The following is a 72,089-nucleotide window of genomic DNA, read 5'->3' on the forward strand; positions in this document are numbered from 1 at the left end:
ATCCTCTCCTAACACCTGTAAAGGCAATTGGTCCATTAACGAACCTTGAACAATCGAATCTGACCTTAAAATGGTCGAAACTCTTGTTTCCGTCAACTCATCCTTTGTGTGTGTAACCTTTCCTTGTGCATTAAGAATTGTTTATATTTGAGGTGGTGACACTACATCGGATACCTTGGCCGACAGGCAAAATTCAATAGACGCACCCTGTTGAGAGAATGAATCTAGTAACTGTTTTTGTGCCTTTTCAGCCATTACATCTTTTTGAGAAGATGTATGGGGGCTAGCAGTTGTCTCGGTTTAAATACTACTCATCTATGTAGGAGACAGAGCTACTGGGTTGACTACAGAACCTTCCTTATGTGGTGCACTAGGCACTATCTCCCTCACGCTCATTCATACTACTTTTAGTGGTAAAAGAGTGTTGGTTGGTTCTTTTTTTTGTGTTTGTCTTTACAGTCTGGGATAGACGTTGTGGGTTTTCAACCTCATGACTGTCAATGAAAGAAAGTCATTGGAGACTGAACCTGTATCATAGAACATATGGTAATAGAGAGAAAATGATTTACAATAGTGATTTCAAAAGATTTTACATGAAATAAGAAATCACTAATGTAGAAAGAAGTTTAATTTTTGTTTTTCAATATGAATGAGTTTTTGATAAAACATTGATCACTTAGGGTAAAGTCTAAGTAATTCTCATTCATGTCAAAAGCTTACAAATATCTGCAACATAATGTTAATAAGATATCATTGACCGATACTTGTCAAGTACTTTATATACTAATTGTTATGTTGCATAAACAATATACCACTGCACATATAAAACAATATGTTTGTGCCTAGTGATAAGAGAGTTATAAATATGACGACTCTACTTATTCATATAAAACTGTAACTGCAGTTAGAGTGCCATACCATGTCCTTGACGATTGCTTGAGCAGTATACTAGTTCATACCAACCTGAAGTGAGATTGTGAAGAAGAGATTGCATAGTCCAATAGATCTGCAGCTGCAAAGTCCATGAACTGTGGTGCATTGACTTCCTCTTTTGACTCACCAACCAGGAGTACACTTGTACACATCTTACTAGAGTACAATTCCAAGTGTAATGTGCAGCAGGTGCTTGATATGTCGTAATATTCTCAAGTCTCGTCACTGGTGCTATATGTTAGATACTGCTTCCTGATAATAACCTAGCACAATATACAAAATTACAATGATAACATTCCCAGCTTGCAAACAGCCATATCCCTCGGATACACCTTTGCTGTTATCTCCAAAGGAAACCAGGGGGCCAGCTTTCTCAATCCACATTTGATAGCAGAGCTCTATCTCCGGTCATATGTCTTGATGATCCACTGTCAAGAATCCACACTACCGGTTACACCTGTTTAATGCCCTGCACTACAAATGGATTAGACCTTCTTCGGAACCCAAACTTGGTTGGGCCCGGCATATTTGTAGAACTGTCCTTTGTCAGGCAAAACAACATTTTTAATTTTAATTGCCTCAACTTTCTCAATGACTGAACATTTGACCTTGTAAACAGCGTTAACAAATTTCTGTTTAAGCTTAGGCACAAATGTCTCCTTTCTAGCCTTAGAAGGACTAGCAGTCTTAGACCTATCATGCTTCTTGTTATTCACATGCTGACGAGGAGTAGTCTTATCATTAGACACATGCTTACCATTAAAATAAGCATACATCATATTAAAAGCACAAGACATACAATTAGCAACACCACATGCTTTATGAGAGTGATTAACAGCAGGCAATTTATGCATGGTAGACATGGCATTATTGTTATCCAACTCATGTGTGTCTGAGTTAGTCTCAGTTGCTTTCACAACTTTGACTGGAACTTTCGACTCACTTGACTTGGAAACAATCTTCTCATTAGCATGATCCTCAGCACGTATTTCTTCTTGAATAACAGAAGAGGTCGCATCAAATGGTTCAGCAATTGATGCTTTATAGAGGGGTTCATCAACACCCTTAAGCACATGTGGTACTTCCCTCCCTTTAGCACAGACATGAGGAGGGGAGTTTATGCCTAATTCTCCAATAGCAGCATTGTAATCATATCCTATTCCAGATGTTTGATTAACAGCTTGCTTACTGTAGAACTCTTTAGCCTTCGAACAAGAATTGAAGTAGGCTCTAACCTTAGTCTCAAGACCGGTGATCTTGTCTTTGAGAATAGTTTCGAGTTTTCTATAACAGTCAACTCTATTCTCTAGAAAAGATACCTGTTCTTTTAATTTGTCTTGATTAATGTGCACAAGTCTTAATTCATTGACCTCTTTCTCAAGGTCTGTGATCTGTAAACTTAACAGTTCATTATCACGACGTGCACAATCTAAGTTACCTCTTAGATGATAAACCATTTCAGCATCAGAAAGTTTTACCTCTATTCTTGACGATGAAGCTTTTCCATCAATAGCCATAAGAGCAAGATTTCCTTCATTTTCATCTTCACTGTCAGTATCATCCCAGCTTCTTCCCTTTGCCAGATAAGCCCTTTCAGAGTTCTTTCTTACTTGCTTTGGCTTCCTACATTCTGTGGCAAAGTGTCCCAACTCATTGCAGTTATAGCATCTAATGGTGCTTCGATCAACCATCCCTGTTTTGTACCCACCACTGCTGGTGTTAGAGGATGAAGATCCACCTTTCTGGAATTTGTTGTAGTTGGACTTGTACTTAAGCTTGGGATTCCTCCTGAATCTGACATGGGAGAATCTCTTGACAATTTGGGCCATTGATTCATCTTCCAATTGCTCCAGCTCTTCCAAGGAATAAAAATCATCACTTGATTGATTTGTAGTAGGAGGATCATATTCTGCTACTAACTCATTTTCCTCACCCTTGGAAAACTGTACCATTCTTTCTAACTGTTGAGATTGTTGTTGTTGTTGACCTTCAGCTACAAGTGCAGTAGATGTGCTGACCATTCTATCCTTCCCGTAGACTTCCTTCTGTTGAATCTGCTCCAACTCATAGGTTTTTAACACTCCATAGAGCCTGTCCAAAGAAATCTCACTCAGATCTCTAGCTTCTCTAATGGCAGTGATTCTATGTTCAAGATGAGCTGGCAGTGTTAAAAGGAACTTTTTGTTGACCTCCCTGATTGAATAATACTTTCCATTGATGTTCAGGTTGTTGATCAACGCATTGTACCTCTCAAACACTTCAGTAATTCCTTCTCCTGGATTTGATTTGAAATGTTCATATTCAGAGGTTAGGATTTCCAACTTGTTCTCCCTAACTTCCTCTGTGCCTTCATTAATCACCTCAATAGTTTCCCACATGTGTTTGGAATTTTTACAGTTCATCACATGTCTGTTCATCAAGGGATCAAGGGAATCAATTAATATTAATTGAAGGCTGACATCCAAGGAGGCTTCTTCCTTCTCAGCAGGAGTAAAATCTTCAGGCTCTTTTGGATAGGTTCTAGCTTCAGTAGTCACCACACCATCTATTATTACCTCCGGTTCAATAACCATCGGAGTTTTTATACCCTTCTTTAACAAGTTTGAATATTTGGGATTTGCAACTTGTAAAAATAATAGCATCTTCTTCTTCCACATGATATAATTCTCTTTATCAAATTTTGGAATTTTAACGGTTCCAACTTTATGTGAAGTCATTATGAATTTTTGAATAAATAAAAATTCAAGGAGTTGAAAAATCACAAAAGTCTAGGATCTTGATTTGTTCGTTAATCAGAAGGCTCTGATACCAATTGTTAGGTCCCAATGTGTTTGTAGAAGGGGGGTTGAATACAAACAGTACCAAATAATCGAATAAATGCGGAATAAAAAATGTGAAACAAAATTCAAGTTAAATAAAAATATTATTAAACTTGAAAGGTGTTACAACAACTGTATCGATTACAAGGAATTAATCTCAAATTAATTATCACAAATTTAGAATAAATTCGACATGAACTTTTTCTATTTTTGCAATAATTAGAATCAAATGCTAAACGCGATTTGAGATTAAGTTCTAGGGATTTTGATCCGCTAGATTGTTACACAAGAACAAGATAAATAATTCTAGTGGTTTGGATTTAACATTAACAAACTAGAATTTTGATCTTGATGTAAGCAGATGAAAAATGAAATATTTGCTACGGCTGCTGTGTTCTTGACTTGTGTGTTGGATGGATTATTGAGTTGAATGACTCTCTGCTTCTTTTTAATCAACAGGATAGAATTGAGCTGGCAAGACAATCCTAAGCTCAGCAAGACAATCGGTAGGACAATGGATTGAACTAGCAAGACAATCTGAATGAACTAGCATGACAATCAGAATGAACTAGCATGACAATCAGAATGAACTAGCAAGACAATCCTCCTCCTAGTGTAACTTTCGGTAAGACTATTGAAAATGGCCTAGTATGACAATCGGTATGACAATCCTGATTGTCATGCTAGTTCATTTTCAATTGTCTTGCTGATTTAATGCAGATTTTAATCCAATTAAAATTCTGAAAATTCCTAAAACTAATTCTGAATTAATTAATCAATTAATTTAATTAATCAATAAATTAATCTTTGCAGATATAATTTATTTACTTAATTAAATTATATGACTTAATTAATTAATAGAGAATTAATACTAACCCTGAGCAGCATCCATTCTTCTGAATATCTTCTGAAAATCACTGAGAATTATGAATCAATTCCGCCACTTCAACGTTGACACTCGATGTACTGTCTGGTTCATGAGTGACTAACTTCCGTGACGTTTCTTCATGTCTTGACTTTGACGCTTTGATTTTCTTCAGATTAAATCCTTGTAATTAATGATACTCTGACGAGATCTCTGTCACTTGATTAAATCCACGATCTTGATTTATATCACTGAGGCATGATCAACTTCTTGAACTTCTTCCAGTGAATTACCTCCTCAAGTCTGTAGATGAACCTTGTTTCTGAATCCTTTGACAGATATTACTTTGCGAGATCTCTCTGACGGTCGATCCACTATTTACTTATTACATTCTTATTTGAGTTGAGTTGAATCCTCGAATGTACAAATAGGTCTCTGACATATGACTTACAGGGGTTGAATGTAAATCTCAAAACTTTTTAGAGTTTTGAGCAGTTTCAAAGGCTAGGTATATAATGAACAGATGTGTGTGAATTGCTTTAAGCAAGTGCAGACAGATGAATATTCAAAACACAAACGTAAAGAATACAGAAGCTTTTAAAACTTTTCTGGTAGATTTGTTGTTCCACCAGAGATGTGTATTTCAGAAAATCTGTGATACAAAGAATTGTTCACAGCTGCTTCCTAGTACAAACTAGATGATTTTCTCTCTGAATTTTTCTAAACAGCTCTTGAAAATTCACATCTAATTACTAGCTGCAACTTGGTTTATACATCACCAATTTTTACAAGTGAAGACAAAGATAAAATACAATTATAAAATAGTCCTTCACATGTTTCTTCTTCATTTCTCTATCCAATGCAATCTAAGATAATTTGTGAATCTTTGAATACTTCATTGTTTGCACCAGAATGGAAATGCTGCTTTTTCTTGATTCCTCCAAGAGGCTACCACATTCCAATTGTCTTTGTTAACCCATGTGCCTCTGTCAGCTTATGAATTGTCACTATCAACTGCTATGGAACTGAGCATCCATTGAAGTTTTCATTCGTTGGTGGCTTTATCTGTTAATGCTCTTATCCGTTGATGCTTTAGCAGTTGAAGTTTTATCCGTTGATGCACTTATCCGTTAATGGATGTTATCCGTTGAAGTTTTAGAGACATCCGTTGAGGCTTTGTTTCTCATCCGTTGAAGGCCTTTAATTTATCCATTGATACTACTTCATTTATACAAAATTACAAGACATGAAATATTTACAATTAGCCCTCCTATTTGCATATCCACTAGTAGTCAACATGACTTATAATTTCCTACAACTTCTAAGAATTATAACTTAATTACAAAGACTGAAATGTGCTACAATACCAAACTTATTTCTAAGTAAAGCTACTCTATCAACGGATAGCCAAAGTGGTCTTATCCGTTGAGACTCTAAACACTAGTTTTCTCCTTAAGTGTTTTGTTTAACTTATCATCAAACTAATACACATATATTCCTAACAATAAAAAATATGTATAAACTATAAATCAATCACTCTTTTAATTTATAGTCATATACAATTACATTTTTTTATAATAAATAACAAATTGATTTTCATGATATATATATATAATACAAGTGAACAATTCTAGATCCGATTAAGAAAAAAGTCCAAAAATTTGAATCGGAGCATGTCTGAAATGAGCCCCTACTTTTCATTAAAATCCGGTCCGAAATCCGAAACTTCAAAATTTTAAGAAACCTCGATAAAGCCCACAACTTTAAAAGCCCAAGTTCTTTTGAAAAGCCGAAGGAAAATATATTGTTAACTTTGTACTATTAATTTTTAAAATACAAGCAAAACATCATGACTTATATTAATTAGTGTAGATACTTTTCTATTATATTTTTCTAATAATTAAAAGACATTTTTTTAACTATAAATAGTATACACATAAAATTAAAAATCATCGTCGTCAGATAAGTTTATACACTCTCGCAGTCACATATAACGAAGTTAATGAAATTTGATTATTAAAAAAAAATTAATGAAATTTCCAGGAAGATCAGCTATCTGACATGTTATCAGTGCCAGATGGCGACATATACCATCATGTAGAAATGAGATACCAATTGTCTCGATGCATAAAACAGAGGTGTATACACGTATAAAGTCTGTCTTGACTTGATTACGGACTGAGAAGATTAGTAAAATGTAGGATCTATATGGGTATATTGATGTACATCGAGGACTAAATGAATCATATGTAATTTGTAAAATGTGAAGTGATTTAAGGACAATGAACATGAATAACTTTCTCTAATTAATAGACAACCTCAGCCTGAAATATAGTGAATGGCCTTTTACTTTACCTAATTTAAAGGTGTTCTTGATCAGTTGAACAAGGATTTACATCTTCCAATTCAAGGCTAGATTCTGGCGATCTCGAGAATGCGTCTGATGGGATGTTAATGCCTGCGAAACCAACCATGACAGCAGCAGCTCCTACATAATCCATAGGGTGTGGTGCATTTCCTTTCACTGAATCCACAAGAGCGGCTAATGGGACTTGAATTGTAAGTCCTGCTGTTGCTACAGTGGTGGTTGTGAGAAGAACAGCTTTGGCCCATAAGTAATCACTCAGAACATTGTCTAACAAACCTAATAAACAGCAGCAATAGATGTATAAGTTATCGGCTTACTTTATAATCAGATCATCCAATGTAGTTAAAGCAAAAGAATAAACACAATTGAAAGCATGATGAAAAGCTACATCTGATAATTTTTATACTGGTCTAGAATTGATAATTTTGAAATAAGTTATCACTGAGCTATCATCTTCTATTTGAATGAAAGATTAATCACAAGAAGAATAATTACATATGGAGCCATTTTTATATTAAATCTTTATGAAAAGTGAAGATAGTATTGGAGAAGGAAAATTGCATTGCCATTTTACTTGTTCCTGTACAGAATAAAATATATATCAACATTTAGGGTCTTCAACCAGTTTTCTCGGTCACTTGAATGATCAAACACATAATGATGTATGAGGTGAAACCTTCATTACAAATTATCCTTAAAACTATCAGCTTCTCGTCCAAGTATAGTTTCCAATAAGCTTTCGTGCACTAGGCAACCACTAGAACATTAGTTTCAGCTATTAACTGTAAGAAGCCCTTAAAGTTCCTTGATGTCAAATAACCTTTCTGAGGACCTAAAGGTTTTACATGCAGCATATGCCATAAAAGTGGGAGACGCTAACTTGAAATAGGTGGTTAGGAACCAAAAAAACTGTAAGTCTGTACTGTGCATCTGCCCTAAATATAATGCATTCAGTCCCTATCTCTCAATATACGAACCACAGAGTTTTTCATCCAAGACAATTGACTAGGAATTTTTAATATATATAAGAAACTTAAATAAACATACCTTTACCAACTATCAGGCCAAACTGCTTCCAAGTAAGCATATTAAAAGGCTCTAACTTTGTAAAATTAAGCACAAGCGCAACAGGTAGAAAAATTAGAAGATTGAATAGCCCAAGAAAGCCAAGGACTTGCGCCATGCTAACTTGTCCGCTCTTCTCATCGTCATCATCCGGTAAATATTTACGGATCAGAGTGATATACACGGAATAGAAAGCAGCTGATAAAAGAGAAAGTACATCCCCAAGAAAAGGGTCCGAGGCAACTGTATTGGATCCTGATTCTGAGTCCCCCAAACTGACAATAATTGTTCCTCCCATGCAAAGAAGGACGCTAATCAGCTTCACCCAAGTGAATGTCTCTCCCAAGAATGCTAGAGAGACCAAGAAAGTGAAAAGACTAGAGGAACTGCTTAAGATGGTGTTTGACTGTACACAAGTAACAACATGGTTAACATCACAGAAGAGATTATACAGAACCAAACAAAATATATCAAAATAATAAAGATCCAGAGAAGCTTACTGTGACTGTAGTATATTTCAAGGACAGATTGAACGAAAGTTGTGCCAGAAACCAAAATGGACATATTAACAGGCTGAACTTTGCCACCCTGGTCCTCGTCCACCGCCCTTTTCCGTCGTCTAAACCATTGTTATCAACAAGTGAGTGATGTGACTCAAATTCCGTAGCCACTACAAGATCTCCGTGATTACTAGATGATAATTTCACATCAGCCCCACCTTGGTGACTAATATCACTTCCGCCAAGTAGAATAGCCTTCTCCGATTCTCGCAATTCATGCAAACTACTACCTTTCCTAAATCGCCAAAACAGCAAGCTGCCATATTTATCCTCCAAATACCTCCCAATTTCCACCAAAGGTATATACACCACAAACAACGAATTACATATATACGTAATAAGAAAAGGCGAAACACCAGCATCAACAACTGACTGAACTACAAAACTAGCAGCAATCCAAATAATCGCAACCGACACAATGTAACTTAAACCTAATCCCCACCTCCAAACTTCACTTCTCATTTCTTCAACAACAAAAAAAACGCTTAGTAACCAAATACCCGAATCTCAAAAAACCCGATAAATAGACCCCATTAAACTCCTCTATTCCATCTTTTTCAATAACCATCCAAAAAAAAACTACACACAACCAAAAAATCCAAACCTCCTAAAAGGCTCACCTAATATCCAAAAACTAAAATTGAGCTAAAAAGCAGCTGATGAAGCATAAAGGTAACAAATTTAACACAACCCACTTAAAGATTTATGATAAGATAGTAATGTGAAGCATCAAAAGCCCTGAAATTGTGTTATCTATGTATGCACATTAAAATGTGTGGTACACAATATAAAAAAATAAATAAATTTATGTAATGATAGATAAAAGGGGATCAAGAATTGATAACCTGTAAGCAGAGAATCTAATGTTCGTTAAAAGTGAATCTGCGATGAAGAATATTAGTTATATAGGAAATTGAGAAGCTTTTTTACGGATTTTCTGTAAAGATTGTCGTCTAACTGTATTTGTGTTTCATCTTGTGTTGTCAAAACCTGATTGCTACTTGGGTTTTGGAAAATGATATTACGGCCCTTCTAACTTTATGTCAGTCTGTTTTACGGCCCAAGCCCACTAATGATTGTTCTCTTTTCAACTATTTTTGCATATTTATTTTCATAAACGAAATTTAAAAGTAAATTAAATTTATGCCAGATTATTTATTTTTTTTATTTTATTATACATATCGTTTAATCGGTTTTTGACCGGAACCTTTCAAGGCGGGTTTTAGTTTTTACAGTTCTATACGTTGACACATCAAACTTATGTGCAGCTGGATAGTTTTATGATTTGATATCGCGTTTTGCACAGGTTAGGGAACTAGTTTTTGTTAGGCAGATAACAAACAATCACTTAATATCATTCATTAAATTGCGTAGGGCATACATATCATGAAACGATTAAAAAGAAAACAAACAGGAGAGATATTTCTACACTTCCATCTCGTCTCCATTCTAATTAAAACAGTGATCAGTCTCTTGCTCTTAGTGCAAGCATAATACAACTCCTTTTTTTTTCTGGGGCACACATTATTAAAACTACTACAACAACAAACTATAATATGTAAATATTATAAGTATAACCACTCTAGCTCAAACTCATGACAAGGCATCCGGTCGGCAGGGTTGCGCCAGGCCTAATGGAAACGAAGCCAGCCTCAAAGGAAATTAACCAATTAAGGAACGTTATGTTGCACCTGGGGGCTCATACAAAATTAACAAAACAACGATATGTTGCACCTGCACAGCACTCATAAGAAATTAACCAAGGACCGATAAGTTGCCCCAGGTTTCCACCCTACTGGAATCACATTTTTTGCAACTATGGTTTGTTCTGAATACTGAGAAGTTAATCGAATGGACAGTGGAGGTTGTAATTCTCCACCGGCATCCAGCTTCCAAACAGCACCCCAAGATTGCTGCATTCTTCTCCACTCTGTTGTAATAACCTGGTCATCATTATTACTAGCAGTTTTTGTTGAGGCAGTTTCCATTAGACCTACTCCAGCAAGATCACCATCTCCTTCTTCAAACTCAATCACAAATGCGATGTAATTTGAGTTTGACCCCTGGTCCACGTGGAATGCTAACGTTTTCCCAGCATAATCACATGCAACACTACAACACATAATGATTTTTTTGTTAATAATTTACTTATAAATTTGCGATTATAATGACAAGGATATGTGAATATTTGTGAATTACCGAGCAAATCTTATTCGTAAGTTTCCAGAATCTCGAAGGTGTTTCTCTTGACCGGGAATGGCCATGGCACTGAATGCCGTTCCACTTAAATCAAAATGAGCTCTGTCAGATGCACATATACCTCCGGGGCAAAAATCAGTAATCACAACTCTTACTGCCTTGCCGGAACAAGCAGGGTGTTTTGTACATTTCACCTACAATAATATTCAATAGTTTTTTCACCCACTCTGTAACAGACTGAAGCACTACATGATAAACTCTTTTGAATTTTGATTGCACTTTCTATATTAGGCGAGTCAACAATAACATAAAATAAAGCATTAGAAAGAAGTAGAAGGTTGTTGTCTTTTATGTGCACTCACTATATACTTAAATTTGTTGAGTACCTGATAGCAAGCTCCACATTCCTTGCCAGAATTGTAAAGGGATGGGCCAATTCCAGTAACCATAGAAGAGAAAGGTGCTTGTGACACAGATTCACCATATCCACATGATCCTCCTGCATGTTTATTATTTGATTAGTCACATTACATTAGTATAGCTAGTCCTGTTATCATGATGCATATTTTTGACACACATAATTAGTTGGTGAAATTACCATCACTTCCGAAACCATCAGGGCTGCCGTACCATGTTGCACCAGCAGATGACCAATGAGTCGCAGCGGTGGACAAGTTAAAATGCCTGGGTTTGAAACCATAGCACAAGTTATGGCTAAGGCTAATTAACACCAGCAAGCAATATGTGTAGATGAGGAAGTAATTTGGTAAGTTAGAGACTAAGAAGAGCAATGAATAACTAGTAGCCATTGTACTAATATATCAGCTTGTGCTATTCAGTGATAGGTGCACAAGGTTATATATGGAGAAAATTATGTGCCCTGTTGCTATCACATTCGATTTCTAAATTACAACAATTTTTAGTAATAATTGAAAAAGTTCAAATAAAAAGCTACCCCATGTTCATGATTTTCAAATCTTTCTTCAATGCCGTCACCATATATAGGCTTTATTGGTGGGTTTTGTAAATTGTGATGCATTCACATGCATGGCATCAAACTGAAATAACTAATTTATATTCTTGTTCACATGCGAAACTTATGGTACAATTTTAGTTGAAAAATAAATCACGACAACATGATGAAAGCTCCGAGGAAGTATAGTTTTACGGAGAATGAAAATACTGATTCTGTGCAACACAAAAGAGTATATAAATTATGGGAGAACATTGAGCAGTTAGGTTAAAGATCATGCAGCAATGCTTCACTAGACAGGGATGCAGTAAATCCAAGATTTTAGAAAAAAAATATTGCCCAATCATCATCCAAGATTAATTTACTGAAGTAAATAATTGCAATATTCAATGAAAATATAAAATATTAATGAGTACGCCAGTAGTTTCTAAATTAGGAAAAACGCCGAAAGTGGATGTAACATAAAATGCCAAGTATTTTTAGAGCTCAACGAACTAACAATTCACATGGGAGAATTGGCACCTCTAGTCTGGATCAGATTTTTTTCCCGAAATGCTCTAAGATCAGTTTTTAATAATGAACAACTTGTTTGTGCAGTAATTGCAAACCATGCTCTATCCAAAAATAGCTAATTCAATGAACTAAGTTTTTTCTTCATTTTTTGTATTTCACCAAGTTTGGTGGTGGTTACTGATATTATAGACTAGTCGGGTACTCTGCATTTTTTGTTTCTCTATTTTAATGTTTTTATTGTTTCTTCAATAAGCCAATATGCACAATATTTCTACTATTTCCGTCAAACATCTAAAATTCATACATATACTGTACCTACGACTACAACAATTCTCTCTCGGTTGTACCATACGTTCCACTACGATTCACAGATACAAATCCAACCAATATTAATACCGATAACAAATATTTAAATTAATAATGTCTTTGGTAAGTAGAGATAAATGCATTTGCCTTATCCATAACAAATATCAACCAATATTAATACCGATAACAAATATTTAAATTAATAATGCCTTTGGTAAATAGAGATAAATGTCTTTGCCTTACTGATAACAAATATCAACCAATATTAATACCGATAACACATATTTAAATTAATAATGCCTTTGATATTATAGCCTATTAGGTAGTCGACTAGCCTACATGATAACAATGCCTTTGATAAGTAGAGATAAAGAAATTTTCTTTTCTAGATTCATTATGTCTACTTTAAATTATAAAGTGAATGACATACATTTAACTGAAAGGTATAAATGTTAGACAAATAGACAGTTGTAAGTCAGTGTCCAAAATTCTATTTGGAACACTGAATACAAAGAATCAGGTAAAGGTTAGCCTAAATGTCAATAACTTCATGTTGGAAAAGTTTAGGACTTAGACTTACTCCATGTCTGACATGAAGAGTAGTGCAATTTCTAATACAGGAATGGCTCTTGTTCCTGTACAAATACAAATGATGGAACATCCACAGGAGCCTATTACAGCTAAAATCACTTCTTTACAACCTCTAGATGCTAGCAAACCAACTGCTTCATCCTTTCAAAAGGATAGAGTTAGTAAAAAGAAGAGAAAGCAGATTAAATTAGGTGTGACCAATGAGAGTGAGGAAGCACAAAGTGAGGAGGTGTCTCACTTAGTCAAAAAGCCAAGAACTAAGGTGAGAGAAATTGAGTTATAAACTAGATGTTCATGATATGTGATGGTAGTGTTGTATTTTAGCTATGTAGTTACTTTATTGATGATGAAAATTATACATAATTGAGATATGTTTAAGATAGGAAATAAGTAATCTTGATACTAAATATTTGGGGTGTGTAAGATTCATTCATTATTTTTATATTTAGCTTTGTTGCTACATATTAGTGTACAAGATTGTGTACAATATAGTAAACTGGCGCCATTATATTTTTGGTAAATATTTACGAATTGTCATTTGTAACTCATTACGTATAAGAGTTAAACTCGATAATACGTCAACATATACGACACGACTGTATGCAAAGAAAGTTTTTATGTACCCAATTCTAAAAAGCAAAGTTTTCTTTTAGGTAACATAATTTCACCCATGCATAGCAGTTCTGGTGTGAAATGTGTATTTCAATATGGTGCGGAGTACGAAACCACTGAGCGTGGTTCATTATGTCCGTCAAGGTTTCTCTTATGTATCTGTGTTAATGCGTCCACGATAGTTTTCACTGATTTAACATTTGCAGAAATGTAGCTTGTAATTTCACCGAAGATATATGATATTTTATATTCTAATTTAACCTTGTTTTATCTTAGAGGCGTATTAGTTTTTGATAGAAATTTTTAGAGATTCTCATGTACTCCTTTCCACAAATTATTAATTATACCAGCATAAGTTATTCAAATGATAACCTGTTCAGATTGGTGAACAAAATAATATACGGTCTCCATTTAAGTTACCAGTTTAACATTGAGCCCATTGAAATTATCATAAAAATATTTGATATTATATCAAGAGTATAATTATGAAATTTTATGCATTCCGAGTTAAAGTCATAAATATTCAAGACTATGAGAAATGCATTGTCACGTGTGCCTAGCATAATAACCCGTGCGAGACACATGTCATTTTCTAGTAATGTTTCATAATACAGTATATGTAATTTTTGAAATTTCAGCTTGCACGTGTTTTGTTTGAAATAAAGTGCGTGACCCCTAATAATTTAGTTAAAGTGTACGAAAAATGTCACTAGAATCAGTTTATACTCAATGATCGTTTAGACTGTTGAGTGATGATATGTGTTTCATTTTTTTTAGCAGACTTTGATAATTCAGGTGACTGAAAATATTTTGTTTGTACATGATCTCCGAGTTAAAGATATGATGTTCATTGTAATTTGCGTAGAACTGATATTTATGGCTGTAAAGTGATTGAATCTTGTTGTATATGGAATCAACAATGTCTCGGTTTAAATTCAGTGTTCTCGTATTAAAATGTAAGTACAATATTGTTAAATCATTGTGATGACGTTCAGTTAGCAAATTTATTGTGTATATGTTATCGTGTTTTGTTGTTTTAATCTATTATAAAATTTCACGATGAAACTATTGTAAGAACTTGTAATACTTAGACTTCCAAAACCTTTTTTTTTGCAATTCATATAAGATTTATCAATATTGATTCTTTTTTGAGAAAATGACCTAGATAACACAAAAAATGTAAGAAGGCCAAAATAACGGCCCTTTACGACACTCTAAAATGATCAGACGTGTTGTGTTTTTAGTTGAGGACTGAAAAATAACAATTGTACACGGGTTAACCTGCAATCAGAGTATCGTGCCACATGTAATGCAATCAGAGTGTTGCACCGTAAACTTTTAAATATTAAAATAATAATAATTAATTAATATAAAGGTGTTATGAGTGCATGGGATTATGTATAATAGCACGTGAGTGGACCCCATACATACATACATACATACATACATACATATATATATTGGTCATTAATCAACGCAATATAAACTTATGTGTATATGAAAAATGAAAATGAGTGTTTGGTACGTATTTCTTATATAGTACGTACATAGAATTTGTATAAATGCTAATTAAACATGTGTTTGTAAGATTTTTTTAATCAAAAAATTACGGGAAGAAAAAACGTCGCGTTAAATTACGTTTATTTTTTTAATATATATTGTTTGAGAACTTATTTAATAAAATTGTGTTAAAGAGTGCCAACACCTTTATTTAACTAACTTCGTAATTGTCTGTTTCGGAAAGCTATCATTTTCAAGAGCTAGGTATTTAACTTTAAAGCTATTATTTCTTAAAAGTTTTCTGATACTCCCTCCATCTCTCTCATTTCTTCGCATTTTGTAATAAATGTCTAACACGCATTTTAAGATGCATATAAAGTATTATTATGTAACTTATTTTTACAAATTTTGTTTCCAAATAACAATTGAATGGTTAAATTTTTATTCATAAACAAGAAAATGAAAAAAATAAGTTACAAAATAATAATTTATAAGTCTTTTAAAAATGCGTGTTGGACACTATCTCCAAAATTTAAAGAATTGAGATGGACGGAGAGAGTATATATCATCGTCGTGATCTATATGTAAGAATATATGATGTTGTAGGGGTAACATATAATATACTTTTATTTGAATAATTAATCGTTATATACAATCTTATATCATCATATACAAACTAATAATTATTGTCTTCTATTGGTGATTTTAATCGAAGAATACTTAACAAAAATATCGTATCAATATTGAATAAATATGTATTATATATTTTATTTTTCGTATAAGTGTATACATGATTATTACATATTATAAATTTATTTTATTTTTTCTTATAATTGTATACATGATCATTATATTTTATTAACCATTTCTTATATGTAATATCATAAATTTTAATTTAGTGTTTACTTTAAAAAAGTATAACATCGTCAATTAAATACATGTTATGTGTTAATTTATCAATCATTTTCATAAAATAGTTATTTTATATGTAAAATATCGATAAGTATTATTATTTTAGTAGTAACTTAATTTTTTTTGGAATATATAAATAACTAAATCAGCAAATATAAAAAAATATGATTAAAAATATTATTTTATAACTTTAACGCGACAAATACCTATTAAGTGTATGATTACCAACACAAAAGACATATAAATATTGGCTAAATTCATGTTCAATTCTCCTTAACAATATTTTTTAATTATATTAAACATACGGATAAATTTGTTATTTTACTGAAAATAAAAAATTTCAAACAATATCATGTTCATTTTCTATGTAGAAGAGATTTGGAGGGCGGGAGAATAGTCGCCGGTTTGCATTTTGTTTTGTTGAATGATTTCAATAATCAATAAATTTGAACCTTATATAAAAAAAGATATAATAATATTATTTTTGCCAGAAGATATAATAATATAATTAATAAATAATTGAAAGTTGTTAAATAAGATATTTTAAAATATTAACTCTTATATAAGAATTAACAATATCGTTGGTTAAAATTGATTCATAATTATACCCGCATGTCCGGTAGTAATACCATTTGTAGATGCATCCCGAGAAAAAGAGAAATTGTGGGTAGGGATGGCCCACATAATAAACATTCTGACTCAACTCATTGACAAAAGTTGAAGTGATTCTGGCGTTGATGGTGGTTATTGGTGGTTATAACGCATTTCCGTCGTATGTGTGGTTAATCAAAACGACACATGCATAGTAATGTAATATACCAATACTTTATTTATTATATTTGGACGGACAAAGTTAAATAAATTATTGGGAGGTTTATTGGATTCATATGCCAAAGGCCATTATCTTGAGCATTAATATAAATAATATCTTTGAAATGGAAATCACACCCACCCAATCTTTTACTTTCTCTCCTTTCTCTTTCGCCAATTGTTTTCATTATTTCATTTTGTTTCTTCTCCTTTTCTGCATTTTGGACATGACCACTGCTTTTCTACTATTTTTCATTTTCAAGATTATAAAGTCCCTAGCTTATTTATTTATATCTTGTGCTATAGACGTTTTTTTCTAATCAAGAAACTAAAAAAGATGGCGTATTTTAGTTCAAAAGATAATTACTTAATATATTAATTAGGATTAAAATAGGAGTTACTTGTTATTATAATATTTTATTTTATTAAATAAAATTATTAAGTTAAAATAATCTAAATAATTAAGTAAGGTTAATTAAATAATTTTAATAAGTACCGTACGATGAACCTAATCAAATTTTTAATATTTCGTATTACATAGAGTGACCACTATTCTAAAAATCCCCGATTAATCCTTAAAAAATGTTTGGCCGTCTATTTTTTCAAATCTGATTAATATTTATAAATTTTTTTGAATTATATATTTCATAATAAATAAGGTAAATGTATTACATATTAATAAAATATTTAAATATATCCAATTTTTGTTCCGATTAATTTTCGATTTGCCGATTAATCCCTAATCGATAACTCAACCGATTAGTATCGATTACCGATTTTTACAATCATGAGAGTGACTCGTAGGTTCAACTTTTTTTAGTCGTGACTCATGTTTTGTAATTTTTCAGTGGCTTATTAGTTATTAGCATTAGGAAAAAAATTGAATCACCTACTGTTTAAGATTTTGTTGGTTCAAGTCGTTTTCATGCAACTTTATTTATTTTTTCCTTTTTTATTGATATGTAGTTGTATTACTATTATTTTATACGCCCTTATCACAGCCAGTTGAATTACAGCCCTAAGCCGGTGAAAATAGCACCCCCAGTTGCACGGTGAAACTTGGTAGTCGAACTCAAAGTCCCTATTGGAAAGATTTTTAAGAAATGAGTTCCGAAGGCAAAAATTTGCAAACTACCCCTCCTTGTCCTTATAAGAATCCCGTCATATACTTGCAATTAGTGACGGACACAGAATTTTTTTAATTTTTTTTTAGAGAGTTGGAAAAATTTATTGTGCCAAACTTTCAAGTGGATTTTTTTTTATTTAAGTTAAATTTGGGAAAGTTGAAAAAATAATAATGAAATATTATAAGGTTCTAAAAATGTATTGGGAAAGTAAAATTTTATTTGACTGTTTCTACCTCAGTTATAATAGAATTAAGAAAAATGTAAGGAGGGATTTGGAAAGAAAATGAAACGCCTGAGGTTTGAACCCAAGTCTCCTGAGAAAACAACATTAACCAGCTAGACTAAAGTAACAAGAAGGAACATACTACCCCGTATATATTTGGAAACTCAACGGGGCAGGGACCCCTCTGGACCCCCTCTAGATCCGCTTCCGCGGGCTGCAATCATTTTTAAGATGCTGCAGTGATGCGGAAAGTTTAACTCTTGAAGGTCCAGTAGTAAATAGGGCAGGGTGCTTGAGCCCAAACATGCAATAGGCTCCTGTTTGTTATAGCCAAGTCAGATATTTGCAAAGGGTCCATAATATCCTAAACATTCTAATTTTGGTAGCTGTCCATCTTGAGATATTTTGAGATGGAGGGAATAATACCCTACTTAAATTCAATAGTTGCTCCAGTTTTTTCAATTCTAGCTACAATCAAATGCATTTCACAACATCCAAAAGCTCAAGTGCTTGATATAAATCTTGTTAGTACCATATGTAAAGTTGGTATCATCATTGTTGGTTTCTGTAACTTGCCCATTCCATAGCTTCTGCTATCTCAATTTCACGATCAATATTACAAGAATTGCTCTTGCCAATATCAGGCATTGTAATTTCAGGTTCTGGACAAGCCAATCCCGTTGATTCTCGTCCATCCCCAAGAAAGGTGAGGGCCGTTACCACATCACTCATCAATGGTCTTATCGTCGCGTCATTTTGTAGACACATGGAAGCAACAGCAACTGCTTGATTCAAACCTTTAATGGGAAAATTTCCTTCAAAAATCGGATCGGCTAGTTCTGTGAACCTGTTTGGTTTCTTGAATATAGGTTCTGCCTGTTAAAGTTACAATAATATTAGCTCACAACCCACAATTTGATTTTTCCCCAAATGAGAAAACATGTTTAGATCAGCATATTTGAGATTCCCACATGACTATCCACATCGTAAAAGCTCTCTGGTGGTGTAAGTTTGTTATGCATAACAGTTTTATATGACAATAACACCGGAAAATATGCGCCTAATTTTGCGCGTCTGCATATTAAAGCAATACATATTCAGAGATACATAATACCATTAGAAGCTTTTTTCATTTAGTTGCATTTATATTGCCACATATCCACAACTAATTTAACTGCTTTAAAAAAAGGTGGAAGACGAAGAAATACCCAGGAAACAAGAGTTTGCTCTCTATTTCTCCTTATATCAATGGCTCTCCTTCCCGTGATCAGCTCCAACAACACAACACCAAAGCTATATACGTCGGACTTGGCCGTAAGCTGACCTGTTCTTTGATACTCTGGGGCACAATATCCATATGTTCCCATCACCCTTGAAGAAACATGTGAATTGTTCCCCATAGGTCCAAGCTTGGCTAATCCAAAATCTGATAGTTTGGCATTAAAATCATGGTCCAGCAAAATGTTTGAGGATTTTAAATCTCGATAAATGACAGGTGGGTTGGCCTTTTCATGCAAGTATTCCAGACCTTTGGCAGCATGTAAGGCAATCTTCATTCGTGTGTACCAATCTAATGGTCGTTGACCTTCTGAAAGATCTGATACCGACGTAATCAATTATTGGTAAGTTAATCTTTTAAAGAAATACACTGAAGAACTTCAACCGCTCTCCGTGTTAAACCAAATAATTAAGGTTTATATGAGTTTTTTTTTATTAAGTTTGATGTTTCACATTAGCACGCAAACAGATATATATGCAGCAGAATATTTTTTTTGCCAAGTTATAACTAATTTCATTTAGGAGCAATGATCTTAGAACTTATCGATTAGAAGTAACAAAAGCTTACACATTCAACTAGTTTCCTTCAACTTTAACAGGCTTCCTAAATTGCATGTCTGAAATAAACTGTTCACTAATGTTGTTTTTGGAAATAACTGAAAATTGAATACCAGAAGAAAACAAGTTTTACCTCTGCTTCTTCTTTTAAAGATTATGCCATATAAAAATATAAATTTCCATAGTTCTGAACAATATCTGGACAACCACCTCAAAGTCGAAATAGCGGAACTTGATATTCTCAAAGCTAAATGAAACATAAAACTATATTGTTTTTTTTCTTAACTGAGCAAATTATTATTAAACCTATCACATCTATTAATAAAAAGGAAACATAAATTAGTAATACCTAGTAGATGGTCTTCCAGTGATCCTAATGACATATACTCATAAACCAGAAGCCTCTGATCTCCATCAGCACAATATCCAATGAGATTTACAAGATTTGGATGATGCAGGAGGCTGAGCATCAAAACCTCCACAAGAAACTCCTTGTTTCCTTGCAACCCATTACGGTCTAGTTGCTTTACAGCTACAATCTAAGACAAATCAACAGTTCCATCTTCGTCACAAGAATCATAATTATAAAGATCCAGCAATTTCAATATAAAAAATATAGATGATCAAAAGGTTAAAAATACCTGTCCAGTTTTTCCAAGTTTTCCCTTGTAAACTCTTCCAAATCCTCCTTCCCCTAGCAGGCATTCTTGCCGAAAGTTCTTTGTTGCAGCTGCTAGCTCACGGAAAGTAAACATATGAGCTCCAAAAATTTTGTTGTTCACATCTTCAATGGTAGTGTTGTCATTGGTAACATCAATCGAGGAAGTTCTAGATGCAGGCTTAAAATATTTAACTTCAGTTGGGGTCTTTTTAGGGCTCTCTACTGCACAAGATAAGATGTTATGATAAAGTAACTTCTCATAAAAATTTAACACTGAGGTTATGCTACTGCTAGTAAGATTCTTTTATTTGGTAAATTTACATTGCACAGCTATAACCCTAAAATGACCCTTGCTAAGGACATATAAAATAGAGGCAACCCTGGGCCTACTAATTACTATGTTGTATATACTACTTTTTTCTTTTTTTCCAAAAAACAAGATTTACTTTACTAGCTTAAATTAATTTGTAACAGCTTGCAGGTTGCAGCCTGCCAATATTGCTTTGAGAAATTGACATTCTTCCAGAAAAAGGCATTGTAACAGCTACAAATACAAAACAAATATTCGTCAAAGAAAATTAACCACCGGTCAGTTTCATAATTTTAGCTTTCCTGTATTGCTGTTAAATTGAACAATAAATCAAACTGAGCTGCAAATGGTATTTTTACGTTGTAGAGAATCATGACAGTCATAACTATAACTAAAGGCTGGATGTGCTTTATTTCTTAAAAAGAAAATGTACCTACCATGCCGTGGCTGTAAAGATGTTCCTCTACGAGGAGGTTCATCTACTGACACCAAAGTCCACGAACTTTCGCTCTTCATCCCCTTCCATGACTTCTTTTCAAAGGATGGAAAACATGAAAACCAGTTCACATTTTGATTTTTCAGAAATCCAACCCGATTCATAATTTGAATATAAAACAGAGAAAAGGGTTCTTTTCTAGTCAAAGCCTCAAAACACAGGATCAGATTTTTTATTTCCCATTACATATGATAACATAATGATTTAAAATACAGGCTTTGAATATGATTTGAAGATTATAAACTACATATATATTGGTTCAAACGCAAGAACGTATATATATGCTAGTTAAGAACAACAGGAAGATAAAAAAAAACAGGTTTCAAAACTTTAAATTGGTCATAACTGTCAACTTCTGATCAATGTTTTTGGAGTTTTTATTGGCAAAAAAATGAAAACTGAACAGGGTAATAGCTGTACAGTTTATCAACAGTTTATCAGTTCTAAAAATAGAATATTCAATTCAAACTTAAGACGAAAAATAGTAAATACAGCCAAAGACCTTTGAATATAGAGAAATGGGTCACTAAATTTGGAATTGTAAAAGTGAAGTCCAGCAAAAACAAAAAGACATTTTTTTTAAATGTTATTCTATACAAGGCATGTTTATGGGGGAGAGAATTAGATCGAGAAATTAAATAAATTTTGGGCTCATGGCAGAAAGTTTTGATAGTTGTATTTGATAGTTGTAAAAGAGCTCATCTGGGAACACCTCATATCTAATATTTTATCCTTTAGATAATAATGACTATTATTGAATAACAAATATGATCATCTTAACCAAAATCAAACTAATACTCTTCTTAAAACAGATGTTAAGATTCACACAGTTATTATGACATAATTAACTTTTTTTAATATATGTAAAAGAATATCTTGATCCACTCATATGACTTCTCCACTAACCACGGTATACGTTTCCCTACTATTTTTGGATACTACATTTGTGCTAAATGCTAATGGATAATATAAGAGACCGAAAAAAATATGCATTATTATTTTGCATGGACTTTAAAACGTTGCTAAATATACAACAAAAGAATTACAGGAAAATGTAGGACTCAGAATTTTATTTAAAGATAATCGCTGCACAAAATCATCTGTGTTTCAAACACAATATTTTATTTTTTTCTTAAAGCTCCTATCTCCTTACAAACTTCTTGTCATATACAGTTGTTGAAAAAATATATTATATTATATTATATATATATATATATTAGTATCTTGATATCAAATATCAAGGACCTCTAGTATTTGCATAGATGCGACTAAGACCTGGTTCTAGAGCAGAGTCACCTTCATTTCTCCAGCTTTCTCTAACTTTGCCTGCTTCGTTCCACATCTGTGCAGCCGCGTACACGTTGGAAAGTGTTACATAAGTTGTCGAGCCTTGCTTTTTGTCCTCCAATATCTTCTTTCCTACTATGCTTCCCAGTTCTACATTACCATGTAAGTGGCAAGCACCCAACAGGGCATCCCAAACGGTACCAACAGAAAACCTACCAAGATTTTTGTCATCGATTTCTTTCAGCAAATTCCATGCATCCTCGAGCCTTCCAACACGTCCTAGCATATCAATCAAACATGTGTAGTGATCTTCCCTCGTGGCTAATTTATACTTCTCTCCCATGAGCTTAAAATAGTATAAACCTTCATCCACCAAACCACAATGGCTGCAAGCAGTTAATACAGACACAAATGTCACTTCATTTGGTTGAACACCTGCCGAAATCATCTGCTTGAAAGTTTCAAGGCCTTGGAGACCCAAACCATTAATCGCATATCCTGTGATGATAGATGTCCATGCAACAACATTTTTCTTTAACATCATGTCAAACACTATTTGAGCAGAATCCATATATCCTGATTTAGAATACATGTCCACCAGAGCTGTCCCGACAATTACATTGCTAGTATCAGCATAATTTAATGTGCGAATGATTTTAGCATGGATTTGCTTTCCCCTAACAAAATCTGTTAAACGGCTACAAGCTTCAAGTCCAACCACAAAAGTCATACAGTTGCCATCTACTCTTATCTTCTCTTCAACAGAATACATATTGTTCAGTAACGCTAATCCTTCTTGTGGCCTGCCGATGAGTACATACCCCGAGATCATGGTAGTCCAAGTGATGACATTTTTTTCAGGAATATTCTCCATCAGTGTCCGAGCATCATCAACATAACCATTACATATATAACCTGATATTATTGAATTCCAAGGTGAAATCTCTCTAGAGTAATACCAATTTTTAAAAATTTTTGAAGCTTCATTAACACAATGGCATTTGGAGTACATGTCAATTAAAGTGCTTGCAATAATTGCATTTTCCTCCGACAAATGAAAATCAGGACGATCCATACCAGAAGTAATAACAAAGGTATGCACTTGCTTTCCAATTTTTGTTAGAGAGAGGTTTGTACAAGCATTAAGTATAGGCACAACTATACTATTATCCTTATTTAAAATTTCAGAAATATTACCCTCTAGAGCAATATAGTTCAGAGCTTTAAAGTATCTGTTGTTAAAGGCATAACCTCTGATCATAATAAGTTTTGAGATAATATCACACTCTACTCCACTTAAAACTCTCTCGGCGCTACAAACTTCACGGCAACAAAAATACATATTACCAATCGAATTAAAACATTGTGACTCAAGTCCGCTAACAATAATAAAACCATGGACCTGCATTCCCATCACTAAATCTTGAATCCATGCACACCCCGTTAACACAGCCGCAACAGTAAACTCGTCCGGAACTAAAAACTCCACACATTTCATTGTACGAAACAAATACAACCCATGAACTTCCATATAACTCTGAACATACCCAGAAACCATTGCATTCCAAGTGACCAAATTTCTGCTAGGCATTTCATCGAACACCTTACGTGCACATTCTACCACATGACATTTCGCATACATATCAACAAAAGATGTCCCAAGAACAACATTCCCAGGTAAAAAACCGGATTTTATCACGTGGGCATGAATGCATTGGCCCAGTAGGATTTGTTCAGGACACGAAGCAGTGGCGCGAGCAACGGTTGCGAAAACGAAGTGGTTGGGCTTGTTAGTAGACTCTGGCTGCCGAAGCATGACAGAAAAGAGTTGAAGAGCTTTGTAAGGGAGGTTTGTGTGAGTGTATGCTGAAATGAGAGTGGTCCATAAGACTGTGTCTTTGTTGGGAACTTCGTCGAACAGTTGGTGTGCATGACTCAGATAGTCGGGGACTGAAAATTTTGAGTAGTCGGTGATGAGCCGGGTGGCGAAGATTGGGTTGGTGTTGAGTCCAAGTTTGATTAGTTGAGCATGCCTATTCATTTAGTAGTAAATTTTTGGTCATTTGGCAAGTGACGGTTTCTAAATGTTATGTGTTTTCAAAATGATTTTGAGATTGTTCACAATTTACTATGTTATTAATGAATGAGAAAATTTAACCGTATCACCCTATTATATCTAACATGTAAAAAATGGAACACTCCAATAGGAAGATCTGTTAGATATAATTTTAGATAACTAAAAACAAAGTACGCCACATTTGTTGATTGTTCACCCATCATCTATAATACTGCATGTCATCTCCCGCCTGTATTAACCCTAATCTAGCCTAAATTTTATTCTAAATTTTATTATTTATAATTTTTTATAACATGTTTAAGATTTAAATATATAATATTATAATATGAAAATGATGTATGGGAATTAATCAGGAGCCAACGTGGGTTGGGGGGGCAGCCAGCCAACCCACAGCAATGAAACATTGCGGGAGGAAGCAATGTTTCAATGCGGGTCTTGACTTCCGCAATGTTTCATTGCGGGATGTCGCCATGCACAGGAAACATTGCGCACTCCGCAATGTTTCATTGTTGGGTAGGCTCCCAGTTTTTAATGTCCAAAATGCCCCTTTCTTTAGCTTATTCTAATATTTAACTTATTTATATAAGTATAAAAATAATATTAATGTTCAACAGTAATTAATTTTTTAAAATATGTTAACATTAAATATAAGTAGTAGTAATATTTTAAAATATTATCAATTTTAATAATAAATTTATCAATTTTATTTTTTTCTGTGCTTTTTCTTTAAATTATCGTATGAATAATTTTAGTTTAAAAAATAATATTATTAATTTTATATTTTTTAGTGAATTGAGTTATTTTAGTTTAAAAAATTTATCAACAGTCAAACTTATTTTTTGTGCAAAACTTATTTTATGTGCCAATATTTAATAAGAATTGACTGGTCACACACCGCAATGAAACAATGCGGCAGTTTGGACACCCCGCAATACTTCATTGCGGCAATTTCAACAGTCAAATATTAATAAGAATTGACTGGTCAACAGAGCAGAAGCTTGACGGACACACCGCAATGAAACAATGCGGCAGTTTGGACACCCCGCAATGTTTCATTGCGGCTATTTCAACAGTCAAATGAATTTTTTCAGCAAAAATTTTTCTGTGCTAAATTTAATTTTGTGAATTTTAAAATTCAGATTTTCACCTATAAATAGTCCTGCCTCATCTCATTTTTTTCAATATTCTCTTCTCTATTTTCATTCTACATTTTCTCTTCAACATTATCTTCTCTAATTTCCGAAAAATGGTTTTCTACTATGATTATGACAATAATAAGGTAATTATCGATGGTGTGGCTTATGACGGGCCCGAAGGAGAAGAAGACATGGCAATAGCTCTCCGCCGTATTCAAATGGCGCTTGAGCGCAAGAAAAAAAAAAGAAAATGAAGCTGAAGCGAAGGCGGAAAAGTCGAAGAAAAAGAAAGACGACGATAAGGGTGATAAAGGCGGTTCTTCCAACACCGTTAAAGTTTGATCATTCTCGTCGACATAAAATGTTATTATGTATTTTTTTTGAAAAAATATTTGAATGTACTCCATTTATGTTTGAATGAAATAAATTATTTAATGTTTTATTTTTCTTGTACTTGTCCAATTTATTTTATCAAGTTTAAATTTTAATAAACAAATATAATGCTAAAAATTGAAAATGTGAAAAACTAAAAAAATGAAAATTTATCGAATTTTCGTTATCTATAAAAAATATAAAAATGGACACTTTACCTGGATTCTTTCGAAATAGAAAAGGACACGCATGCTTCTAATTTCTCATGTCCACTAATAATCTCTCAATATCTAATTCTTTGTTTAGATAATTGCATGAGATAATTGATCCGACGTTGATATTATTATTAAGTTACTCTTATAAACATTTATATTTTCAAAATAACATTTAACATATTAAATGAAATATAATAAGTCTAGAAACTATTTTTTATAATTATTTTTGATTAATTTTCTAATTTTAAAGAAAATAACAAAAATAAACAACCCAACCGCAATGTTTCATTGCGGTGGACACTTCCCCCCGCAATGAAACATTGTTGGGGTACGTTGTAAAGTTTTTTTTAAGCTGCAAATATTTACAGTTGTTGGCTTGGGGGTTTGTACAGTGCCGCAATGTTTCATTGCGGACATAGCAATGAAACATTGCGGCCGTGCATTTAATGCACACACCTACCTTAAAATGTCTGTATTTTTGAAACATTGCTGTTTTTACTGCTTCTTAACATTCTGCTCAAATTTATTCTTCTGAAAAAAAAGGTTAGTATTCAATATCCATGCCTTCTTATTTATTTGATTATTCAAGTTCATCTAGTGATCATAACGATTTTAATTATGTTACCCCCACACAAAAAAGAGGGTTTATCGTAAAATCTTTAATGTTGATGAAGTAATAGATGTTGATAGTATTGAAGATAAAGTTAATGATCCGGGGAAGCGAAAAACACATAGTGATGATGATGTTGGTTTCGGTTGGAAGAATCACGATGTTCACGGTGATTCCGATGATAGTAATGATTCTTTTAATGGCGATGATGATGAAAAAATTAATGATGAAAATTTTATTGGAAATATGAATGATGTAGTTCCTTGTGTTGGTATGATGTTTGATTCGTTGGATGAAGCGGAAAGTTTTTATCGAGGTTATGGTCGAAGTATAGGGTTCGAGGTAATTATTCGAAGTAGTCATAAGCATTCAAGAAATGGTGGTATATCGTCACGTTTGTATATATGTCGAAAGGGTGGAAGATTGGGCCCAAAACCCTTGGAAGTTGAAGATAGGGCTAAAGGGAAACGACCTCGAGATGTTATTCCTCGAACTTGTTTTCGTGCTCGTATGTGTGTTGCTCACAAAGTAAGCTCAAACAAATGGGAAGTAACCAAGGTCAACCTAGAGCACAATCATGCTATGGTTACATCGGATAAGGTAAATTTCATGCAAAGATCACGCAACATAGATCCGTTTACCCGATCTTTGATTGAGTTATTCAACAAATCGGGTATCGAGACCCCGAAAGTGATGAATTTACTTAGTGAGACGTGTGGTGGTATTGAAAAAATTGGTTTTTCCGCTCAAGACGTACGAAATGTAATACGTGACATTCGAAGACGGGTTTTTAATTCCGGTGATGCGGAGTGTGGATTGGTTTTGTTACGAGACTTGCAAAAACAAAGTGATGGCAATTTTTTCTACCGAGTGGATGTGGATGAGGAGAATCGGGTTAAGGGTTTGGTGTGGGTTGATCCTCGTTCGCTTAACGCGTACAAGAATTTTGGAGATGTGGTGACTTTCGACTCGACATATCGGACTAATAGGTATGACATGCCTTTTATTCCAATTACGGGAGTGAATCACCACTACCAAAATATTTTGTTTGGATTTGCACTTATAAGGGACGAGAAAGAGACTACTTATAGATGGGTTTTGAAGACTTGGTTGGAAGCGGTCGATAACAAGCCACCTATTACCATTATTACGGATCAAGACATCGCTTTAAGTAATGTCATTTTCGAGGTTATGCCTAACACCAACCATACATATTGTGCGTGGCATATTAGTAGCAAATTTCCCGAGAAACTATCTACTTTGTATACTCAATACTCGGAGTTCAAGACGGATTTTAATGCATGTATCTACAAGTCATTATCACCAACGGAATTTGAAGGTAGGTGGGAGGACTTGAAAGAGAAATATGATTTTAAAAATCACAATTGGCTAAATGATATGTATGCAATTAGACGGCAATGGGTTTTTGCTTTCACGAAACAACATTTTGCCGCCGGTATGACTACCACCTCAAGGAGCGAGTCTATGAATTCATTTTTTGATGAGTATGTGAAAGCGTCGACCGGGTTGAAAGAATTCATTGAGAATTCACAAAAAGCTTTGGACTCACAATATTTACGGGAGGTTCAAGCCGATTTTGACACCGAGTACAAGGAAAGGAGACTATTCTCAAACTCGTCAATGGAGATACATGCCTCCAAGATATACACAAAAGAGATGTTTAAGCGATTTCAAAAAGAGCTTCAAAAAAGTCAATCTTTTGTTGTGAAAAGCATGAAAGGTTGTGGAGATTATCTTTCAAAGATGTATTTGGTAGAAAAGTCCACCTTGCCGGAGATTAATAGAAGGAAATTTTTCTTGAAGGTTTCCATCGACGGGAGTTATTCTTGTACAAGTAAAAAATTTGAACATTCCGGGATGATTTGTAGACACATGATCCGTTACCTTAACAAGAAACAAAAGACGATGATACCGCCAGATCTTGTAACAATGAGGTGGACAATAAACGGAAACAAAGTTGCGGGACCTCTACCGTGTACCCCTCGGATGCTTGGTAATGTTGTAGAATCTCAAACGGCAAGATATAGTGGATTGTGTAAAGCTTTCCAAGGTTTGTCCGTTGTTGGTAGTTGCTCCGTTCCGCGGTACAATTACTTGATGAGCGTGATCAAGAGAGAAAAGGAGTATGTGATTAAGTCTTTTCCGGGAGAAAAGAGAGAGAAAAAAATAAATGAGGACTATGAAAGTGATGAAGAAGATGATCCGTTATTAGATCCCCCAAGGTCACAAACAAAAGGACGTCCAAATTTATGCAAAACCCAGATTACCCCCGCAATGAAACATTGCTGCATCCGCAATGAAACATTGCGGCATCCGCAATGAAATATTGCGGCATCCGCAATGAAATATTGCGGGCCTAAACTGGGCTTTGCCGAATTTTGCATATTGGTCACTGCACTTGCAAATGATTTATTTTTTATATAAAACTTTTTCTGTTTTACAGAAAACTTTCTGCCCAATTTTGGAAAAAAAAAATCTTCAAAAATAACTTTTTTTCAAAATTTTTTTTGGAGTCACTTCTTTTTTTGGGATTATTAATAATGGCAACAAGTACTAACATTAACAACATTGAAAATATTTAATTAAAATTCATTAATATTTCAAAGTACATAATAACAAATTCGGCATGACCTCTTTGTTTTTAAGTTAAACTTTACCTGTAAAATAAAAAAACCGGCATGACCTATTTATTTTTAAGTCAACCAAAAACTTGTAAAATTTCAAACCAAACCAAACTAAACTTAAAAATGAATGGCTTTGACATGCCAACTACAAACAAACCAAACCAAACTAAACTTAAAAATGAATGGCCTTGACATGCCAACTATAAAAAAAACAAACCAAACCAAACTAAACTTAAAAATGAATGGCCTTGACATGCCAACTATAAACAAACCAAACCAAACCAAACTTAAAAAAATGGCCTTGATATGCCAACTACAAACAAATCAACTAAAATAAATACATCTAACCAACCAAAATAAATACAACCAATCTAAATAAAATACAACCGGGCAAAATATGTACAACTAACTAAAGTAACTACAAGTCACTAATTAAATAACAAACTAGTGTCCCGCTTCTCTTTGTCGAATGCCCCACTCAGAAATGTGTCTAGCAACCCCTTTTGATAACTCGTGCGCCATCCGATAGCGAAAAGTCTGTACATCAACTTTAGGGTTCCACACAGCTGATGGCAAGGAGATCCCGTTGAGCATAGCGTCCATGTACTTGGATACATACACACCACAATCATTGCCACCATCTTGCTTGGGTCGAGCATCAAGACCATGAACCCGGGTATATTTCAATGGAAATCGAGATGGATGCAAATAATTGAGCATATATGGGATCAACTTTTTCTGCAAATAACGGGAAATGAACCTAACAAGTCATTATTTAATTATTAATCTATTTAAAACTACTGGTAGGGAATTAAAGAATGATATTTCACGGGAAATGAACCTAACAAGTCATTATTTAATTATTAATCTATTTAAAACTACTGGTAGGGAATTAAAGAATGATATTTCACGGGAAATGAACCTAACAAGTCATTATTTAATTATTAATCTATTTAAAACTACTGGTAGGGAATAAAAGAATGATATTTCACGGGAAATGAACCTAACAAGTCATTATTTAATTATTAATCTATTTAAAACTACTGGTAGGGAATTAAATAATGATATTTCACGGGAAATGAACCTAACAAGTCATTATTTAATTATTAATCTATTTAAAACTACTGGTAGGGAATTAAAGAATGATATTTCATGGGAAATGAACCTAACAAGTCATTATTTAATTATTAATCTATTTAAAACTACTGGTAGGGAATTAAAGAATGATATAGTTACCATAATGATATTTCACGGGAAATGAACCTAACAAGTCATTATTTAATTATTAATCTATTTAAAACTACTCGTAGGGAATTAAAGAATGATATAGTTACCATAATGATATTTCATGGGAAATGAACCTAACAAGTCATTATTTAATTATTAATCTATTTAAAACTACTGGTAGGGAATTAAAGAATGATATAGTTACCATAATTTAATACTGGAAGGGGTGAGCGATGTTCCCTATTGTGTCTTTGTCGTCCCTAAGAGGATCAATGTTTAGCACTCTCATTTTGTTGAGATTAACAACAAACAAGAACCAATGAGAGCTATCACACGTGGGGAAAAATGCAAAGTCACAAAACTGAAGAGGCAAGCTACCCCCCTTGTTAGCATAATCTCTAAAGAACCTCTCCATTGACTTCTTGGAATCACCTTTTAGGGTACTCGGAGAAGCTTACAATTACAAGTCAAAAAATAGGTTAACATTTATACAGCATAATTGATATCTGTTTATAGAAAAGCAGGTTGGAGCATTTCTATTTGTTTAATAGAGTACCTTCAAGTTAGGACAAAACTCAAGTACCATCGCCATGAAAAAGCTAGGAGCAATGAAATACCGCCTGGGCTTGAAACTTTCAGTTCTGGGAATTTTTTCCCATTTTTCCCAGAGTTTATCCTCTTTAAGTCTCAAGAGCTCACCATAGGCATTGAGAACATCATCCTCCACCCAAAACTCTGGTCGCAAAGTTGTTACTTGGCTATGTGTAAGAGGATAAGTAATGCCCCGCTCACTGTGATCACGCCAAATGTAATCAACCTCTAAACTCCAGAAATGCCGATACAACCACCTCACTTTCTGATTTTTTAGTGGCCTTGTCATATCACCACGCCGCTCAGGACCACCTCGTTTCGCCGCATCCTCCGCCAAATCTTCAATTGAGTCCATCTACAAAATAAACAAAAACTCAATTAGCATATTTGGAACTAGTTAATCTAAGGCCATTTACTTTAAAAAAGAGTTAAGAGTTATTACATCAAACATGTCCCGTAGCTCACTAGGAACAGAAGACTTGCCTATGCCCAAATGTACATATGGAGTGATAAGGGAGGAAGAGGCCTCTAAAGATTCTGGAGTAATAGGCATCTGCAATCCATAAATTAAGTACACATTTAACACTTAGTTTAATCCATTTATAACTAGTTGTAGGGAATTAATCCATTTTAATCCCATTTAGTTGACATAGTAGGGAACAAATAATACCTTTAGTGGAATAGGTTGAAATGTCATAGATCTGTGGAATGGTGTTGAAGTAGTATAATCAACCTGCAATTGGAAGCCGATACATAAACATATTCAACACACGAAGCTAAAATATTTTAGGTGCATAGAATGACAATATTTGTTAAATATTTGTACCTGAGGGGGAATGGATACAGGTGTCGGAGCAGTGGTGGGTGGAACATCAGCAGGAGATTGAACCTCAACCTGCAATTTGAAGCCGATACATAAACATATTCAACACTCGAAGCTAAAAATGTGTAAGTGCATAGGAGGACAATATTTGTCAAAGATTTGTACCTGAGAGGCAATGGATACAGGTGTAGGAGCAGTGGCGGGTGGAACATCACCAGTAGACTGAACCTCAACCTGCAATTACAAGCCAATACATAAACATTATTCAACACAGGAAGCTGTAAATATGTAAGTGCACAGGAGGACAATATTTATAAAATATTTGTACCTGAGGGGGAATAGATACATGTGTAGGAGCATGGGTGGCTGGAATATCACCAGTAGACTGAACCTCCTGCAATTACAGCCGACACAGACATATTAATCGAAGTTCTACGATGCATGAAATGAAAGCTTTTGTTAGAAATTTATACCTCACGTGGACGTTTAGGGGGGACAAGTACTGCGGTATCCTCCTCAGGACCACCAGTCTCATCCTGCCATTAATGTAAATTAAAGACACACAGGTCATTTACATATTCAATAGACAAAATTAAAAAGATCACAAGTTCGTGAATGATAGTTATTAGTACCTCACGAGGACACTTCTGAGAGATAGGGGGCGCTGTCTATTGCGAGCTACTAGGAGCTGTATCATGAATGTCTACCTCACGTGTATCTCCAGCAGGAGGCTGACGCTTAACAAGAGGCTGCTGAATATCTTTTGGTCTGATGAAAGCGGGCCTACTGTATCCAAGACCCTTCCACTCAGTCATTACCCGATCATAATGTACGAGAAAATCGGGAATGACATCATAGAACCAACTAGGAGGGCCGCGCATGTGGATCATGTATGTCATCTTCATAGCACTCTCTAACTACAAATAAATAACGATAATCCATTTTACAAGTAGTTGTAGGGAATTAACGATAATTCACGAGAAATTAACCTAAATAAGTACTTATTTTCATTTTTAATCCATTTTACAAGTAGTTGTAGGGAATTAATGATAATTCACAGGAAAATAACCTAAATAAGTTCTTATTTTCATTTTTAGTCCATTTTACAAGTAGTTGTAGGGAATTAACGATAATTCACGGGAAAATAACCTAAATAAGTCCTTATTTTCATTTTTAATCCATTTTACAAGTAGTTGTAGGGAATTAACGATAATTCACGGGAAATTAACCTAAATAAGTCCTTATTTTCATTTTTAATCCATTTTACAAGTAGTTGTAGGGAATTAACGATAATTCACGGGAAAATAACCTAAATAAGTCCTTATTTTCATTTTTAATCCATTTTACAAGTAGTTGTAGGGAATTAACGATAATTCACGGGAAATTAACCTAAATAAGTCCTTATTTTCATTTTTAATCCATTTTACAAGTAGTTGTAGGGAATTAACGATAATTTACGGGAAAATAACCTAAATAAGTCCTTATTTTCATTTTTAATCCATTTTACAAGTAGTTGTAGGGAATTAACGATAATTCACGGGAAATTAACCTAAATAAGTCCTTATTTTCATTTTTAATCCATTTTACAAGAAGTTGTAGGGAATTAACGATAATTCACGGGAAAATAACCTAAATAAGTCCTTATTTTCATTGTTAATCCATTTTACAAGTAGTTGTAGGGAATTAACGATAATTCACGGGAAAATAACCTAAATAAGTCCTTATTTTCATTTTTAATCCATTTTACAAGTAGTTGTAAGGAATTAACGATAATTCACGGGAAAATAACCTAAATAAGTCCTTATTTTCATTTTTAATCCATTTTACAAGTAGTTGTAGGGAATTAACGATAATTCACGGGAAAATAACCTAAATAAGTCCTTATTTTCATTTTTAATCCATTTTACAAGTAGTTGTAGGGAATTAACGATAATTCACGGGAAATTAACTTAAATAAGTCCTTATTTTCATTTTTAATCCATTTTACAAGTAGTTGTAGGGAATTAACGATAATTCACGGGAAATTAACCTAAATAAGTCCTTATTTTCATTTTTAATCCATTTTACAAGAAGTTGTAGGGAATTAACGATAATTCACGGGAAAATAACCTAAATAGTTGTAGGAAAACAGGTAAAGACTACAATTGGAAACAAGTGAAGAATACCATACCGCATCACCCATCATCTGCTGAGGGTACCAGTCACGGGGCTGTATGATATCGCCCTTAGGGGGTACACAACGAGCGATCCTCATCTTACTTACCCGTCTATACCACTGCATATACTCGGCGAAAGATACAAACCCGCCCTCAACAATCTCCGGCCCGCCCGTAGCCACATAACTCTCCCACTCGGCAACATACTGCTGATGCATAGCAAGACGGTGAGGCCACTGAAAAGAAGACTGTCTCTCCAACCTCAGAACAGCGTGGTCAAACGGATCATCCGGTATATGCTGGCACATCCCAAACTGTCTCAGTACCCTATCAGAATACTGGTACTCAATGATCTCAAATGCTACCAGCGGGATACGACCAAGAGCCATATGACGGCACACCGGGAAATGAGTAGCATCAACATCATCATGATCAGCCTCTCTCTCGTAAAGTCTGGCATACGGCTGCCATGTCACCTAGTGTAGCTGTAAACTGTCCAAATCACCCCGGTAGTTACGTGTATGGTGGTGGGGGTTTACTCTACTAACCTTCACTGGCTCGGCCCACGCGCACGCCCTCGGCCACCGCATCTCCTGCTGAGGCGCAATCTCCGGCCTCCCGGGTGCCAATCTCTCGTAAGCCCACAACATCAATAGCAGACTACACCCGTTAAAGGTGCGAACAGACCTATCAGCCGACAAAGTCAGTGATCTGTACAAGTGTGCCAAAACAGCTGCACCCCATGCATAATCACGAATCTCCGACTCCTCCATCAGCAGCTGCATATACCGGGGATGCACCACGTCCCGCGAAGATGTAGGGAAAAGCACGCCTCCAATAATAAATAACATATAGGCTCGTGTATGCACTCTGCACTGCACCTCAATCTGAGCAGCATCCATATCTCTGGTATCAGCTCTCGCCCCGTACCGGTTCCTCAGCTGGTTAAAATGCAGCCCATCCTTATAGAACTCCCTGCGCTCCTGCTCTGACATAGACGGATCCTCCCAGTTCTTCATGAACCACGCCTTCGGGTGCTCAAGCTCGCCCTGGGTGAGAGGACGGCCAGTAACCGGTTATTCCCAGAATCATATAAACATCCTCCAAAGTAATAGTCATCTCCCCACACGGCAGATGGAATGTGTTAGTCTCTGGCCTCCACCTCTCAATCAAGGCCGTAATGAGTCTGATGTCATTCTGCCGAACCACTCGGGGGTTGCCGAACGCCCCAAAACCATATGCATCCAACAGAGCCTGCTGATCTGGAAGTATATGCCACTCAACCATCCTCGCTGTCAGCTGTCTAACATCTACGGTATTCCTGTCCCCGCCCTCCCAGATCAGACTGCTAATATGGCGGTCCTGCATAGTCAGCAAGGATCGATCAAGAGGTCCACACTCCATGTCCATAGTATCTGCAATATTTTAAACCAAAAAGCACATCAGTACAACTCCAAACAAACAGTAATTACGAAAAAGAAAACAAACATTCTTTCAGCTTAAGAATGACACTCTTCAGCTACTTCTGTGTTTTGAAACTCCAGTTTTCGATATGTCAAAATTCTGATTTTAGTTGGACTAAAACTGTGGCTCTTTCTTTAGCCATGGAACCAGCATTGAGAATCTTGAGTAGAAATTTCAATGTTGTCACTAACAACACCAATCCCACACCTTCTGAATGATAATATTATTTATATGGACTCTTATGACTTGAGTAGTAGATATAAGATTAGATAATGTAGCATGATTCCACAATTCTTGGTTAAATAACTGGTTATACATTTGTTTTAAAGATTCTCTTATTAGATATACATGAAGAAAGAAATTAGTGAGGAATGGCAAAGAATACTAGAATAAGATATTCACAATATTTTTGTATCAATCTGGTGTCTCAACAACTGCAGAAGATATAGGTAATGACAAGTTTAAGAATTCTTACTATGTTCTTATAAATAAATGACATTCTAATGAGTGGAATGCCATCTTGTAGAGTTGCATTATCACAATTTGTGGACATAAAAACTCTATCCAGAATGCAACAAAAAACAAAGTTTACTGTCAGATAAATTGTACTTGAATTCAAGCAATGATCTTAAAATATTGTACTTCACACCTTAACAGTTTAGACAACTGATGTAAAAAATCTCAAGCTTAAGAATGATACTCTTTAGCTACTTACTAATGTAAAAAGCAAACTAATTCTCAGAGGACTTTCATCAAACACTTCATTGGCATTAATAAAAAAATTAGCTTAAAATAAAAAAAACTACAAAATACACACAAAACCCATCTAAATTACCCCTAATTCGAAACCTAATTTAACCTAATTATTAACTAATTTACCCCTAATTCGAACTCTAATTATCACATAATCAACATAATTTCGAACAAATATCACATTCACATAAAAAAATCGAATAGTAATCGAATAAAATCGCACTCAAACTCAAACTCATTGTATAATCGTGTGTGTGTTGGTGTAATCGTGTGTATAAGTGTGTGTATAGCTATAAATCGTTTGTATACCTGATGAACAAGAAGATCAGTGGAGTGGTTGTGATTGAAATTGTCTCAAATCGCTTCAATGTCGCTGATGGTCGTGTTTGAGTGTCTGTTTTTGAGTTTCTGCGTGTATATGCGAGTATCTGTGCCTGAGTTTCTGTGTCTGTGTGTAAGGGAAAACGACTACCGCAATGAAACATTGCGGAGGTATAATATTTGTGTTTATTTGACATTATTAATGTTTAACATTATTAATATTTTCAAATATTCAAATATTTTCATTTATTATTAAAAATATTGAATAATTAAAATATTTAAATATCAAAAATATTTTCCTTTATTATTTTAATATATATTATTAAATATTTAAATATATTAATTTCATTTTAATGTTTCAATACTTTTAAAATATTGAATATTAAATATTTAATATAATATTTAATATTATTATAAAATATTTTATAATATTTTTTAAATATTATATTTTTAATCAGAAATATTAAGAATAATATCTTATTAAATTAATATTTATGTAGTTAAAAAAGCATTGATAAATGAATTAACATAGGAAAAGGGTAAAAAGAGGAATGGAGTATGTGGGCCACTCCCGCAATGTTTCATTGCGCCCTCGCAATGAAACATAGCGACAATAGCGGATCCTAACCATTCGTTTTTTATTTCAATGGTCCTGATTTGTTGGTTGGATAGGGTCCCTATCCAACTATGGCTGTGGATAGGGACCCATGATGTATATATCTTCATAATTATTATATATATAGATGTATAGATGTATTTTTATTTATAAAAAAGTGTTATGTAATATTAAGTATGATAAATAATTTATTGTTAACTAAATTTATAAAAATTCTAATATATTAATATATGTTCTAGTCATATATTTTATTTTATATGTAAGTAATGTTCATAATAATTACTCATTTTTATTTTATAATGTTTTACTTTAAAATATTGATATAAATATAAAAATGTTATAATATTATAAAAAATATCTTTTTATTAAATATATTATTTTATTTCCACTAATATAAAAAATATAATTAATTAAACTCCTTTAAAAAAAAAGAAATAATTAAACTTTTTTATTTATATATTTAAAATTAATAAAAAGAATAATATTATTAATATAACTAATGGTTATAGCTAATGCCAGTGGAGTAAAAATGCTTATAACTAACAGTTTTAGATGTTAACTTTGGAGGTGCTCTTACTGACAAAAAACAAGGCTTTCAATTTGTTGAATTTCGAAGAAAAGTCGAGTGATAGTACTATAACACAACATTATAGCAGTTCTGAAAAATATTTGTTAAATTTCGCAAACAGGTCAAGTGACATAGTTAATAGCACAATAATATAGTAGTTTTGCAAGTTTTATGCAAGTATAATCCTCAATTTAGTGTAAAATGACAGTTTATATAGAATCTGGGAACCTGAGGCCTAGGCACATCAAAACGTTACAGGCAAAGGTTATTGATCCAATGATGGTAAAAGATGCATTATATTTGCACTATTAGATGCTGCTTAAGAACTTGTAATAGAAGGAACATCAACCAAAACTCATTGAACATTTTTATTTACAATATCCGAGTAATTTGAAACCAAAAGGTACAAACTGATTACTGGTTCCTAGCTTGAAACACTATATTCTTCATCTGTAAGACCAAAAATATAATAACCATTTTTTACAACAGTGATATTACAACAATCACCTGAATCAAATACCTAGTATAAATCTCAAGTTAAACTGACGTTAACATCTATAGAGGAATTTGTTAAAATGATATCTTTCGAATTTTTTGCTTTTGGATGGTTGAGGCATTCAAACAGAAGCTTCACATTTAAAGGCTTCATGAATATTAGATCTCGGACATCTGTATTTGATGTCAATAGCTGCTGGAGACATTGATCTCTTCTGCTCCTGCCACTCTTGCTACCAAGATGATGTGCTATCCTGGATGCGTACTTCTCTTGATTGTCATCGATTGAGGTAGAAAGAATTTTCAATTTAAGATAAATTGCCGCACTAATAATAACCTGGAATCATCAATTATGCATTTATAATTAAAAGCAGTAGTAAATTTACATAATTTACAAGTAACATATTTGAACTGCGAAAGATCACATGGTTATAGTCTTGTAGATATACAATAAAATGTTAACAGTGAGCCAAACGCTGGCAGGTGTACAAAACCTCATCAAATGGGGTGGCTTGGAATATTCAATTGTTTAAGTACACATTTCTCAAGATTAGTCATATTCATTAATGATTATTGATTCATGATTAGCCACATCATATAGGCCAAAAAATAACCAAAGGGCAAAGAGTATGCTCGGAAATGGTTAGGAGATTAACTACATAAAATTTTTAATACAGGACCCAAGTGAATACATAGGTATTCAGCTTGTTTGAGTTGGAGAATATATTTTTATAGTTAGGAGAAAAGGTAAAAAAGACGAACTAACATTTAAAAAGATCCATAACCTCTTTTTTTTCCGGTTGTCAGCAAGGACGGTTCTTTAGACAAAATATACAACTATTATAGAGACACTTCAATGAAGAGCTCATTTTCTAGCTTGCTTATATAAAAACCAAAAGCCTGAGGTATGCACATGGAAAAAAAACATACCTCACATGTCCCTGGGCTTGTATTTATGGCACTTTTAATACAAATTCTTCCTTCTTGCACTTCACCATCAGAAATCATTTCTTCCTTCTCTGTGCTCAATTTTTCCTCAGGTGTCAGTGCAGCAAGATCATCTAATTCATTGTACCACTGCTGGGCAACACCAACCTGCAAAAATCCGCAGTCAAAACAACGTAATAGGATCTTACTAATATTTGAAATGAACGCATATAAAAATGAGTATAAAGATAATATAATGATTTCTCAAATCAATAAACACTTTAATTGGTAAAAACCTTCTCCAAAGATTCTTCCTTTTTCTTTGCTTCCGGCACTACAGTAGCAGTCCCTCTTGCTTGCCACCATACATAATCTTCTTTTAATGGCTCTACAAGAACAGTATCTTCGGGAATATCGACAATCAATTGTATGTCAATTCTACCTGTAGAAAGTAAAAAAAGTAAACAAATTTTCGTTTGCCCTGTCATGTCAGACATAAAATCTTATCTGTATCATCACAAAGTATGTTCTATTTTCTAGTTTAAAGGAACTAACAAACCATCGAGTATATTTATTAAGAAATAAAAGGCGGACATATTTTGAAGGAAAATCATTTTCAGAAAAAGTATGTTGAGAATTAGTAATTGCCAAGTAGAGACAGTTCTTAATATCAAATACTCCCTCCGTCCCTCCCAAATGTTTACATTTGGGTGGGGCGCGGAGTTTAAGAAAAATGATAAAGTAGTGGAGAAAAGTTGAAAAAATAAGTAAAGTAGTGGGACCGATTAATATTATATGTATAAAGTGGTTATAGTGGAGGAAAATAGTGGATGTAGTTAATTTAAAAATTATAAAAACTTTACTATTTTTGGAAAGTTTTGAAATGTAAACAATTGGATGGGACATCCCAAAAAGGAAAGTGTAAACAAATGGGAGGGACAGAGGGAGTACAATTTTTACATTAATATAATGAAACTTAAACAGAAAACTACCAGGCAACAAGCTGAATTGTTGAATATGATCGTTTCGACAAGACGTCTGTGCACCACTACAAGATCAGCAGTATAATTTTAGACATGTACAGATAATGGTGCGCTAAACATAAGAACCAAAACAGCACAGTGTCGGGGGAAACTTTACTTACACAGCATAAACTCTCTCCAAAGAATATGAACACCAGTAAGGTAGTCCAAGAATTCCAAAATTTGAGAATTGGAAGCTTGCAACTGATCCAGATGTCTTGTTGAGTTTTAACAAACGCTGACCAACTTCAAATGAAAGTCCTATTAGAACTTATTGGTACAATGTGCAATTTGATAAGAAAAGAACAGAGCAATGTAAATATGAATTGTGAACCTGCATCACAGACAACTACATCGTCCTGATATGTGGCCATTGATGACATTAGACTAGCATACTGAACCCCCTCCAGTGGACAATCAGGTCCAACCTGCTGCTGCAACCATTCTAGTGGCATCTGCTTCAAGAGGGCTGACTTCTCTAAGATCATTTGTCCACATATCTCCCAAATTTTTGAAAATCCTTCCGGGACTTAACAAGTTAGACACGGTTCCAAATTGACATATACTGATATACATAAGAAGCAGGCCTCAACAATTATGGACACATTTCATACCTTTAACAACATCTTTGATATCCCCAGAAGCCAGGTCCATAATCCACAAAGTTTCCAAGCTGCAAATGACCTAATTTTGTAAGTATCATAACGGTTGAACTACATAATAGTATTATCATACTCTGTGCTCCATATTAAATTATATACTTGTGATTTACAATAGACAAAAGAGGCCAAACAATGACTCAACTCACTTTCCACTACAATTATGTTTCTATAAGATAAAAAATATGATCAGTTTTCTGCTTGCTTTCTCCAACTCATGTATAAAAGAACAGCACAGGAAGTAAGAATTAATTAAAAGGAGCAACTCTAGGTCTTGAAAAAATCAAGATTCATGTTTCTGATCAAAAACATCCATGGAAGCTTCAATGGATCCATAAGAAGATTGACTTTATGCTGACTTCAGCCAAACAATTTGCCTTCCCGTCCCTTCATTCTTAATTTACACAAAAAGGTTGGCATAGGGTAAGACACGGTAACATTCGAGATACTGAACAATAGAAGATGCAGGTCTCACTCAAAAATTTAATATAATATAAAATTGTATCTTGCATTACTTTCTGTGACAGGCTTCTATATAGGATATGAAAAGATTGTGTTTGAATTTTAAAAATACATTACTACCGACACCTATCCTACCACAACAAAATAAACCTCATATAACAACTAGAAATAACATCATAATAACTACAACATAATCCCCGGTCTTAAGATGGCTATAGCCCTCCAGTTACAAATTTTGTTAAACTAATCAAAGTTCTTAGTCTCACTCCTTTATCAATTATATTAATTATCTGCAAACATTATTACCTGCATATCAATATATTTTTCGAATGTGAACATTTTAATTACTCTTTCGATGCAATTATTATCTTGGATTGCATCCTGAAACACACTCAACAGATTTTGCATTCATTTACTATGAAATGTGTATCCCCGCTAGTCACTTCATCGGATGTATAGATTGCAATTACAATTTACATGCATATAAAATATATATAATATTGAAAAGAACAGAACATAACAAAGTATTGATTCACCATTTGGAAAACTAGCTATTATAATCTTTTGCCACTACTCCCGAAATGTAGAGGCATGCCGCCCTTGTAAACAAATATATATATAATATTCAAAGAAAACTCTTTTGCAGGAGGATACAAAAACCTACTAATTACTTCCTTCTACTAATTAATATGATATGTACATTACCTGTGTGTGAGAATATAGAGATCATCAACAGATTTCATCATGTGCCAAGGATACAAAATGGTTTTTGAATCATATGTATCAGATTTTATGACAGGATCATTGCTAGGCCAAATCTTATCCACGATCCAGCTCCACAAACTGTATCTTTTGTTACTAATGTTGCACGCCGGGTACAATGTTTCGACAATCCTTCTCTCCATGTCAGCTCTCCTGATGGCATGGTTCTTGATGGTGAAAAAAGCAAGTAACATGATAATGTAAGATTTGATTAAAAAAATTGAGTAATTAATTTGGAACAGAAATATAAAATCAACAAACGAAATGGACAATCAAATTTGGAGTCAAGGCTGAAGAGTAAGATTAAAGAAATTAATACCAATGGAACACGCCTTAACATATAAATCAAAGTTTGTAACACACTCTGTTCCCAAAAAAATACCATTTGTGAGCTAATTTGTTGTTCCTCGTAGTCTGACTTCAATTACTGGTCAGCTTTAAAAAACAATGTCTAAAGCTTCAAATCATGGCTCCGGTATCAAGTGGTTAATTCTTATTTAATAGTAAATAAGACCTCGTAAATTCGGGGAAGGCATGGAATACATATTGTTTCCTTCAATTGTACATACACTTTTATCTGCTTTAACATGTGATTTTAGCTCTGTTATAGAACATAAATTTATACTAATTTCTCGAAGTTCACAACTTTGTTAACTTAGCATATCTAGTGTTAATTAGATTGCTAATAATTCAGCATAATGAATGACATTTCAATATGTTTATCAGTTGCACAGTTAAAATGAAGAGACCCTCGCATAACATTATGAAGAGACTTGAAATGGCCATACAAGAAAGCAAAGTCAATGAGATTGTAGGCTATACCTCTGAGTCAACAAAATATAAGCAATCCTCGGCAGTATGATAGAACGAAGCTGCAGGCCTGTTTAACTTGGCCGACTGAAACTCGCCATCCTCAAAACCGGGAGAAGCCCCTATCTGAGATTAGAAGCGGCAACTGAATGGATAATGTTTCGAGTTTGATAACAAATAATTCAGATTCATTACTGAATGGATTAGTGAATTTAAATCTCATACATACACTTTCTAAAATTTCTCCACGGCCATTTGATACAATAATGCGATGGTGATTGCTGTCTGAAAGAAACAATCGTTCATTGCTTTCATCAACTGCAATGCAGCCTGCAATAGTGCAAATCACATATTTGGAGAATTGTAAGATATAATTTTATCCAACAAAATTCACCAAAACTAATGTCCTGGCAAGGTTTACAGGTATCATCAATGATTGATTCCGCTTTTAAATAGCGTAAGTCTGACAGTTCCAATAACTTCAAATGTTCACATATGCATCCCAATCGGTTATATAGCATTTCCATACTGTGGTTCAGAATGAACATTCCAAACAGGGAAATGCAAAGGTTGAAATAAAACGTTGTAACATTGAGCATACTTCATAAGAAAAAATTAGTTGAGATCAATGTAACATAATCTAGCTATCAACAGTGTGATTTCTGCTCAAGCAAGTTGGCAATTTTTATTTCTAAACAGAATACATAATGGAATTCTGAAAGAAAATCTACGTACTACATATCCCATCATCCTTTTTTCTGTCATACTAAAACTTCGTAGCAAGATGTGTATATCTCTTGTGCTAAATTGTAACATAAGAAGACATGTGATTAGATTCAGCAAGAACGTGAGACTCTTTGCATGTTCCCTTGTGTCATTAACTGTGACAAGAATAACAAAATATATACACTAAAGCCAAAAGTCCAAGTGCAATTCCATAGTGCAAAAAGAATACCATGACACCAAAATATAGTAAAAAGGAGTAATAAAATAAACTCATGATTGTAAATTCTGAATTGCTGGAAAAGTGAATATTTAAGGAAACATTTACCTGGGAAGTAAAGAAATAAGTTCTGCAACGAAGAGCAAAAAAATGGTTCCGGGATGACTTGAAATGGCTTTACCCAACTGCTTTCCAATTTATTAACGATCTTGTTATTGTGTTGTTGCACATTTAATTTCATGATGGCTGTGGATATGACATTAGGGACAAGAAAACATGAGTAAGCAGATTGTTCTTTATAAACCAAGGAGGAAATAAGGTAGTGTAAAAATGAAGAAGATTTACAAGAAAAGAAATGTAGAAAACATCAGATAAGACATTGTCCCTTATTACGGATATAGACAGTCCGATGAAGATAATTAGATATTGTAAACAATTTATGTACTTGATAATCAAAGTTTTAATGGTTAAATATAGTTGAACAAAATAACAGTTAAATAAGTATATGGATATGCCACAATACATACATACTGTCAAGTATATAACGAGCTATAATTATAAATACCGCAATGAAAAGTTTTGGAGATTGAAGAACTCGAAATAGTATGCCGAGAAATAGATAAATATAAAAAAAATTGCTGAAATTCCTAATTGGACGAAACAAACGAAATAAAGAGTGGGCATACCATTATCAATAATACCAATATCTACATTCTTCTCATTAAAGATCTGAGGACATTTGAAACCTTCAAATAAGATATAGCATGCCCCTTCTAATACCTACAAACAAACCGATAAAGGTAGAATGTGTGCAATGGAAAAATTAGATAAAGGTGCTCGTAAGAAAATATGATAATTAATATATAACATCAAAGCAATTGTTTCAGGCTACCATTTATAATGTGCATTACGTGCACTTTTGCATGGTCAAATTCTTACGAATGGGACGGTTTGTGGTCTCATTGACATGTATGGAAAATATAAATCACTATGAGCTGCAGCCTGCAAGAGAGGAATTACCTCCCCAATCTATTTTAAGTAAAGCCACAACTTCTCTACGTGCCCAAACTGAGTTACTCTCCAAGTTAACTTATTAAATATTTGTCTTTAAATATTTGTCTTTCAGCTCAAAGTATCCATATTCCCACACATGTCAATCAGACCACAACCCACATAGTGACAAACTACTATGTTCAGTTCGTACAATTTGACTATGCACGTGTGCACCCCAATCCACATCATTTAGCTCATGCACTTATTGCACTAGCATAATCTTGGGAATAACTGACAAGAAAAAAGTGGGGTAATTGTCTAAGGTTAACTTACATTACATCAACCTAATTGAACTGTTACATTATGGTAAAACCAAGCTTAAGAAATGAACCTTAAGGTTGTGGAGTTGAAGCACTAGAAAATCGCAAAGTGATTAGAATATCAGCTAGGAACATAAACATAATACATAGGTAAAGCTGCTAATAGAAAAACAATTCTAAAGACCAACTAACATGTATCGCACCTCCGGAAAATTATTAGTCGACAACAGAATGGGGAAGGTAATGAATTCTCTCATTATACTCTCGAGTAATCGCACAGTAAATTCATCAGAAAAAATGGACTCGTTCGATTGAAAAGCCATAACATGAATTGTAGGATACCTGGAAAAACGGTATTCAAGGTATAGTCAGTAACATGTTTCATTGAATAAAAGCTTAGTAAAAATCTAAGCAGCTAACAGCAACCTGTCTATGATATTCCTCTACCTCTGCTGAAGTGCTTTTACATGTTCAATCATGATAACAGATTCATTGTTTAGTTCCTCCGGAAATGCACCACCAAGAACTAAGAAAACGCCATCTCTTTTAGGTTTCTCCTTGTTGCCCTCAAATTTGTTCAACCAATAATGGGAAGGGCCTACATTCACGTCAAAATGTTAAACTGAAGTAGCATGTTGAGAGAAAAGATCTCAGTGGCATTTTTTTCACTCATTTACACACGCCACGCACATTGCTGACTAAAATTAGAAAAATGTGTTTGGACTGCACCAAACGAACTAAAATCTTCAAAACAGCTAAATTTAAATTACCTTCAATCTTGTCTAAACTAGATGCGATGAACGACAATAAGCCATCTTCATCCACAGACTTGTATTTTTTCCGAGACACAGTTGAAAACCTGAAAGAAGACTACCGAATGAATGGCTGACCAAAACAAACTACCAAATCAAGTAACATCTAGATACACAAGGAACAGAAATATATAATTCAAACTAAAAAAAACCAAGCACTTCACCTCCGCAAATCAAAATAATTCTCTTTAACATAGTCATCAATGGGGGGACATACTACACTAGCAAATGAAATCGGGAGAGCGTGTAAGCGGTTGTTTCGAGTGGATAGTCCATAAAAATAACCTAATCATCAAATGCAACAACTATTAAAACTTTACTCAAATCACAAATTAACTAAATTTCAGCTTCATTTATAACACACACAAATCGCAAAGTAAATCGCAGCTCACTGCATATACATTAAGACAAATCGAAGCACACAAGAGTTTGAAAATGACAAGAAGAAACATAAATTAGCAAAGAAATAAAATAAGAGATAATAATGAAATAGAAGTATAACCTGGAAGATATCGAGAGATTTGTCGAAAACGACGCAATTGAAGAGCTGCCATTTTATTATTTGGGGGGTTTATGGGAGGTTTCTTATGACCTTTCTCTGTATATGTGTGTGTGGATGACCTAAAGCTCAAATTCTAAAATCGGTTTTTACTTTAGAGCTTTTAAAATATCAGATTTGTTTCACGGTAAAACGGAAAATTAATTAAATTTGATAGGGAGTAATAAATTTTCTGGATATAAAATTGTTCCCAAAATAGTTAAAAATGTTAGAAATCTAAATCTATTTATCCATCCATCTATCTATCTATACTATATTATTATAAGCATAACACCCTCTATTTAGTAGTTGGTCGGTTGTTCGGTATAGTTATTTGATATGGTAAATAACAGATGTCTATACTATACTATTATAAGTAGAACACCCTCTGTTTAGTAGGTCGGTTGCTCGGTACACGGTAAATAACAACAGTCAGATCTAAAAACAGATAGATGGAAACCATGAGATATGATAATAAAATAATATTATATTAATATTTAAACTGCTCTCATAAATTTAAGGTTCGAATCCCGCCAACAGCGTATTAAATTTAAACTTTTATATTTTTTATTTTTAACAATTTCTACTTTATTTTCAGTCAAGTCTTAAATTATTATAAAACATATATTGTTATAACTTATTATGTTCTTCAATTTATTTTTCAACTTTTGAAAATTATATTATAAAATATATTATTAAAAATTATTGAGTGTTAAAAGCAATCCGTGCATTGCACGGGTTATATGCTAGTATACTATTATAAGCAGAACACCCTCTATTTGGTAGTTGGTCGGTTGTTCGGTACAGTTGTTTGGTATGATAAATAACAATCGTCGGATTTAAAGACAGATAGAGGGTAATCGTTTGATGGAACTTGATGTAACTTGTCGCTTAAATGCGGTTTACCTTGTTTCATGTGGTTTGCAGGCTATTACGTGAGCTCGTAGGGTTTACCCAGTGCGCACCCAAAGGGTAGCGGATGCGGGTTACCTACGATAAAAAAAATTATATTAATATTTAAACTGCTCTCATAAATTCAGGGTTTGAATCCCTTCAACGGCATATTATATTTAATTTTTATATTATTTATTTTTAACAATTTCTACAGGTTCAAGATTCGAGTCCCGTGAACAATATATTATATATTATATTATTTATTTTCAGTCAAGTCTCAAATTATCATAAAACATATATTATTATAACTTATTATATTTTTCAATTTATTTTTCAACTATAGAAAATCTATATTAATATATTAATAATTTTTAGATAAAATATATTATTAAAAATTATTCGAGTATTAAAAGTAATATGTGCATCACACTGGTTATATGCTAGTATATAATAATAACTATATAATAGATATGTGAGTAAGAGAAGATCTAGAAGAAAATATTGTATTCATTCAAGTGTGTGTAATCATGCTCACATATGGTGCCTATTTATAAGCTTACAGGTGAAAGGTTAAATCTATTTAAAAAATCAAAAGTCATATGAATACAAAAGGCCAAAAGTCTAGAGTTAAATTTTGGAAAAATCAAAAGTCTAAAGACTTGAAATGCCAAAGAACATCAACATTATTCATAACACCCCCCCTTGAATGTCTGTCATATGAAGTAATGTCTCTTGAATATCCGTTATATGAAACAATGTCTCGTTATAACCTTACTGGAAAAATCACGTGGGTAAAAAACCTAGTGAAAGAACGAGAACATTATTTCATAATGCGCACATGATGCTGCCTCATTAAAACCTTACCAGGAAAACCGTGTGGGAAAAAACCATGGTTAAGAAAAAAAGAGTGCAGCGCGCATATATCTCCTCCTGATGATTATGTAGCATAAAATCTTGTAAAATGTCTTAGATATAGTTGTTTATAGCGCCTGGCCTGGTAAAGTAAATCATTAGTGTATCTCCATTGAGTTGTGTAGTGTATAACTTCAATCCTTCTGAATAAACCACATATTTTAATGTCATGTTAGATCTTCAATCATTTCTATATACAAAATTGACTATTCTCAGGAGTTGCCATAAGCACAATATGATTATTCGAAGTTCCTGCAATTGTTAATTTCATAATATTCCAAAATAATAGCATCATCATAATATCTGATATATATTTTTTTCAAATAAGACCAACGTATGAGATTCGAAGTATATACTTTGCACCTAAAAAATCAATTCAAACTTTTTTGAATACGTTGGTGAATATCAGTGAAAAATATTTGTGTACCTTCGGGACTCCTATTATTTCAGATTGGGCTTGCTTTAATGCCTGCTTGTAAACTTATTAACTAAATTGGGACATTAAAAATAAGATAAATCAATATCTTGTTAAATTATGATGTGTGGTACTCCAGGACCAAAAATATTATTTTCAACTTTTCACAGTGGTGCTTATCATCTTCCTTCGGGAGGGGGGATTATGTTTATGAATATTGTATGATCTCATGTCACAAGTGTATAATCATGTATTTATTATCCTTCCGGAATTTATATCTAATCTGTTGGGTTTCGAGCACATAAACGCAACAGAATCAATAATTAAAAACGTAAAAAATGAGAATTTTAAAACCCACAGCAGGATCCATGCGAAAAACATATATTTAATTCGTGGATCAGATTATTTACCTTAAAAAACTTTACCAATTGGTTGACTAATGAAGATCCAAAGTTTGTTCAATCACCACGCATCCCGCTCTCGCGATCTACGCTCTATCGGTATCCACACGAATGCTTGAACTCAAGGATTGGATGTGTACTATCACAAACCCGTTTCTTCTTGCTCTCTCCATCTTCTCTCTTGGTGGCTAGGGTTTTAGTAAAAGTCTGGCTTGCAAAATCAGCCACACAAGAGATATTATATAGAGAGTAGAAAAACGAATTATAACTCTTAACTAATTATGAGTTATTATTAATTCGAAATTCCTATTTGTATTATAATTAAGTCTCACTTAATTATTTACCAAATAAATTTCATAATTAATATTAGTAAATTCGAATATCAATATTTATCTAATTAATTAAGTCATACTTAATTAATATTATGAATAATTCGAATTACTTTAATATAATTTAAATCCAATTTAAATTAAATAATCCTTCAAGCATTCTTATTGTGTGACCCTATAGGTTATTATTACGTTGGCAACGAATTTTAAATCTAATTTAAAATCGCAAACAATGAGCGGCATCCAGTAATACATCATTGCTACCCAAGTAATAATAATTGAATTGGTGATCGATTAAACCTTTTGTGAATAATGTACAATGTAATATAATCCCTTTAACCAAATATTATAGATTAAACTAGAGGCATGTAATGTGTCATCCTCATCATAGTTTAATCCAAATTTCTTAATCGATGAGTAGACTATCATATCACATCAACATTTGAGCGTGGCCACACATTTCATAGTCTAGCTCACACAAGAGGCCAATAATATCACTCCTAAAATAGGAGGGTTAAATCACATCTAGATCATTCATATTTCTCATACGATTTATAATATACCCAATTTCCACTTTTATCATTATCCGGTCAAAGATAACTTTTAATGGAATCAATGTATATTAATTCTTGTATAGAAATATAATGACTTCAAGTCTAAGGACCATTACATCATTATCACTGTGAGAATTACTTATGACACAACAGACATGTAGAATCTCACATTGGGTCTGTCCAGCACCATGTACATATATATATCTGCTTGTGTTTTTGATTTAGTATCACTATACCTATGATCAATGAGATGTGATCATCAGTCAACAAACACACCAGTCTTAATGCATTATTATTGTCCCTTAATAATAATGCACGACTAGGGACCTTTAAGAATATTGATACTATTCTCGTAATCTCATTTCTAAGTCACGTACTTAGAGATATAGAATTGTATATCATATTCTAAGGACATTTATTCATCTAACATTTATATCGCATTAAATTAAGAATTAATAAATTATAAAGAGAATAATCGATAGAACATAAACATTAAAAATCCTAATGTCTTAAACTAAAACATCATAGTGTTGTCTCTATGGCACGAACACTAACAATCTCCCACGTGCACTAGAGTCAATCACCCATGTATCTAATACTCATGGAACTAGTATGACCATCGTACTTCTGCTGCGACAAAGCCTTAGTCAGTGGGTCTGCAACACTATCATTACTATGCACTTTACATTTATATCTCCTTATTCATTAATCTCATTAATAAGGCGATATTGCCTAAGGACATGCCTAAATAGTCTCCATGGTTGTTTCAAAAAATATCAATATATTCGGCTTCCATAGAATCATCAATGTTCATGTTGTGAACTATTCAAGCTAACATCAATTATATTTAGACAAAACACAAAGTAGACATAAACTCGTAATCATCCTTGTATGTCCAAAAATTAGGTTCAGAAACTAGTATCAGTGTAACCCTTTACAACCAGTACCCTATCTTCTCCATACACCAAAAATAAATCTTGAGTCCTCTATAGTACTTAAGAATATTCTTGAAAACTATCAAGTGACCCTCACCTGGATTAGACTGGTATATATTCGTCATGCTCAAAGCATACGAAATATCAGGATAAATACATATCATTGTACACATTATAGATCCAATTGCTAAAACATATGGAGCTTTCTCAAACGTCCCTTATCATCTAATGATTTAGGGGGCAATTATCTTTTGAGATCACTATCCCATGAGACATCGAAACATATCCTTTCTTTATCTCCCGCATCCTAAAATGATGCAATAAATTGTCAATTTATGTACTCCGACTAGGTCGATTAATCTTTTCAATCAATCTCTATAGACCTTGATCCCTAATATATAGGTAGCATCGCCTAAGTCTTTTATCGATAAACTATTTCTCAACCAAGTCTTAACAGCCTGTAGAGAAAGTATGTCATTCCTTATTTGTTATATGTCACCACGCATCCCACTCTCGCGATCTACGCTATATCGGTAGCCACACGAATGCTTGAACTCAAAAATTGGATGTGTACTAGCACAAACCCGTTTCTTCTTGCTTTTTCCATCTTCTCTCTTGGTGGCTAGGATTTTAGTAAAAGTCTTGCTTGCAAAATCAGCCACACAAGAGATATTATATAGAGAGTAGAATAACGAATTATAACTCTTAACTAATTATGAGTTATTATTAATTCAAAATTCCTATTTGTATTATAATTAAGCCTCACTTAATTATTTAACAAATAAATTTCATAATTAATATTAGTAAATTCGAATATCAATATTTATCTAATTAATTAAGTCATACTTAATTAATATTATAATAATTTGAATTACTTTAATATAATTTAAATCCAAATTAAATTAAATAATCCTTCAAGCATTCTTAGTGTGTGACCCTATAGGTTATTATTATGTTGGCAATGAAATTTAAATCTAATTTAAAATCGCAAATAATGAGTGGCATCCAGTAATACATCATTGTTACCCAAGTAATAATAATTGAATTGGTGATCGATTAAACCTTTTGTGAATAATGTACAATATAATATAATCCATTTAACCACATATTATAGATTAAACTAGAGGCATGTAATGTGTCATCCTCATCAATGTTTAATCTAGGTTTTCTTGATCAATTAGTAGACTATCATATCAAATCAACATTTGAGCGTGGTCACGCATTTCGTAGTCTAACTCATACAAGAGGCCGATAATATCACTCCAAAAATAGGAGGGTTAAATCCCTTCTAGATCATTCATATTTCTCATACGATTCATAATATACCCAATGTCTACTTTTATCGTTACCCAGTCAAAGATAACTTTTAATGGAATCAATGTATATTAATTCTCGTATAGAAATATAATGACTTCAGGTCTAAGGACCATTACATCATTATCACTATGAGAATTACTTATGACACAATAGACATGTAGAATCTCACATCGGGTCTATCCAGCACCATGTACATATACATCTGCCCGTGTCTTTGACTTTAGTATCACTATACCTATGATCAATGAGATGTGATCATCAGTCAACAAAAACACTAGTCTTAATACATTATTATTGTCTCTTAATAATAATACTCGACTAGAGACCTTTAGGAATATTGATACTATTCTCGTAATCTCATTTCTAAGTCACTTACTTAGAGATAAAGAATTGCATATCATATTCCAAGGATATTTATTAATCTAACATTTATATCGCTGTAAATTAAGAATTAATAAATTATAAAGGGAATAATCGATAGAACATAAATATTAATAATCCTAATGTCTTAAACTAAAACATCATAGTGTTGTCTCTAAGGCACAAACACTAACAATCTCCCACTTGCACTAGAGCCAATCACCTATATATATAATACTCATGGAACTAGTATGACCATCGTGCTTCTACTGCGATAAAGACTTAGTCAGTGGGTCTGCAGCATTATCATTACTATGCACTTTACATTTATATCTCCTTAATCATTAATCTTATTAATAAGGCGATATTGCCTAAGGACATGCCTAAACAGTCTTCATGGCTGTTTCAAAAAAAATATTAATATATTCGGCTTTCATAGAATCATCAATGTTCTTGCTGTGAACTATTCAAGTTAACATCAATTATATTTAGACAAAACACAAACCAGGCATAGACACATAATTATCCTTGTTTATCCATGAATTAGGTTAAGAAACTAGTATCCGTGTAACCCTTTACAACTAGTTCCATATCTTCTCCTTATACCAAAAAAAATCTTCAGTCCTATTTAACTACTTAAGAATAATCTTGACAACTATCCAATGACCCTCACATGGATTAGACTGGTATCTATTCGTCATGCTCAAAGCATACGAAATATCAGGACAAGTACATATCACTGCATACATTATAGATCCAATTGCCGAAGCATATGGAGATTTTCTAAGATGGCCCTTGTCATCTAATGATTTAGGGCAGTTATCCTATGCGATCACTATCCCAAGAGACATCGTGACATATCCACTCTTTGCCTCCTGCATCCTAAACTGATGCAATATTTTATCAATGTATGTACTTTGACTAGGTCGATTAATCTCTTCAATCTATCTCTATAGATTTTGATCCCTAATATATAGGTAGTATCGCCTAAGTCTTTCATCGAGAAACTATTTCTCAACCAAGTATTAACAGCCTATAGAGAAGGTATGTCATTCCTTATTTGTTATATGTCATCTACATATAATACTAGGAATGTCACATGGATCCCACTAACCTTCTTGTAAACACATGGTTCATCTTCATTTTGAATAAAGCCAAAACCTTTGACCGTTTCATCAAAATGAATATTCATTCTCCTTGAGGCTTGCTTCAATCAATAAATAGATGGAAGTAACTTATAAACTATCTTAGCAAACTTTGGATCGACAAAACCCTCAGGTTGTTTCATATATACAACTTGTTCAAGGCTCCCATATAAGAAAGCAATTTTGACATCCATTTGCCAAATCTCATAGTCAAAGTAAGCAACTGTTGCTAACAAAATCCTGATGCACTTGACCATAGTAACTGGTGAAAAAGTCTCATCATAGTCTATACCATGAATTTGTTTGAAACTTTTTGCCACTATTCGCGTCTTATAGGTCTGTAAGTTACCATCCATGTCAGTTTTCTTCTTGAAAACCCACTTGCACCCTATAGGCTTTACCCCTTCGAGTGGATCAACTAAAGTCAGTACTTTATTTTGATACATGGATTCCATCTCGGATTTCATGGCCTATATCCATCTCTCGGAGTCTGAACTGTTCATAGCATCTTGGTAGGTGAGAGGCTTATCATTATTCATAAGCATCACATCACCATCTTGAGTCAAAATAAATTCATAATTTCTCCCGGGCTCATGGTAAATCCTACTAGATCTACGAATAATCTGTGTTTCTTGGATATGATTCCTTTCAACATTTTGATGTACATCCTGATCTTATTCCAACTTTGGTTCAATGTTATTATGTGGTTCTCGATCTTCATCGAGATGTATTATCCTCCCACTGATTTTCTTAGAAAGTAGTTCTCCCTCAAGAAATACAGAGGCCCGAGCAACAAACACTTTGTTCTCGGAGGGATTATAAAAACTATACCCTAGTCTCACTTGGGTATCCCACAAAATAGCATCTATCTAATTTTGGTCCAAGCTTGTCAGAGGCTAAACATTTTACAAACGCTTCACGTCCCCAAATTTTCATAAATGACATGTTATGACATTTATCACTCTATATCTCAAACGGAGTATTTTGAACCACTTTAGTCGGAACTTGGTTAAGTGTATATGCAGCCGTTTTTAGAGCATAACCCTAAAAACTGAATGGAAGATCCGCTTGACTCATCATCGATCGCACTATGTCTAACAAGGTACGATTTCTCCTCTCAGAATATCTATTCCAGAAGGAGTAAGTTATGATACACTATCACACTCCTTTAAAAAACTCTTGAAATTGAGGTTTAAGTATTCCCCTCCACGATCTGATCATAAAACTTTTATACTTTTTCCTTGTTTTCTTTTCTACTTCGGCCTTATATTCTTTGAAAATTTCAAAAGAATCGGGTTTGTTCTTCATAAGAACCACATATCCATATCTACTAAAATCATCAATAAATGTTATGAAGTAGTATAAGCCACCCCTTGCCATCATACGCATTCGACCACATACATCATTATATATAAGTCATAATCGTTCGGTGGCCCTTTCACCTGATCAGGTAAAAGAAGCTTTAGTCATTTTGCCAATGAGACAAAGTTCGCATCTTCCGTATGATTCAAAATCAAACTTATCCAAGTATCCATCTATATGTAACTCATAATTACGTTTCTCATTAATATGGCTTAACGACAATGCTAGAGGTAATGTTTGATTTGAGTCATCTTAAAACATATAAATTGTTAACTAATTGTGCAACATTATAGGCCTTATCATTGAAATAGAATAAACAACTATTGTTTATTTAATTAAAATGAAAACCTTTCTTGTCCTGACAAGAAATTGATTTAATGTATCCCCTAAAGGCAGGCACGTAATAACAATTTATCAAGTTCTCAATCTCGCCTATATGGGCAAAATTAGGTATCGAGTTCCTTCAATTAGAGCAACAACTTTTGCTCCAATTCTAACACGGTACCTGAAGCTTGACCATTGCTAGTCTTCTTCTTTAGATCTTTCAAATAAGCTCGACATTTTAACTTCCATTCATCCAGTTATTTCCACAGAAATGACAATCATCTCCTTTAGCAACACCACTATTAGGCTTCAAAAGCCCTTTGGGATTGGACTTTGGTTTGGCACCGAATAAGATCAAATATTCACCTTGCCTGTCTATTTTCCTTTCCCATTTGCAATCCATGTGTACATCATCAATATGGACGTAATTCATGCCTTTACCGTGTTATTTTCAGCAGTTCTAAACATGCTTAACAACTCAGTGAGTGTTCTGTCTATCTCATTCCCTTTGTTCTTAACAAACTGAGAATAGAAGTTGTTCGAAGATCGTTTGATCAAATCAAGCTGAGTCTCTAGACCATTCTTGAAACCCAAAATATCAAGGTATATATGCCTATCACCTTTAGAACATGTGGTCCAACCGGATATGATTCTCCCATTAATGCAAAAGTATGGTGCCTTATTATTGTCAAATCTTTCTGACGAGTCTATCCTTCAAACATCTTTTGAAGGTGCTCAATCATATCATAAGCATTATTATGCTCTTGTTGCTTCTAAAGCTTAGCGCTCATAATTACAAGCATGAGACATGAAACATCACTTGCATAATTAATTTGCTTCCGGTAAGCATTTTATTCTGCACATGTTTCATTCTCAGCTAGAAGAAATAAGGGAGGGGTTTGAGTGACATCCTTGAACCTGAGGACAATCCTCAAGTTCCCATGTCAATTGAGGAAATTATTTCATGTCAGCTTGTCCTTCTCAAGGACTATTACATAGAGAAGTTATTTGTGTTATTTATCATTTGATATCTACAATATTAAAGTTCATAAAATGACTTAGTCTACAGAAAATCATTAAATTATGTTCAAGTGATTATTCATATATATATATATATTCATAATATATATCTCCCACTATTTTTATCAAATCAATAGCCCTAACTATTAATTCGGAAAAAATATCTTTTATATCCTTTCTAGTGAGCCTAGATCATATTTCACCATGCGTTAGGTCAACTTTGGCTTTTTCCCAAATTTTCCTTGAATAAAATACTTCAAATCAATATTCGTCAATGGTTTGATTTCCAGGTAGTGAGGGAGTCACAACGGTCTCGCTTAAAACCCACAACCTTACAAGTTCAAAGAACTCGCTTTTGACAAAATCGCCCCATGTCAGAAATAAAGAAAATTTATATTTTATTCCGTGTTTCATAAACACAAGAATCTCATAATCGTTTGTTCATTTTAAAATCTTGAGTCGTTACAGATTTTATCTTGTTTAGCAAGCATGACATGGGTGTCGTATCTAATACATACATTCTTAATCTAATTAAGCATGCATCTTTATAAACTACTATAGACATACATTCATCATATGCGCATATATATGTAAAGTATAATAAATAAACGTGGTTGGTTATGGCTTTATCCTATGTGATCTTCATCAAGCTAATGACAAAGATCTAGGTCAATCTAAGGTAAAAAATAAATACAGGCTAACTATTACATGTGTTCTTTCTTGTATTGCTTCCTTGGATGGTCTCCATGTGAGATTACCTTCCTTGATATTCAAATCTTCATGTCTTCATGTACATTACACGAACGAAAAATAAAAACTAATCTAATGTACTTACAATAAGAACTTGAGTTACATTTGAGAATTAAAAAATTACAAGATCAAATGACATGCAAGCCGTATTTAAAAAACCATACCATTAACCTGAGGTTATAAACCATAACCATCCACCATGCTCAATTAACAAAAAATAACATGTTAAAACGCATAATCTGATCTTAACATATCATACCCATCATGATCTAATCATAAAAACCAAATATTGAAAAAATCAGAAAATTCGAACTTAAATCTGATAACATTAAATTGTAGATTACAAGGCCTAAATGATGTCAAACGGCTTACAGATCAGTTGATGATAGCTTTATCTATCAATTACGTTCAGACGCTCATTTCCATATGAAATAGCGTATTTGTTCGCCAAATTCGGACACCAGACACAAATTTCAGCAAATCCGCCGCATTCGATTCAGAATCGTATCAAATACGATTCATATAATAAGAACAAACACAAAACGTGTATATATCAGTATATATACAGTTTATATAATCATCATATGATTATACAACTCTCATTAATATCATATATTCAAAATATATACATACATACGCATATATAAACATAACAACATGTAAAACATACAAAATCGCATGCATAACAGTCATGGAATATTGTATACATGTTATCATCATAAAACTAGTAAACACATAAACGAATTAACACTTTTCGCAAGTAGCTCTGATGCCATTGTTGGGTTTTGAGCACATAAACGCAATGGAAAAAGTAATTAAGAATGTAAAAAATCAAAATTTTCGAAACCCACCGCATGATCCATGCGAAAAAACATATATTTAATTCGTAGATCAGATTGTTTACCTTAAGAACTTTTACCAATTGGTTGACTAATGGAGATCCAAAGCTTGTTCAATCACCACGCATCCCGCTCTCACGATCTACGCTCTATCGATATCCATACGAATGCTTGAACTCAAGGATTGGATGTGTACTAGCACAAACCCGTTTCTTCTTATTCTCTCCATCTTCTCTCTTGGTGGCTGGGGTTTTAGTAAAAGTCTTGCTTGCAAAATCAGCCACACAACAGATATTATATAGAGAGTAGAAAAACGAATTATAACTCTTAACTAATTATGAGTTATTATTAATTCGAAATTCCTATTTGTATTATAATTAAGTCTCACTTAATTATTTAACAAATAAATTTCATAATTAATATTAGTAAATTTGAATATCAATATTTATCTAATTAATTAAGTCATACTTAATTAATATTATAAATAATTCGAATTACTTTAATATAATTTAAATCCAATTTAAATTAAATAATCCTTCAAGCAGTCTTCGTGTGTGACCCTATAGGTTATTATTATGTTGGCAATGAATTTTAAATCTAATTTAAAATCGCAAACAATGAGCGGCATCTAGTAATACATCATTGCTACTCAAGTAATAATAATTGAATCGGTGATCGATTAATCCTTTTGTGAATAATGTACAATGTAATATAATTCCTTTAACCAAATATTATAGATTAAACTAGAGGCATGTAATTTGTCATCCTCATCATAGTTTAATCCAAGTTTCCTTAATCAATGAGTAGACTATCATATCAAATCAACATTTGAGCGTGGCCACGCATTTCATAGTCTAGCTCACACAAGAGGCCAATAATATCACTCCTAGAATAGGAGGGTTAAATCTCATCTAGATCATTCATATTTCTCATACGATTCATAATATACCCAATGTCCACTTTTATCATTACCCGATCAAGGATAACTTTTAATGGAATCAATGTATATTAATTCTCGTATAGAAATATAATAACTTCAGGTCTAAGGACCATTACATCATTATCACTATGAGAATTACTTATGACACAACAGACATGTAGAATCTCACATTGGGTCTGTCCAGCACCATGTACATATACATCTGCCTGTGTTTTTGAATTTAGTATCACTATACCTATGATCAATGAGATGTGATCATCAGTCAACAAACACACCAGTCTTAATGCATTATTATTGTCCCTTAATAATAATACTCGACTAGGGACCTTTAGGAATATTGATACTATTCTCATGATCTCATTTCTAAGTCACTACTTAGAGATATAGAATTACATATCATATTCCAAGGACATTTATTAATCTAACATTTATATCGCAATAAATTAAGAATTAATAAATTATAAAGAGAATAATCGATAGAACATAAATATTAATAATCCTAATGTCTTAAACTAAAACATCATAGTGTTGTCTCTAGGGCACATATACTAACATAATCGACTTTTATAAGTCGTAACTTATGAGCATTCTGAGTAAAATATTTTAGCCTCAACTCAAAAGTGGTTTTCCCCTTCAAAATATGCATTGTTCTAGGGAAATTCTAAACTGATAGACAAACTTTATAACTTACAAAATAAACTCAATAATCCCAATGTATTTTGATTATGAGGCGAAACTCATTTGAATGTCAATTAGAAACACATTCTAATTTGTTAGGTAATGAATAATACACAGGGGGGGTGAATGTGTTTTACTGTTTTTAGGCTTTTCTTTAATGTTTTTGGCTTGGTTGAACAAAGTAAATTAATTCTTGTAGTGAAATGTGTTCATGCAGAATTTAAGCTTGTAGGAAATAAAGAACACAGATCTTCAAAACTCACTTAATTTTATATTAAATTTAAGACTGTTTTGCTACAAAATTTTTAGGCTCTTTGTTGATAAAGAGCTTAGCTTCTTCTTGAGAGTGTTACAAGAAATTTGATCTAAATTGTTACTTCTGACTAAAGGACCAGTGTTAACTTTATAACTTAGTTAACTGCTGGTTTACACAGTGTGTAATAAGACATGCTATTAGCTTTTCTAAACTGTCACTTGACATTTCTATTTATAGAAAAGTAGATCTTCCATTTCTGGCTTAACATATCTTTAGCATCCCGTGTTCACTTTGATCTTCCTCTGTCAGTTAATCTTTACCATTGATCTTGCACATTCTTCAAGCTACTTTTTGTAGACTTGTCAATCCATCTGTTGGATTGTTTGTTGATTGTTTATCTTGGATATTGAACTGATCTGCAACTTTGTACTTTGAGATTGTACCTCGAGATCTCCAGTTTAGGTCTATAGAACATTTGACATCTCGATAAGTATATTGGCTTATTGAGATCTCTAGTGCTCTATATTTATTTTAACTTGTAGAGGTCTTCAGTTCTCTATAAGAGATTTTAGGCTTGTTAAGATCTCTAGTCTTCACATCTTCACTTTGACTTATCGATAACTCTTAGTTCTTTAGTGGCTTCTTGACTTGTCAATATCTCAGAGTTCTCTAGTCAAATTAACTTGTCGATATCTCAGAGTTCTCTAATGATCTTGTCGATATCTCTGAGTTCTCTAGTGAATTTCGACTTATCAATATCTCTGAGTTTAGAGTGGAACTTGACTTATCGATAACTCAGAGTTCTCTAATGAATGTAGACTTGTCGATAACTCTGAGTTCTCTAGTGAAGAAATGACTTGTCGATATCTCCAATCTTCAGTTCTTCAATTTGGCTTGTCGATATCTCTGAGTTCTCTAGTAGCTTTCCTGAGTTCTCTATAAGCCATTCTGGAGTTCTCGAATGACTTTTCTATAACATTAAATCTGTGACTTGTAGAGATCTTGACTTAGAGTATTTTTCCTAAAACAGATTTATTCAACTCCAAGCTTGTTCATAATTTATCTGAGGCATGATCTTCTTCCAGATAGAATTCTTAGGCTTGATAATATTTACAGAAAAAGACTTAAGTCTGCTCCTTTGATATTTTTACAGACTTTAAACATTACAAGTACAAAATACAAATTATGATAACAATAAAACTTACTTAGGGTTGGCCCCAAGCTTAGATGATTACCAAAAATAACAGTTCATTAATCTCCTTAGATCAGATGTCCAATTGGCTTGCTTCATACTTTGATCAGGGACACTAATGATATTGTTATCTTCAGTGATCTTTGACATCATCACTTATATATTACAATCTCCCCCAACTTGTTCATTATGGAATTATGCACAAGTTCCGATAGATGATGTCAAAACTCTAACTAAATGCATAAGTTAATCTCCCCATCTTGTCTTCTTTTGTGAGTTGCATTTAGATTTACTCTTCTCTCGTTCTATCAAGAAGAGGATATTATTGTTTGGCATTTAGATTTACCTTTCTCTCCCTCTATCAAGAAGAGGATATTATTGTCTGGCAACATCCATCCAGCTGTTTTTGCATATAGATATATTCTCCCATTTTTTGACATTATCTCCAGGTAGAAAGATCCAGCTAGATGCACATTGTTCAAGCTTTTGTCATTGTCCATTTAGAACACTATCTGCAGCTTTAAGCTTTAGTGATATCTGTAGTGATGAGTTCATCAAGTAGAATAGGAGTTTTACTTAGATCTGCAGAAGAAGTCTGTCAGTAACAAAAGTCTTAAGCTCTCTGTTCTTTTGAATAAGTAGTCTCACTACTTCTCACTGCACTAGTCTCATGACTTTTAAGAGTTAGAGTTTCCTCACAAGGATTACTAAATCCAGACACTCATCTACCTCTCCTTTTTCCAGGAAGGATCATGCCTCTCTTATTTTCTGTTTATCTCTCATTCTTTTCTCCCATCCTCACATGAAAGGCTCAATTATTGTTTGACTTACAGAAATAAGAGGTGGCTGAGAAGAGTTGTCTGTGATCATATGATTAGGGGTAATCCACATAGATCTAATCATACTCATTTTATCAGAAGAGTGAATACCAGTTTGAGTTTGTTAGGTGGATGGTTCATCAGAAACACCTGTGACTAAGGTCACAGTTTAACTCACAGATTTCTCTGTGGTTTTGACAGTGTGTTGTCCTCCACTTATAGTGGGAACCTCCAATTAAATTGGAGGGGATTTGACTGGGTTACTGTCATGTACACCAGCCTCAAACCCTTGTGTGTCTTGCAACACACTGGCACTTAAATGTGCTATACTTGCCTCTCTCATGACAGTATCATAGGCAATTGTACTTCTAGCTTCGACTGCTAAGGCAGCTTCTGCTAGAGTCATGAGGGGAGTTGTTCCTTCTTGAAGAACCTCCAATTGAATTGGAGAGGATTTAGATAGCTCCCTCTCAAGAGTACTACCCTCAAACCTTTCAGTCTGTGAAGACTGTTTTGCACATGAAGGTGCATTAGAGATATTCATGGGATCTTCAGTGAAAACTGATAAATTCCCCATATTTGTGGTGGTTCTTTTCTCAAACAACAAAACAATTGAAGAACATTTTGTGAAGTTTCTGTTCTTTTGTAAAACAGGTTTCTTTCGAGAGTCACCTGAGTGGGATTGTGTTTGAGTTTGTGTTTGTGTTGCTGTGCCTGGATGAACTGTAGTTTGGTTTTGAAATGTATTAGCTGCAGTTTAGCACAAATGCCTGTTGATTGATTATCTGAATTTCCTGTTGTTGTCTGAATAGATTGTGTTGTACCTGTACTATATTGAACATATGTAACTTTTTGGAGTTTACTTAGACATATGCAATGTAAGATATTTAGTTGCAAGCATTATTGCAGAAAAGATAATATTCAATTGAGTTACAACACATAGCAATCATGACACAAACAGGAAAAAAAAGATAGAGAAGAAGTAGAATTTTCATTAATAATAGAAATAGAGTACATGAAGATATAGATTTCAACAAGTGAATCTTAATCCTAACTACTCTAGTTTCTGCTTCTTCTTCTCGGCTTATATCCTCCTTGCCCGGCGCTGGTAGGCATAGGACATGGAGTGTGCAAGAGAAATGATTCTCTCTTGCAACTCCAGAGCAGCATGGTGTTGCTGCTCAGCCACCATGGCACGTCTCTCTTGCTCAAGAGAGACTTCTCCCTCAAAAAATAGGAAGTTTATCTGAACGTCCCACAAGAGTTCATCAAATACGTCAAGGAGAACATCAAAGGGGCTGCAAACAATCCCCCTGATGCGGACACGCAGTCCAAAAGGGTCATAGTAGACTTGGTTGTCAGCCAAATGAAGGGCGGGTTGATAAACTCCATTGATAAGCTTGTAGAAGATCGGGGCAGCCATTGCGAAGAGATGAACAAGAAGTGAGTTTTGAAGTTAGGATGTTTGTTGAGAAAAAAAGTAGTGATGAATAATGAAGAGAGAAGGGTTTGAATTTATAGAAGGAGAAAAGAAACCAAGAGACTCTTGAATTGCCCGGTTAATAAGTATAATAATCACACAAACATACTTTACGAGTATCTAGACAGTTAGAAGTGACTTAACTTTCTAGTTACTATTCCCCATGCAAGAACTCAAGAATCTTAGTTCACTTTCTAGGTTAACTATTCCCCATGCAAATAAACAAGTACCCCTACACAAAGAGTAACCCTTCTTATCAACAAAATATTCCACTGGCTAACTCATCAAAACAAATACTGATAAGGAATTATTTTGAATAAATCCAAAACACATAATTAGCGTAAAACATCACATATAATGTACTAGTCTACTTTCATTAGACCAACATATTCCACATTAAAAAAAAATGCACATAAGCACGTAAATGTGTCAATAAGTCTGAGTAATTATAGACTAAGTATGTCAAAAGTATTTGCTGAACATAATTTATGAATTAAATTATTTCAGTTTTTCATACTTTTTGCTTCTTTTGATCTGTTATTTATTAACTTCATATCTTTAGGATATGAATTAATAAATATTCAGTTTGCTTAGAATTTTGAGAAATTCCAAGTTAAAATATGTATCGAGAAGTCTGAGTATTTATAGTAAAAGTAAATGACTTGTCGAGAACTCAAAAATAGACATTTGGGGTTTGTTTATCGAGAAGTCATTTTAAGAGATAAAGTACATATCGAGAAGTCATTTTAAATTACTTTTTTAGAGAACTCAAAATTGACTTATCGAGATGTTAAATAAATACCCAGTTTGTCCAAAAAGTGGACTGAATTAATTCCAACTTTTATTTGAATAAATTTAAAATGAAATTAGAATGAATTTTCCAAAAGTATTTTACCAAAATAATTTGTTAATTTAAATTATCTCAGTTCTGAGTTATTGATAAGTCAAAAATTGTCCTTGTAGAGAACTCTGTGAATAAACACTACTAGAGAACTCTACAAGGACTTATCGATAAGTCATTTTTAAGCCTATCAAGAAGTCACTCGAGAAGTCAGTAAATTGACTTATCGAGGACTCACTCGAGAAGTCCAAAAATGATTTGTCAAGAAGTCAATTTTTACTTATCGAGAACTCTGTTCTCTATATACTTTTGGTTTTTGTAATTCTGCCTTGTGTTAATTTTACATATTAAGAATGTAAATTAATAAATGAGCAGTTTACTTAGAATTTGAAAAATTCCAAGTTGAATTTGAATTTGAAAAACTAATATGCAGAGATTTCTGAAATATTTATAATTCATATTTCAGTTAATTTCCAATTTAATCAAATTAATTTTGATTTAATGGAGATTAATTTGCTGCAAAACATTAGCTGAGTTCTTGCCTTAGGATGAAGAGTTAAGCATTCCAATTTCACCTATAATTTTAGTGAAAGTTGCTTCATCCAAAGGTTTAGTAAAAATGTCAGGTAATTGTTTTTTTGTTGGTACATAAATGAGCTCAATGGTACCATTTGTAGCATGTTCTCTGATGAAATGATACCTCACATCAATGTGCTTTGTCCTAGAATGATTAACTGGATTAGCTACTATATATATAGCACTAGTATTGTCACACATAATAGGAATTTTATGTAACACTAGTTCATAATCCATTAGCTGATTTCTAATCCAAAGCCCTTGAGCACAACAACTTCCTGCAGCTATGTATTCAGCTTCAGCTGTAGAAGTTGATACAGATTGTTGTTTCTTGCTATACCAAGATACAAGTCTTTGTCCAAGAAATTGACATCTTCCACTGGTACTCTTTCTGTCAACCCTACATTCAGCAAAATCTGCATCTGTGTAACCAACAGCTTCAAAACCAGTTCCCATATGATACCATAATCCGAAGTTTGGAGTTCCCTTCAAGTATCTGGAAATCCTCTTTACAGCCATCAAATGTGATTATTTTGGATTGGCTTGAAATCTTGCACATAAACATGTTGCAAACATGATGTCTGGTCTACTTGATGTTAAATAAAGCAATGATCCAATCATCCCTCTATAGCTTGAGATATCTATACTCTTGCCCTTTTTATCTTCATCCAACTTTGTTGCAGTAGACATAGGTGTAGATGCAGGTTGTAACACCCCCAAATCCGGGGTCGGGGATCCGGGTTGTCACGAGTTCCATTTCCCTTAATAACAATCAATTTTAATAAACAACCAACTACTGCGTACTGCGACCCCACAATATACACACACACCACAAGTTATAGTCTCAGAGATGAATACCAAAAATAACACAAGTCATTTTATTCCACAATTATAAACCATTACACCTTAAAAGGGTTTCTGTATAAATTTACATTTCCTTTTCCATTATTACATTTCATAAATATACATAAGTTTGGTACATTAACAGTTGAAAACCTAGCATATTGGTAGTTCCTACTGTTGGATTTTTAACGCAGCGGGGGCATGGCAAAACACTTTTACACATATAAAAGCCAAATAATAGCATATAAATCGTGAATAAAAATTCGAGGGATCGAATCTAACCTTTTAAAATAATTCGGAGACAACGATCAGAGATCCTTAGCAGTTGCTCCTCAAGTGTGAAGCACTCCACCGGTATCCACCAAGAAAACGATGTTACAGAGGAGGAAGGAGGTGGAGAGAATTGGGTTTTCCAAACTTTTTGGGTTTTCGGGTTTGTTGTGGGTTAGAATAAAATAGGGTCTATAATAGTGTATTTATAGGCAAAATTTTCAGCTGAAATTTTCCCATAAATATTATTATTATTATTATCCCATTTATTATTCTCATTAATAATTAAAACACCTTTTAATTATTAATCCTTTTTCTAAACACTTTAGAAATAATTCTCTCTCTTGATTTAATTTCCAAAAATTAAATCCTTTAATTAATAATATTAAGAACTTTTCTTAATTAAATTTATAATCAATTAAATCTCATTTAATCAATTATTAAATTTGCCAATTAATTATTTATTTCATAAATACATAATTATCAGCCATTATTAATTAATTCCTCCACCATTAAATCATTCTCTTTTTATGGTGTGACCCTGTAGGTTCAATATTAAGCCGGTAGTAGAAATAAATAATAATAAAACTATTTTATCATTATTTATATAAATTCTCTAATTTATTAAATATGATTAATTAATTAATCACATTTATTCTACATCGTGAGTGATGCTTCTCAACATATCGCGACTATCCGGATAATATGAATTCACTGCTTAGAATACCAAGAACCTGTCAGTGAATAGTTACCGTACAATAAACTCCTTCTACCCTACAATGTCCCGATTAAATACAAGGCATGGATCTCGTGTCAAGCCTATCTAATTTAATCACTTGCTTACCATTTACTATGCGTAGTTCTATGCAAATTAGAAACTCCTTTCTAATTTCATTCACTCTGGCCAGAGATTCCTGAACTAGCATAAGTGGATCAGCCTTGAACATTCGCTTCCTTCACTGAAAGGGGTAGATCCTTTATTGATCATACACTATCTTCGTGTACAAATTCCTATACCCAGAAGAGCCCTAATAATTGTCCCTGGAGACTAAGAACTAAACCAAAGCATAGTTCAGTGTACACAAGATGACTATGATGACCTCAAGTCTAAGGATACTTGTACAACTATCACTATGTGAACAACTGCTGACACGTGAGTGAACTCCATCAGTTGTTCAGCTGTGCGAGTCATGTTCAGTGAACTTATTCTATAATAAGCACCTACATACTAGCTATAGTGTCACCACACAAATGTCTATGAGAACAGACATCCTTCATAATGAAGCAAGCATAGTATGTACCGATCTTTGCGGATTATTAATTACCAGTTAGTAATCCTATGACCAGGAACTATTTAAGTTTAGAGTTATCATCTTTTTAGGTCTCACTATTATGATCTCATCATAATCCATAAAAAGCTTTACTCTAAACTATGGTATATCTTATTTAAACACTTAAATAGATAAAGCCCGTAATAAAAACAAAACAAGTCTTTATTAATATCAATGAAATCAAAACAGATTACATAAAAGTTATTCCTAAATCCTTATACATGATTGGACTTAGGACATATTTCTTTCAATCTCCCACTTGTACTAAAGCCAATCACTCTGGTATCTAATACCCATCTTGTCTTTATGACGATCAAAGTGACTTTCATAAAGTAGCTTTGTGAGTAGGTCTGCTATGTTGTTATGTGTGTTAACTCTATTTCAATACAATACAAGAAATGTTACCGCGCTCCCACTAACCCTTTTGTAGACGCATGGTTCATCTTCGTTTTTGATAAAATCAAACTCTTTGATTGTCTCATCAAAACGAATGTTCTATCTTTCGAGAAGCCTGCTTTAAACCACATATGGTTCGCAGCAGCTTACACACTAGGTTTTCATTTCTCTTGGAAAGAAAACCATCTGGCTAATTTCCAGATCTCATAGTCGTAGTAAGCAGCATTCGCAAGCAAAATCCGAACTGATTTTAACAGGGCTACAGGTAAAAGGTTTCATCAAAGTCAATCCATTGCCTTTGTTTGAATTATTTTGCTACAAGCCTGGCCTTAAAGGTCTCCACCTGACCATCTGCTCTAATCATTCTTTTGTATCCCGTATACATAGATTTCTTTCCGAATTTCATGGCACTATGCCATTTCTCTGAGTCAATACTACTCATAGCCTCATTATAGGTCACAGGGTCGTCATCATCAATGATCGACAACTCATTGTCATTCTCAATGACAAGGCCATAATACCTCTCAGGTTGGCGAGACACTCTCCCTGATCTATGAATGGGCTGTTCCACAAAAGGTTGTTCAGTCAGAACAGGTGTTTCCACTTGATCCGTAGTAGTTTGTGCTTCTTGAACTTCATCAAGTTCAATTTTGCTCCCACTGTTTCCTTCAAGGATAAACTCCTTTTCCAAGAAGGTAGCATGTCTGGAGACAAACACCCGATGATCGGTGCAAAAGTAATACCCTAAAGTCTCTTTAGGATATCCCACAAAACTACATTTTACGGATCGATATTCCAGCTTATCTGGGTCAACTTACTTGACATAAGCTGGACATCCCCAAATCTTAACGTGTTTAAGACTCAGTTTCCTTTCTTTCCATATCTCATACGAAGTTTGAGGAACAGATTTTGGAAGGCACCTTATTCAGTAAATATGCTGAGGTTTCCAATGCATAACCCCATAGGAATACTGGAAGATTTGCATAGCTCATCATGGACCGAACTATGTTTAACAAAGTTCGATTTCTCCTTTCAGATACTAATCTGGAGGAGTCCACTGGGAGACTATACCATTTACTTTGAGATAATCCAGAAACTCTTCGTTCAAGTATTCACCACCTCGATCTAATCGAAGAGTTATAATACTATGTTTGGTTGTTTCTCCACTTCATACTTATATTCTTTGAACTTTTCAAAGGCCTCAGACTTGTGTTTCATCAAACACATATCCGAATCCAGATCTATCATCTATGAAAGTAACGAAGTATGAAAATCCACCCATGGCTTGCGTAGACATTGGTCCACATACATCTGTGTGTACCATTCCAAGCAAATTTGCAGCCCTCTCTCCATGTCTACTAAATGGAGACTGCAATGCCACTATAAAGTGAGATTTTCATCATCCCTTTTCTTTTATTAGTTTGTTCAATCTGAAATAAATTATGTCACATACATACAGACTATTATTTAAAGCACCACGTCCATAAAGAATATTATCTCTAAGAATAGAACATTCATTATTCTCAATAATAAATGAAAATCCAGCCAAGTCTAACATGGGAATAATATTCCTCACAATCGAGGGAACAAAATAACAATTATTTCAAACAATAGTCTTGCCCGTAGGCATATGTATATGAAATGATTCTACATCTTCAGCAGCAACTCTTGCTCCATTTCCCATCAGTAGAATCACCTCCTCTTCTTCAAGAGTCCTACTTCTCCTTGGTCCCTGCAACAAATTGCAGATTTGAGAACCACAGGCGGTATCTAATACCCAAGTAGAAATTTGATTTAATGACATATTCTCTTCATCATGAACATACCTGAATCGGAAGCGGTAGTCTCACTACCCTTCTTCTTCTTCAATTCTGCAAGGTAAACCTTGCAGTTCCTATTCTAGTGCCCCACCTTGTTACAGTGAAAGCAAACAACTTTGCTCTTGGGGTCTTCAGCTTTTGGTGGAACCGGCGTTTTCTCACCTACTTTCTTCTTCTTGGAAGAGTTCCTCTTCCTTTTCTTAGGATTGGAACCTTCACCAATTAGAAGAACAGAACTCTTCTTGGGGGAAAATTCGATTTCGCAGTCTTCAACATGTTGTGGAGTTCAGGCAGGCTGACATCCAACTTATTCATGTGAAAATTCACAACAAACTGCGAGAACGAACTCGGAAGTGATTGCAAGACCAAGTCTTGGCTCAGCTCCCCATCCATGGCAAAACCAAGTTGTCCAAGACGTTCAATCAAATTGATCATCTTAAGTACATGGTCATTCACAGATGATCCCTCAGACATCCTACAACCGAACAGCTCCTTCGATATCTCATATCGAGCTGTCCTCCCTGCCACAGCATACAACTCTTGTAGATGCACGAGGATAGTGTGAGCATCCATATGCTCATGTTGCTTCTGTAGCTCAATGTTCATGGAAGCTAGCATGATGCATTGAACAACATTTGCATCATCTATCCACTTATGATACACAACATCTTCATCATTATGTGCATCATTAGCAGGTTCAGTAGGCTTAGGTGAGTCAATCACGTATTCCAACTTCTCAATCCTGAGAACAATTCTCAAGTTTCGAAGCCAGTCAGCATAATTAGGACCATTCAATTTGTGAGCATCTAGTATGCTCCTGAGTGATAGTGTAGAAGACATAACGTACAAAGTAAATCTGTAAATGATAAACACATAACAACACTTAGCAAATATTCGATTTCATTTTAAAACACTATATGAATCGGGTCTTTATTCATAAGTGGCTCCCACTAGTTTATCTAATTTATTCAACCCCCTACGTGAAAAATTAAGCATTCATAATGCTAGTGGTAATAGGGATCCTACATTCCATTACACAATCCCGGCTATGGCACGAAACGCCATGTAATGTTCAATAGGCAGACAACTCTTGTCAATTATATCTAATGTTATTCCCTAATCAAACTTTAGCCTCTTGAATAATTGAGTCACGGCTGTGGCACGACAAACTCAATATTCTAAGTCAAGTCAAACCCAACATTCCGTACAATTGAATCAGTCCCCAAAGGCCCACGGCTGTGGCACATAACGACCTTTAGATTCTTATTCAATGTACACATCTCTATGTAATAGACAAGTATTTCTTATTTCGAAATCAAAGCCCTCGGCTGTGGCACGAAATGACAATGATTCAAAAATAAGAACTACTTTTCTATCATGTTGGAAGGCTATGACCGACACAAGCCCGTTGTGTCATTGGCCAATTACTACTTGATATTATTTAATTTTAGAGGGATTATATTACGTTACAATCATAATCATATTATAAAGAAATTCTTCCTTTTAAATTAAATATTTCAAATCAATAATCAATAATCAGATGATTCCCAGATCGGGTGGAGCATTGTCAAGAGGCGTCACTTAATAACCCTTTCTTACAGATAGAAATCTGTTGTTGACAGAATCATCCTTTCTCTCATATTGAAAATTCATATTCAATTACGTGTTTCACAAACACAAGAATCTCATGATTGTATTCATAATATTGTTATTAAGGTTATGAAACAATTTCACTATACTAGGTTGTCTAACAAACATCTTATATTCATTTAAGTTCACCTAAATCTATCATCGCATGATAAACTAAG

The 72,089-nt window shown here is 33.7% G+C and overlaps 5 protein-coding genes and 1 long non-coding RNA gene across 12 annotated transcripts; 1 reads left to right on the forward strand and 5 right to left on the reverse strand.

Annotated features, from left to right (window-relative positions):
* Window positions 1-6,804: 6,804 nt before the first annotated feature.
* On the reverse strand, window positions 6,805-9,586 carry LOC141707592 (thiamine-repressible mitochondrial transport protein THI74). Of its 2 annotated transcripts, none has more exons than XM_074510823.1 (4): window positions 9,456-9,586; window positions 8,551-9,230; window positions 8,033-8,456; window positions 6,805-7,261 (listed from the first exon to the last, which is right to left on the reverse strand). In XM_074510823.1, exons 2-4 carry the CDS (start codon window positions 9,070-9,072, stop codon window positions 6,978-6,980), a joined length of 1,230 nt encoding a protein of 409 aa, XP_074366924.1. In that variant the 5' UTR covers window positions 9,073-9,230; window positions 9,456-9,586; the 3' UTR covers window positions 6,805-6,977. The 2 variants fall into 2 exon arrangements, with proteins under 2 accessions (XP_074366924.1, XP_074366925.1); XM_074510824.1 differs by having other exon boundaries at window positions 8,551-9,074; window positions 9,456-9,585.
* Window positions 9,587-9,973: 387 nt separating this feature from the next.
* Window positions 9,974-11,626, reverse strand: LOC141706000 (expansin-B15-like). The gene is made up of 4 exons (XM_074508850.1): window positions 11,408-11,626; window positions 11,196-11,308; window positions 10,810-11,003; window positions 9,974-10,722 (listed from the first exon to the last, which is right to left on the reverse strand). Exons 1-4 carry the CDS (start codon window positions 11,616-11,618, stop codon window positions 10,356-10,358), a joined length of 885 nt encoding a protein of 294 aa, XP_074364951.1. The 5' UTR covers window positions 11,619-11,626; the 3' UTR covers window positions 9,974-10,355.
* Window positions 11,627-18,868: 7,242 nt separating this feature from the next.
* On the reverse strand, window positions 18,869-25,076 carry LOC141707593 (putative serine/threonine-protein kinase PBL26). Of its 5 annotated transcripts, none has more exons than XM_074510825.1 (5): window positions 22,976-25,076; window positions 20,854-21,095; window positions 20,562-20,751; window positions 19,585-19,973; window positions 18,869-19,252 (listed from the first exon to the last, which is right to left on the reverse strand). In XM_074510825.1, the coding sequence occupies exons 1-5, from the start codon at window positions 25,005-25,007 to the stop codon at window positions 18,929-18,931; spliced, it is 3,177 nt and encodes a 1,058-aa protein (XP_074366926.1). In that variant the 5' UTR covers window positions 25,008-25,076; the 3' UTR covers window positions 18,869-18,928. The 5 variants fall into 5 exon arrangements, with proteins under 5 accessions (XP_074366926.1, XP_074366930.1, XP_074366928.1 ...); XM_074510829.1 differs by lacking the exon at window positions 22,976-25,076 and adding an exon at window positions 21,621-22,262 and having other exon boundaries at window positions 20,854-20,942; XM_074510827.1 differs by lacking the exon at window positions 22,976-25,076 and adding an exon at window positions 21,621-22,262 and having other exon boundaries at window positions 20,854-21,092.
* Window positions 25,077-26,289: 1,213 nt separating this feature from the next.
* On the forward strand, window positions 26,290-29,719 carry LOC141691012 (protein FAR1-RELATED SEQUENCE 5-like). Its single transcript, XM_074495765.1, has 4 exons — window positions 26,290-26,389; window positions 27,135-27,238; window positions 27,407-29,524; window positions 29,660-29,719. The coding sequence occupies exons 1-4, from the start codon at window positions 26,290-26,292 to the stop codon at window positions 29,717-29,719; spliced, it is 2,382 nt and encodes a 793-aa protein (XP_074351866.1).
* A 2,941-nt stretch (window positions 29,720-32,660) lies between these two features.
* LOC141706001 (uncharacterized) lies at window positions 32,661-33,200 on the reverse strand. Its single transcript, XR_012568565.1, has 4 exons — window positions 33,136-33,200; window positions 32,991-33,056; window positions 32,828-32,896; window positions 32,661-32,734 (listed from the first exon to the last, which is right to left on the reverse strand). It is a non-coding gene; the product is annotated as an uncharacterized LOC141706001 (long non-coding RNA).
* Window positions 33,201-38,879: 5,679 nt separating this feature from the next.
* On the reverse strand, window positions 38,880-47,314 carry LOC141707594 (uncharacterized). 2 transcript variants are annotated; one of them, XM_074510831.1, is made up of 17 exons: window positions 47,248-47,314; window positions 46,910-47,030; window positions 46,704-46,792; window positions 46,381-46,531; window positions 46,137-46,275; window positions 45,307-45,400; window positions 44,729-44,866; window positions 43,907-44,007; window positions 43,690-43,803; window positions 42,811-43,034; window positions 41,599-41,657; window positions 41,319-41,504; window positions 41,107-41,230; window positions 40,955-41,010; window positions 40,259-40,404; window positions 39,966-40,130; window positions 38,880-39,372 (listed from the first exon to the last, which is right to left on the reverse strand). In XM_074510831.1, the coding sequence occupies exons 1-17, from the start codon at window positions 47,297-47,299 to the stop codon at window positions 39,073-39,075; spliced, it is 2,259 nt and encodes a 752-aa protein (XP_074366932.1). In that variant the 5' UTR covers window positions 47,300-47,314; the 3' UTR covers window positions 38,880-39,072. The 2 variants fall into 2 exon arrangements, with proteins under 2 accessions (XP_074366932.1, XP_074366931.1); XM_074510830.1 differs by lacking the exons at window positions 46,704-46,792; window positions 46,910-47,030; window positions 47,248-47,314 and having other exon boundaries at window positions 46,360-46,496.
* Between the last annotated feature and the right edge of the window lie 24,775 nt (window positions 47,315-72,089).

Source organism: Apium graveolens, chromosome 2, assembly GCF_009905375.1.
Source record: "Apium graveolens cultivar Ventura chromosome 2, ASM990537v1, whole genome shotgun sequence".
NCBI lineage: Eukaryota > Viridiplantae > Streptophyta > Magnoliopsida > Apiales > Apiaceae > Apium > Apium graveolens.

Coding starts and splice junctions, on each gene's coding strand:
- LOC141707592 (XM_074510823.1), bottom strand. CDS start 9,072: ATGAGAAGTGAAGTTTGGAGGTGGGGATTAGGTTTAAGTTACATTGTG. Junction 8,457..8,550: donor TGAAATATACTACAGTCACA/GTAAGCTTCTCT, acceptor ACTTGTGTACAG/TCAAACACCATCTTAAGCAG. Junction 7,262..8,032: donor TGGCCTGATAGTTGGTAAAG/GTATGTTTATTT, acceptor GCTGTTTATTAG/GTTTGTTAGACAATGTTCTG.
- LOC141706000 (XM_074508850.1), bottom strand. CDS start 11,618: ATGGCTACTAGTTATTCATTGCTCTTCTTAGTCTCTAACTTACCAAAT. Junction 11,309..11,407: donor TGATGGTTTCGGAAGTGATG/GTAATTTCACCA, acceptor ATAAACATGCAG/GAGGATCATGTGGATATGGT. Junction 10,723..10,809: donor TTACGAATAAGATTTGCTCG/GTAATTCACAAA, acceptor TATGTGTTGTAG/TGTTGCATGTGATTATGCTG.
- LOC141707593 (XM_074510825.1), bottom strand. CDS start 25,007: ATGAATAGGCATGCTCAACTAATCAAACTTGGACTCAACACCAACCCA. Junction 20,752..20,853: donor AACTTGGAAAAACTGGACAG/GTATTTTTAACC, acceptor GATTTGTCTTAG/ATTGTAGCTGTAAAGCAACT. Junction 19,253..19,584: donor AGCAAACTCTTGTTTCCTGG/GTATTTCTTCGT, acceptor TAACTTTAACAG/GCAGAACCTATATTCAAGAA.
- LOC141691012 (XM_074495765.1), top strand. CDS start 26,290: ATGGTTTTCTACTATGATTATGACAATAATAAGGTAATTATCGATGGT. Junction 26,390..27,134: donor CATGGCAATAGCTCTCCGCC/GTATTCAAATGG, acceptor AAATATTTACAG/TTGTTGGCTTGGGGGTTTGT. Junction 29,525..29,659: donor TCAAGAGAGAAAAGGAGTAT/GTGATTAAGTCT, acceptor TGCAAAACCCAG/ATTACCCCCGCAATGAAACA.
- LOC141707594 (XM_074510831.1), bottom strand. CDS start 47,299: ATGGCAGCTCTTCAATTGCGTCGTTTTCGACAAATCTCTCGATATCTT. Junction 44,008..44,728: donor CTTATTTCTTTACTTCCCAG/GTAAATGTTTCC, acceptor GCACTATTGCAG/GCTGCATTGCAGTTGATGAA. Junction 41,011..41,106: donor TTGGAGAGAGTTTATGCTGT/GTAAGTAAAGTT, acceptor CTGATCTTGTAG/TGGTGCACAGACGTCTTGTC.